Below are 71,530 nucleotides of genomic sequence, written 5' to 3'. Positions count from 1 at the left end.
GCAACAACGTTTCTTAAATGTATCTACAAGCTTCTTGTACGTCCTGGGTGGTGTTTCCTCACAGACTTCCTTTGCAATGTGCTTAAGCTCTTGAACGTTTGGAGGGTTCCTTTCTCCAGTGGCCTATTACAGCCCCTCCCAAAGGTTTTCTATTGGATGCTGATCAGGACTTATTGGCGGTTTTAAATCGGTTCTTGTTTCCCTTTCATCCATTCCTGTGTGCTTTTGGAGGTTCGCTTTTTGTCGTTAGCTTGCTGTAGGACCCAGGATCCTCGCCTCAAACCAAGTTTCCTCATTCTGGGTCTGACGTTTTGCTCTAGAATGTCTGCGGCGGCTGTGGTGTTGAGGTAAAACAGTCGACCTCTGATAGGAAGATCCCAGCTTTGGTTCCCACCCCGCCTGTCCAAGTGTCCTTGGGCAAGACGCCGGACCCCACATTGCTCCTGTTGGTTATAAGTTGGAGCCAGTGTTTGGCAGCAGAGTTCATCAGTGTGTGGATGAGTGAATGAGGCTGACTGTAAAGCGCTTTGAGTCTTCTAAGAAGGTACAGCAGTAAAGCGCTATAAGCATACGCCATTAACCATTTAGAATAACTTGATAATCTTCTGATTTCATGATGCCTGTGATATGGTCAAGGCCTCCATTACCAGATGCAGCAAAGCAGCCCATAGCATTATGGATCCTCCACCATGCTTGAATGGTGGCATGGCGTTCTTTCCTTAAGGAACGTCTGTAAACATACTGTTTGTGTGCCTCACCACCAGGCTTGAGGTTTGGCCAGGTTTCATTTTTGCGGTTGTTCAGCAATGGGGGCTTCCTTGGCCTCCACCTATGTAGCCTCACTTTGGTCTTCAGGTCTTGAGATGTTTGACCGGTCCTAGTGTTTTTTTTTTTTCACTATTCACAATAACCTTTGAAGACATCCATCATTAACCCCCCACACCGCCCCCATCCAGAGAGGTTCTTGACAGTTCCATGCCTGGAAAACGTCTTAATAACATTACACAGTTGAATCAGGGATGCCATGGGGTTTAGAGATGGCCTTGTACCCTTTGATGGCGGTAGTTTCAGATGCACTGCTGACAATAGTTGGATATCATTGACATGAGTGTTTTTCCTATGGTCTGACGGAGCTGCTTGCCCATCAAGCGACGCCGTGTGTTCATGGCTGTTTGAGTCATGAACGTGGACTGACTTGCTGGCTAAATTAGTTTTTATACCCACAGAATGTTGACATTGATGCCACATTGAAAAGGTTTTGGTTTGGCCCAATAAGGCCGACGCACTGACTGAACACAGTGAGACCATCACGTGGAAGACAATACTATTGTCTCAGTATCTCGAAGAGTGAAACATCTACTGAGTTTTTCACGATGGAAGTAGTGTAATAGCATTTCTGGTGCCCTCAGGCACCTAGTTTGTCTTTACCACAGGAAATAACAGGTGACTTTTTTTAAAACACCAAAATGATTATTCATTGGCTAATTTGTGTCACATGGGTGGAGGCAATTCCTCACATGATCCACATTTGTGACTTGCTACAGGTTAGCCAAATTGGGTTTCCATGCCGATTTTTGCAGCGAATGATGCTAAATAACATCGACACAGCGAACATATGTTGTTCTACGTATGTGAATCTTTTTAGCTGTGCTTTATCATTTGCTATCTATAGTAAAATGTTGTTTTACTTGATCAATTCTCTCAGTAGATATTCCACAATAAATACATACAACTTCACGAGTACCAATAATGGGGAGTTCCTGTCTTTGGTTTGCATCCGCTGCAGTTTTAGTGTGAACACGTAAATGCTTACTGACTCATCTGAGTCAATCAGGATTTAGATACATTCTCATATGCAACACTGCAAAAGCCATATGACTCCAAATTGCACAGAACTAGTTGCACTCCAACTGTCTATAATTAAATCAGTTTTCTTTTTCTTTTAAATCAAGTATATATTTAAACCTTTTTATGAACCCACAGGCATTTTTTAGAAATATTTATAATTAAAAATGCATGCCTGTCAATCAGCAGATTGTATTTGTATGACATAAAATGTCAGCTTAAATATGACTTCTATATATCAAAACTTCTAAATGAGCAGAAAAAGTTGAAACAGAACAAAGAACTAAATTAAACCATGAAGCTAATAAAAGCAACATTTTACATAAATGGTGTATACACACTGGCAGTTTTATCAATTTTATAACATTTAATTATGTATGAAATACTGGTAAAGATATAACGTGATATAATGCACTGAAAGCAGGACTGAAAATATCAAATTGTGTGTACCATTGACTCCACTAGAACCTTTTTCTAAATTACCAGTAGGGCTGATGTGACGGTGAGATCCATACAGCCTCGTTTGGACGTTTTGTGGCTTGAAGTGGTTCCGTTCCCGTCAGTGTGTCAGAGTTTTCCTGTTTCGCTGCATAGGAACACAAAAGGGTTTTAGGGAAGTTTCACTAAAAAGCTTCACATTTGATGGTGGAGAGTTTTACAGCTGTTCAGTCAATTGTTGAGCTTGTACAGGTTAGTGTTGTATTTGTGATTTAAAACATGAGGAGCGTTAATTATCCATGTCTCATCCTAATGAATGAACCCAGAAAGCATCCATGAGCCTCTGCTGATGGTTTGTTTTTGTTTGTTTTTGGCAGAAGCGGGACCAGAAGTCTGAGCAGACTAACGGCCTGCCGGAAAAGTCTCTGTCTAAATGCTCTTCGTCTCCCGCTGTGGAGCTGGAGCTCAGTGCTGGCCCACTGCGGCTTGACGGACTTCCCCCAGGAGCTGGTGCTGCGGGCCCCGGGTTGAGGGTGGCCCAGGTCCGCCTTCTGGACCGTAAGACTTGCAGCAGGCCTGGCACTCCTACATCAAACACCTCATCTACCCCGACTCTCTCCGAGGATCAGAATGATGGGGAGGACGAGACGGTCGAGCCTGAGGAGGATTTCCAGGGAGCAGAGTTTGAAGCTGCCCCTGTATTAGCCCCAACGCCGCGCCTCCTCAAGAGGCCCTTCCAGCTCCTAATAGCTGCTGCTATGGAGCGAAATCCCACGCAGTTTCAGTTGCCAAGTGAGCTCACTTGCACCACTGCTCTTCCAGGTGAGTCATAACATCACAGTTAGATCTGACACTTGCTTGTCTGATTGCTGAAAGAACTAATGATTGCATCTGATTGCTTAACCAAAATGTCATTGTTCAGACGTATTACATTTGTCTGAAGCAATCTGTGTTATCCAGGGGTCTCCAGCACTTGTCTGACTAAAGTTTCTTCCATTTATGGCATCTTTTCAACAACAAACAAATATTTTCTGAATTGAATGTCGTGCCTTTTTGAACACAATGGTGACACCAAACTACTTTAAAGTGGTACAGTGTTCCTGGAAGGCCTGTAGTTCTTTAGTGTAGCCAGTAGATGGAGCCATAACAGAATTTATTTGAGATTAAATTAGTGTTCTCTTGACATGTATTTGTTTGGGTTTAAGTGTGTATGTGCGCGTGCGTACGTGCGTGTGCATAAAATACAACAGTTTAGAACGACATGCAGGTCCTAAGCTCCACGTGGGGCCAAAGGCTCCCGATGTTCAGTGGAACAGCAGTTTACAAAGCAGCTATGGTGAAAGCAGCAACGGCTGCAGAATACTTTAAAAACGACGATCACTCATTTTTTACAGAAATTGTAAATCATAATTATTTTTCTTTCTTGTTTGTGTTTCTGATCAAATGAAAATGAACTGTTATTGAAAAAAACCCAATGAGAAGCCAGAAAAGGTGGTTATTATGGGACATGGCTGGCTGGATGATGATGATGATGTCCATTATCACTTCATGTCTAATAACTTTGACTGTTAAATATGGACAAACGTCAGTATCTAACCAGCGATGTCCCATAGTACCTACCTTTTCCAATTTCTCATTCCGTTTCGTTTTTCTCACTTTTTTTTGTTTGTTTTTTGGTTTTCTGGAAATTACTTTAGTTTTCTCCGTTTTTCTATTTTCCGTTTCTGGAATTTTGTTTTGCTTTCTAAAATGTAAAGCTGTTTTCTTTAATATTTGTTTTTTGTGGTTGTGATCTTTCAAATGTTTTTGCATCCAGTGAATTAGTTGAAGTGACTTGCACTTCAGGGCCACCGTACAGATCGACGGCTTCGGTCTTCAGTCAACATCTTCTTACATTACTTTTCACCTTTCAAACTGCTTTCCAGGCAGCAGTAAACGGAGGAGAAAAGAGGAGCTTCTGGGAAAGCCCTTCCGGAGGCCTCAACACGAGCTGGATACTAACGGCCTCGTCCCTCTTCCGGTGAAAGTCTGCTTTTTATGCAACAAGTGAGTTTCCAGTTCATGTGAGGACAAAACTGCTCTGGGTTGTTTGTACTAATAGTGCTGTATTTTCTGCCATAGGAGTTGCAGGTTAGCTCCACTGATCCAGTGTGATTATTGCCCACTTCTCTTTCATATGGACTGCCTTGACCCCCCACTTACAGGCTTACCTGCTGGCAGGTGGATGTGTCCAAATCATGTTGAGAATATAGCGGTAAGATTCCCCGGTCTCTTTCCTTTTGTCTCTAAATAGGATTTGGACAAATTTAATGATCAAATGAGATTGAAGGGGCCTTTATCATGCAAAACCAACTTTTTAAGTGTATTAAAATGTTCACTCCTCACAAAAAACACTTTGATCCAGTCACGCATTCGGGAGTTTTCATCTAAAATCCTGCTCTCTGAGCACCAGCCTCTCCCGGTCCACGGAAACGAGCAGCTTCTCACATTGTGACATCACAACGTGAAGAACCGCCCTTTCCAGGAAGAGTCTGCGCTGCCAGCACCACCCCCAGGCTAACACACACACACACACACACACACACACACTGACCGGCTAAATACTTTCCAGTCATCTGCTTTATATGAACATCCATCTTTGCAAAAGTTCCCGTGTTCTCTTTCGTTCTTTAGTGTGCCAAAGGGAATATATTATTATATAGTTTATTCTGAAAAGCATGATAAAGGCCCTTTAAGCCTATAGTAAACGTATATCAATTTAATATGAAGTCTTCTGTTTACTAAACAGCTCAATCAGAGGAGCCTGAGTCTGTCCAGGCGCTGTCAGCTCTTTGACCAATTCCAGGACAGGATGTCCCAACATGCAGTCAAGTTGGACTTCCTTCGTAGAATCCATCGGCAGAACGCACCAAATCGACGCGCTTTTTCCCAGCTGATCAAGAAAACCATCAAGGTAAGTGAGAGTCGATGGGAACGATTGGAGATTCCCAAACGTGGAGCTTTCTTTTCTTTGGACCGATATTTTCCTACACACAATATCCAACATTTGTTTTTCATTTAAAAAAATTTTTTTAACTCACAGCAGCTCACAAAAACTTGTAAGTCAGGATTTTACTAAAAACGAATTCAGAAAGAGGAAAGCGGTTCAGGCCCAGAGAGAAAAAATACTTACGTTTTTGCTCAACTTAAAGCAATTGTTGGAGGCACGAATAAAGGAATTCATTTTGTACCTCAACTTTTTCTGGTGTTGTAGTCTGGTCAATTAAAAGCATTGGGACTCGTCAACTGTCGTGATTGGCTAGCATACAAAGCCCAAAAGTTTAAAAAATAAACGGAATGGAGGCGGTAACTTTGACGTCGAGTGGTGTTCTTGAACAAAAAGATGACTAGCAAACCTGTGATGCCTCTTTGTTCCTGCTGTTCACCTTTAGTTAACTGGGAGGTCTTTTAAAGTTGTCTGCTAGGAACTGTGAGGAAACATTTATGCTTACATGTCACTTTCCAGTAGTGAGGAGAAAAGAGGAGCATTCATCTTTTTGGTGTAAATGTAAAGGTAAACTGTCAAAACACTGTTGCCTTTACAGTCATAGCAGAACTATAGACTTGTAAACATGTAACGTGATGCTCATGAATGTTTTTTGTCAACAAATTCATACTAAAAATGTGTCAGTGTTGTTATGCTAAACAATGTAAGTGCACGGACCGTACCATCGTCATGGACCAAGCATTGACATCCTATGTTGGCTCTTAATGTGAGCGTTTTTCTTACTCTGTCAAAGCTTAGTAATAAAATGACAAATGATGGGTTTTTTTTGTACCAGGTCCCCGATGCCATTAAGTCGCAGTACCAGAATCCTCCTCCCATGCTGCTCCCTGCAGGGATGCGACAGTTGGAACTGGTTTGCAGCAGCATTTCTGATCACGCATCTTCAGATCAGCTAGCAACAGAAGCTGAGCAGCAAGAGGTACGCCTCACCACTGGGCCTGTCATTGGTCCTGCTTTGTTTCTTTATAAGCATCATAATAGGATGTTTCAAATAATTGTTTTTTGATCTTTATTTCTTGTGAGCAGTGGCTCCAGGATGTCATCGCTCTCCAATGCAGCATCATGCGGCATCTTTCAATAAAACAAACGCCTGGATCCACATCAGCTGCAGAGTTTGATTCTGAGCAGAAGAGCTGCATAAAATCCTGCATCTTATCGGAAGAAAAGAAGACTCCAGCTTCTTTTGGAAGGACTCCTTCACCTTTACCCTGTCCTAAAGCCTCTACAGGTAGTTTATCCAAAAGCTCTCTAGAGGCCTCGTTTTCCAAGGATTGTCCGGCAAAGCTTGCTCTCTGTCAGTGTGACACCACGTCATGCCAGAGCTGCCATAAAGCCAATGGATCTGTGGCAAAGCTTCAGCCTCCCAGCCCTTGCACGGATCTAGACTGTAAGAGCACGTTGGCCTCCTCCAGGCACGCTGAGCTGCAACACAGGTTGAAAGCCGGCTCCGAATCGGAGCCTGTTGCAGGACTAGGGAACCATGTCCAAACGGAAGCTTTCAAAAAGGAGCAGGAGGGCGCCACAGAGACCTGTGCTCTGAAAAACTGCCCCACCGCTCTCACGACTCGGCCCAACAGTGGCGGGCTGAACAACAAGAGCCACGGCAAGCTTCAGGAGGAGGAACCGCGTCACTGTTCCATCACAAGCAGCTCGCTCTCCCATGCATCAAAAGACGAGCAGAAGCAAGGCACGGGAGAACCCAAGCTGTTCCCACCACCAATGGGTAAAAGCAGCACTCATGAACCAGCACAGATAAACACATTCAATACATTTTAATTAGCAGCTTCTATGTACAGCGTTCCAAATTATTCTGCAAATGCTGTTTTTTTGAATGATTTTTCTCAATACTCGATGCAAATGAAAGTCGGCAGGATTTGTCTAGTCACTAACCATTTTGATGTCATTTTATTAAACAAACCTACTAAAGACGCATATTTTATTCATAAATAAAAGCCTTGAAAGTTTACTGTTCCACATTAGTAAACAGAACATTTCATAGATTCTGAAGAACTAAAAATGGTCATTTGTTGACTTTGCTGCATTAATAGATCATATTTACTGAAGTTTCATTCCAAATTCTACAGTTTCTTCGTCAGCCTCGTAGAAGAAGTCCCTCTTTGCTTCCAGCTGTTTTCATATCTGCGTTTGAGATCGATGGGCGGGCTGAGCTTACTCCGATCAGCGGAAGCCCGGTGGATTCTTTATGTTTGTCTGGGCCCACTGCAGCTGTTTCAGCCCACTTTCCTTTCACCAGAAAACAGGACCCTGGACCACTGGCCCACAGTCCAGTTCTTCTTCTCCGTTTCCCCCGTTGGTCCAGGCTCAGACGTGTCTTGACCCGAAGAACCCGACAGTTGTAGCCCGTCTCCAGAATGGGCCTGAATGTGGTGGTTTTGGAAGCTGTTCCTCCACCTCATTCCACTCTTTCTGGAGGTCTGCAGCTTTTTGGATCTTGTCCTTTTGATGATCCGCTGAAGCCCACAGTCGTCTCTTTTGCTGCTGCTTCTTCTCCTGATACATTTTGACCTTCCTATAGACTTTCCATTGATCTGCTTGGACACAGCGCTCTGTGAACAGACAGCCTCCTGAGCTACTTTTGAACTTTGGTGGCTCACCCAGAGGTCAACGATGGTCTTTTGGGAAGTTGGAAAGCCTGAAGTCTTCCTTATATTTAACCAAACTGAACCAACGTCTGGGGAACCTGTGCAGTTACTTTATGCAGTAGATCAGGGGTCGGGAACCTATGGCTCGCGAGCCATATATGGCTCTTTTGATGGTCACTTGTGGCTCACAGACAAATCTTTAATTATACTTTTTTATTTTTTATTAGACCAGTCCTTCTCGGGCGCGATGCGATGCCAGAGGCGTGGTGCTTGGAGAGAAAAATCTGCGCCAGCATTATCAGTTTACTATTATCTACTATTTCACAGAGTTTGTACCAACCGTAAACCTGTGAATTGACGTCCCTAAAACTGCACGCTCCCGTCTCCGAGAAAGAGCGCGCAGTTGCGGGGACGGGATGTGTGAGGAAGAAAGCAGAGGGTGGGGGTGAGGTGTTGTGGGGACAGGCAGCAGGTGAATCGCGCAGGGATTGTAATAACGTAAAACCTGCTGCCCGTCACTCACTGCAGCGTGTGAGTGTGTGTTTGGCTCCCCGTCTGCATGTGATCAGTCTGTCTCACATCTACAGAACATTCAGACCTAAGATCACGTTTAAAGTCTCAACGCCTGAACGAAGCAGAAACTCACCACGTATCAACCAGACTAGACCACCAGCAGAACTACCACGAGAAATACTCATCATTTATTACCAACAGAATAACAATGTTATTAAAAAGAATCCACAGACTTATTGTACTTTAAAAATGTTGAAATTAAATCAAATGCACACATTCATTTATATATTTAGTTTTAAACAAATTGTCGCGGACTGAGTTGGATGGCTGTTGGGCCGCGTTAAAAGTTCTGGAGTTCATTGAACGCGTCAAGCAGAGATCTGATTGGCCCTCAGTTCTGTCGCTCAGCCTGTTGTTAGGTAGTTTGGACCAATGGTGTTCAGCTATGGGCCGAATAAGGGAAATGGGAGGGCTGCAGCGGGAGCAGGGGAATATATAGTTGGGAGAAGCGCTCTCGTGTCGGCGGGAGAGATTCAGGAGTTGCTGAATGAATTGAACGGCGTTTGTTGCGGTCTGCAGTAACCAGAATAAAGAACTTTAAAAGAGGTTAAGTCTCCGTGCCTCAGTGTGGGGAAGGGACACTACATTATTGTATGGCTCTTTCGAAATTACATTTCAAAATATGTGGCATTTATGGCTCTCTTGGCCAAAAAGGTTCCCGACCCCTGCCGTAGATGATTAGTTGGTGACACTCCGTTTCAAACATTCACGGCCTGCAGAATTTGGGCCGATTTCTCCACGGCATTCTAATTTTAGGAAATCTTGTTGTCATAGGCTTCTTGAGCTGGAACGCCAATTTATTTCAAATAAGCAAATACTTGAAATCAATTAAAAAGCGGGCCCTGAATCTGTATTCCATGAAAGTACAATGTTTTGAATGGAATTATGGAAATGGATCCACTTTTCCATGACACTCAAATGGTTGTGGAAAGGGTCCGTATACGTCTTCCACACCCGCCTCTCCTACTTTCACATGGAACAAGGTTTTCTTCCAAGCTGTCTTAAAACTTACCAACACATCTTAAACCCAAGTGACTATTTATTTTTAAAGTATTCTTCTGACTATTACATTAAACAGAGAGGAGCAGGCCTCTAAAGACGGAACAGTTATTTCATCGGTTTCATAAAGTAAATATTTAACAATAGAAGTAGCAGCATGCTTATTTTGACTTGTAAAAACAGCCCAAAACATCGTTATATCATCAAAGTTTACCATTAAAAGTAAAAAAAAAAGACCCACCCCAACGAGGACATTTTTTCTGTTTTTCTCACCATGCATGAAAAAAATTAAGATTAAAACTGCAGTTTTCAGTATTTCTTTGTTCAAACTGTGGTGAGGCAGGAGCAGAGTGAAAAAAATGCTGTTTTGAAAAAGCTTGTGATTAGTCGGCAGGCCACAAGCTCCGCCCCTTTCTGATCATCCACTAACAAACATATCCATGAGCGTCTTTGTTTTCCTCCTCTGAGCTGGAATCTGGATCAGAACTGTACGGATGGACAGCTCTGACACTGCTCCCAGTTTTTGTCGCACTGCGGATGTTCGGTTGGGTTTGTGAGGGGATGGAAGATACGAGGACAGAATGTACCGTAATTTCCGGACTATAGTGCACCTGGTTATAAGCCGCACCCCATTACATTTTTAAAGGATAAACCATATTGTACATGCATAAGCCGCATGTGCCCACATTGAAACATGTGTTGTAGAATGAGGATGTGTATGTGTGTGGGTGTGGGTGTGTGTAAGAAAGAGGAGGGAGCGAGAGCGCGCAGCAGAAGTGTGTTTGGGGTGTGAAACATATGAGAGCTTTCTTCATCTTCCTCCTGTGCACTGAAACATGGAAGTCTTCCTCAGTGTTGGATTGGAATAGCGTCAGATATTCTTCACCACACTCTGTCTCTTCTTCATTGTAGTTGTCAGTGTCACTCTCATCCTGAGGCAAATTCCCTCCTGAGCTTGCGCTGTCCTCTCGCAGCAGACCGGCTTTTCCAAACACACTGCCTTTAACAATGGCTTTTAACTTGAAAGTTGAAAGCTGCATCATATGCATTTCTTCTTTTATTTTATTCTCATATTTTTATTATAATGAGGTTGTGTTCGTGCCATTCATTCACAAAGCGGGAATTTACATTAAACGTGCGTCTTCCTCGACACATACACCGTCTCACTCTAACCCTTTCTGCTGGGTCGCCCCTAGTGGCCGTTATTAGAAATGCATTAAAAAAATTCATAAAATAGCGCAGCATGGAATAAGCAGCAGGATTGAAAACGTGTGACAAAAGTAGCGGCTTATAATCTGGAAATTACGGTAAACAAAGCCGTCACTTTAGAGGCAAATTTCTGATGAACTCTTGTTGCTCTGGAGATACTATGTCCTTGAAAATGACAGCTTTTTCGATTTTGGATAAAAATGGCATAACCATAATTAAAAGTTCACTTCATCCCTTTCTAGATCAAGTTTATATGTGAATTAGTGTTTGCTGAACTTGTTTATGTGCCTCAGTGATCCAGTTTAAAGCCGTTTTGTTTGTCCCACAGATATGAAAGCCCCTCCCGGCCTGATGGACATGCTGCTGCCAGGCACACCTTCGTCTGTCGCCAACCTGTCCTCGTGTACGAAGGATGGAAAGGAGGATGGAGGTAAAGGTGTCCCCGCCTGATGACGAGCGACCCAGCTGAATTGCTGCTGTTTGTGGCTTGAAGGCTGACATGCACGTCTTGTTTTCTGTCTGTGTGCTCATGGGTAACAGACATTCAGCTTGATAAACTGGATGCAGAGATGATCAAGATGCTGGCATATCAGAGGATCCAGCAGCTATTTCCCCCTAAGATACCCAGCACTCCACCCTGCACAGGTTCCTCTAAATCCCCCCAACCCGACAGTAAGTCTTACCCCTGACACTAGCCGTGTTATCATGAATAGGACGTTGCTCAAATTGGATTTGGGATATTACATTTGCCTAATGGAAAAATGTCAACTCCCAAAAATAACTTGCATTTATTGGGGGGAAAAAGATGGTTTTTGAGGCGTATTTCACAAAACTGCAATGGAAAGACTTGTTTTTGAATTAAATGAGTCATGTGACCAACAACACTCCACAGGTAGACAGTTTTAGATGGAGAGAGTGACTCGCTTTTTGGTAGGAACTTGTGCGCTGCACAGCGGGCGCCATATCACGCCACACAGCTCATCAAAAGTTGAGCGTGTCGTGCAGAATTATTGGATTGTTTGCAGCTCCTCTGTAAAATCACCAACAACAGTTTCCCAAAATGGTTGAATCCGTAGCCACTCCCACGTGTCAGGAGCTCGCCGCTCCACAGCCTGAATAAGACGCCGACGTCTCCTTTGAAAGATGACGATGAGCGCTAGTATCTGCTGTAAATCAAAGTTCACGTTTCTGAATGACTTATGATGTGAGTTGGTTTGTGTTCATTCACATAATTAGGATTAAATGGAAACGGTGTAATTGCAAACATTTCTAGAATTTTGACAGTGTTCCGCATCTGGGAGTCATGGAAACGCAGCTACTCTCTCGTCTTGTGTGACTTCTGAATTTCTACTGTCAGAATAGAAAACAAACGTGTATCACACTTTTTTGGTGAGGTTGTTTGTAACTCCACCTTTTCTTCAGGTCAGAAGAAAGTCCAAGCCCGAGCTGTTTTCTATCCTCTGATAGGAAAAGGTCACGCTGTAAGCATGTGCTACAGGACGCTATACATAGGATCCGGTAAGAGACTCTGACATTCACTGCAGGTTTTGTTTGCATTTGAAATCGGCACATCAATTACTAAAGATATTAAAGAACATCAAAAATACAGTGCTCCCGCCGTCCTGCATGCTTAGTTTTTTTTTATCTACAGCACACTACGTTCTGTGTCCTGATTGGCTGTAGACCTTGTCAATCAATCTTCCATGCTGTGCCTTCAGTACAGATTGTGTACAGTTTGCCAGAGTTGTATATATCACAGATCTTTGTTTTCATTCTGTAATAGTGGACTTTTTTAAAAAGAAAGGTGTGAAAATGTTCATGTGAGTCTGAGAAAAGTGTAGGAAGTGTGTAGTGAGGAGTTTTACAGCCCTAAAGCATCTATATTGTATCCAAGAAAAAACTTACGATATTTGTTTAAAAACCAGTCGTTATAATATTTTGTTGCTCTATTATATGAATATTATTTTAAAAAAGCAAAGATCTTTTTGGGAGAAACTGTGTTTTATTGATGGATAAAAGATTCAGAAAATGTGTGGAGCACATGAAGCCCACATAAAAGCTACATCATGAGGATATTGATATGCCACAGTCTGAAAAGGGGTTTCTAACCTGCAACCTTTTTCTGTGAAGGAGCCGACATGGACGTTTGCCTTTCAAATTACGGTCACTGCAACTTTGTTTCCGGGAAACACGCGTGCATTTTCTATGACGAGGTATGGCTTTGTGGACACGCTTTGCCCTGAAGCGTGGCTCCGTCATGGAAGGACTTTGTCCAACTCTTTCCCCAGAACACCAAGCATTACGAGCTCCTAAACTACAGCGAGCACGGCACCACGGTGGACAACGTCCTCTACTCCTGTGACTTCTCCGAAAAGGCCTCGCCATCCCCACCCTGCGGCCTGGTGTCCAGAGTGCAAAGCATTATCCGTGGGTATCTGCTCAAAAGAAAGACGTCTTCACTGGTTTCTACTCATATTCTGCCTTATAAAAGTTAATTCAAAGAAATGTTCTGATTTTTCTTACTTTCTGCACAAAGACTAGCCGTCCTCAGCGTATACAAATCTAAAATATGATTGGCACACATGTCTGGTTATGAGACAATGGCTGTCTCAGTGTGAGTTTGATACAATTCCATTTTATGTGTGTAGCCCGATATTACAACAAGAGCCGTCTCAGTGGGCTTCATACCAGTGATTCTGTAGAAGACATGAAGTCGGTAGGTCATTTTTCCATCTCGCCTCACTTGTGATTGTGTTACAGTTTGTTTTCCACTCCGTCGTCTGTGCAGGACACAACAGGAAGCAGGAGAGCGAGGGTTCGGGCCCCGGGGCGTCCGTGCTGCCGGCGGGCGGGGTGATGAGCAGCCAGCCCCAGTGTGGCGCGGGGCCGCCATGCGGCTGCAAGTCCAGCAGCTCCAGCCTGATCGGAGGCAGCGGTGCGGGCTGGGAGGGCACGGCTCTCCTTCACCACGGCAGCTACATCAAACTGGGCTGCCTCCAGTTCGTGTTCAGCATTGCCGAGTTTGCCAGTAAACTGCCAAAAGAAGAGCCTGCCGCCAGTTCCACGAGCAGCTCCCCCAGCACCGGCGTGTCCGGCTCCGCACAGTTACCCGCCTCCACACCGCCCAGCACCGCCACGTTGAGCAGCCCGTCCAGCCAGGACGAGGCGGACCCTGACGTGGTCTGCGCCCACCAAGTGCCCGTTCTGCGCTCCAACTTTGTCTCTTAAACCGCACAAGACGCCCACCCTCTACTTTAGTTTGCACCTTCCAAGTCACAATGAAGGGAAAGCTGCACAGCTGCTTGGTCAGCAGGGAAACATTGGTTTGTTTTAAATGCTTTTTTTTTTTTTGGTTTTTTTTTTTTTTTTTTTTGCATGAACTTGAAGTAATGTTGACAATCTTTTATTTTTATTTTTTTTTTGAAAATGACTGACGGTAAACCTGAGTTCACTTCAGACCATCAGGACTTGAGCGAACCTTATTTACCTGCGCTCAGTATTTCTATTGCCTGTGTATTAGTTCTATATATATATATATATATATATATATATATATATGATGTAACCTTATTATGTCAGTCAACCCATTTAGCACAACTCTTATTTTGTTGTATTACATAGTCTGATTTATTTTTTAAAATTTTTTCCCTCTGCTCCTTTTGCACCACAGGTAGCTATAAATGTATGAGTACATACATGCCTACACACTATATGTGTACATAACTATTGTAAATATTTATAATTCAGTCTTTCTCTTTTTGAGAAACATTGGATTTCATGTAGATTTACCTTTTGGGGTTTTTAATTGTACAGTCCATGGAAATTGTGATACAGTGTAGAGTACCAAATGTTTTGTGATAAAACTTGTTCTTAGTCTGTATTTTCCATTGTAGTCCATCTGTTAATACTGTAGTGTTTTAGCACTCATTTTGACATCATGCAGCTTTGTATATAAGCAGTACCAGCTTGTCTGTTAAACATGTAAATACAGAAAGATTTTTTAATAACAAACTCTGTGCATCTTTGTCCCGGCATCAGCCCTCACTGTCAGGAAGGAGAGCGTTAGATTTGTGGTAAATGGCATTCTGTATCCATTTGTCTTGAAAGCTTTTTACAATGAATTCTACATTTCTTTAGTCTTGCCTCTATAGACTCCAGAAAGTCATTGTTCCTGAGTGGGGCAAAAAAGTATTGTCAGCTGCCAATTCTGCAAGATCTCCCACTTCAAAAGATGAGAGGCCTGTAATTGTTTTCATGGGAATACCTCAACTATGAGAGACAAAATGAGAAAAAAGAAAATCCTAGTAACATTGCCCCTAGGCATGAATGCAAGTGTGCATGGGTGACCTGCTGAGGGTAAACCCCGCCTTCGCCCACGAGCGGCCAGGATAGGCTCCAGGGACAAAAAAGGGTTTAGAAAAAGAATGAGTGAGTTTTTTAGGAAACATGTTATCAGAAGTATGTCATTTTAGGTTAAATAAGTTCAGTTTTTAAAGAACACCAGTTATAACCAGAGTTGTCTCAAAGCAAAAGCAAATCACATCCTTATCAAAACCTTGTCCCTTATAAAATTCCACCTTAACGTTCACAGGGAAAAAAAGCCAAAGTCTAAAGTCGTTGGTGTTTCAGGAGGTACAGTTTTTCCGCTTTTTTGAAGAAGTTACTATTACTATTGGTAATGTGCCGTCTCAAAACAAGTCAATCCTTAACCCTTGTGCTATCCAAGCACTTTAACATTGGGAGTTGGGTCATCTAGACCCACTAGACAGTGCTCTGAACCTTTTTTCTTCAATGATTTGTGATCTTCACTGGTGTCCATTGATTACATGAAATCTGTCCACCTTTATCCACCTTTGTCATGGTAGGGAGAACACGTCAATGTAAAGGTGGGGTCATCATCATGCTGGAAGATCCAGCCAATTTTCATCCTCAATACTGTCACTGATGGAAGGAGATTTTTGCCCAAAGACTCATCACACATGGCCCAATTAACCCTTGTGCTATCTTAGATGACCCCACCCTTGCATTGACGTGTTCTCCCTATTGCCCAACATTGGGAGTTGGGTCATCTAGACCCACTAGGCAGTGCACTGAACCTTTTTTCCTTTAGTGATTTGTGATCTTCACTGGTGTCCATGGATTACATGAAATCCTCTCCACCTTTTTCATGGTAGGGATACCACGTCAATGTAAGGGTGGGGTCATAGGATAGCACGTGTCAGTCACCTGTGGGTTTGAACCATACAGGTGCTGTAGTATTTGGGATGTCTGAGTCCATGGGGGGTTGTAGAGAGAAGCAAATGCATCTTAATTGGCGCACAGGTAAGTCTTATGGTTCCCTTGAGACTCGTGGCCACCCCAGCGGACGTCGTGATAGTAGAATAAGTGATTGTAATGCCTCAGTGTATTTTTAAAGTATATGTACTGTAAGTTGCACACGACATGCAGGTGTTGCTGTTGTACAATAAAACTGTAGTCGCTAGTAAGGTGCAAGTATTGGCCTAACTGAGCCCTCGCGAATGCCGCACGCACAGTTTGTGTGGTTGATCCGTAAGTCACCGTAGGAGGCCTGTGGGGTGTTTACTCAATTTACACTGATTGTCTGATTTCCTCATTCTAACAAGAGCCGACAAGGAGCCTGCATTTATCTTATGAACACCACTCATGAGCCCCCGTTCACATGATGCCAGTAGAAAAATGCATTCCACAACCTTGCTATTTCCTGCTCACCCTGTATGGGTTTGCTCATTTTCAGCCCACATACATTCTTTATCTATCTGCCTGTAAGCCCAGTTGTGACTAAGGTTTTAATTCTGATAAGTTGTCCTGTTCCATTTGCAGAAAAGCAGCCCTGAAGCATGATGTTTCCACCTCCATGCTTCACAGAGGGTATTGTGTTCTTGAAATGTGACTCAGCACTCTTCCCATACTAGATTGAAGGTTATGCCGGAGTTCCATTTTAATGTCATCAGACCACACAGGATTCATCCAAACGTCAGGGTCATCCAGATGCAGTCTTTTTTACTGTAACCCTTGTGCTATCTTAGATGACCCCACCCTTAAGGCCCATACACACCGGGACGAATATTCGCCAGGCGTTATTCGCCAGCGTTTTTCAACACGTTTTTTGTGTTCACACCCAGGCGATTTTCGCTGACGATGAGCCGAGCGAACATGCAATTTCATTCCCTGACATTAGATGGCGCTTAATGTAAAACAGAAATACCCCCTGTACACAAGGTGGCGCTGCACAACTTTACGCTTCTCAAAGTCACTTTTCACTCAGAAGAAGAGAGCAAGTATTTACGCGCTTGTCAGAATCATACAAAGAAAACATGAATATTTCTAGCACCAGTAGCTCCAGTTCCAGCGATGAAGAAATTATTGTTCTGTTGAATGATGAAAGACGCCGGAAAAGACGTCGATTTTGGGTACATCCCATAGTTACGAGAAGAAAAGAACATGGGGAGTTTTATCGACTGGTACAAGAGCTGAAAATGTATCATGTGCGTTTTCGGGGATATTTTAGAATGTCCGTCAGTGAGTGCATCTTCTTCGTCTTATTTCTTCGCGGCAGTGTAGACGTACTTGGCGTATATCTTCTTCGCCGTAACGTATGTTTGCTCAGCAAGACAGTTTTGTGTTTGAGCGCCCTCAAGTTGTGTTTTACTGTAACTTCAGAAGCTCCAGACACGTGTGCAAAAGCGCCATTCTCATTGGTCGTATAGTTTTTATAGTTTATAGTTTTTCCCGTCGGTGTGCACACTCACGTTGGTGCCCTTTGTTTAGTCACGAGGCATTAAACGTCGGCGAATATGGCACGCGAAATTCGTCCCAGTGTGTACGGACCTTTACATTGAGTGTTCTCCCTACCATGACAAAGGTGGATAAAGGTGGAAAGATTTCATGTAATCCATGGACACCAGTGAAGATCACAAATCTTTGAAGAAAAAAGGTTCAGCGCACTGTCTAGTGGGTCTAGATGACCCAACTCCCAATGTTAAAGTGCCTAGGATAGCACAAGGGTCAAATGGGCCCTGACATGTGCTGGCAGAACCAGAGGGACCTTTAGAGCACTCCAGGATTTGAACTCAAGACAGCACGATGTGTTACTAAAGCACACCTTACTATGGTCTAACCTCTCGCCAGGCCTTTGATCAGTTCTCCCATATGAGGCAGTTTCACCTGTCTGAAACTCCACACAGGAACTCAAACACACACATCATATGCTCAGGGACCAAGCTAATTGGGTGGGGTGGGTGCACACACACAACTATTAAAAAATCAGAGCGAGTTCCCTGCTGAGAATGATGACGGACACTGACATATACTCTGTCAACTCCTTCATTGTGTTGGGTGGTTTGTTTGGGTGTATTGTGTTTATGTATTACGTTAGAATGTTTTGCTGACTTTTCTGCTTACCTTTTCAGTTTCACTTCATGGGTCAAAGGACCCGCTCTCTGGGTAGGCTTTGTAGTGCCTGACCAAATTTAAGTGATTAGGCTAAAGTGGAACAACATGGCCCAGGGGAGGGAACATGTCTGATAAAAGATCATGTGTATTGTGTTTTAGGATGTTCAGAGGGTCTGTGTTTTAGAGCTTGTTTGGAAGTCAATGCTGGTCACCTGCTGTAAAAATTAAAATCACAAGCATTTTCCTTCCACACAAACCTCTGGAGAGGTTTTTGTTGTTTTTGCCTTGGACCTGGCGGTCACACTCCGGACCGGAGCGTGACACCCATTTAGTTTTGGAGTGTTTCCTCACTGTCCTCAAGATACTTTGTAACTCATGCGGTGAGGTCTTGCACGGAACCCCAGACCATTTTCTAACAATTGCCCTGGTAGTTGATCTCTTTCACCAAGCTGCTGCTTGTTGCTGATTGGTTCATCCCAGTCTTGTTCAGGTGTACTTGTTGTCTCTGGTGTCCTTTGACAGCTCTTTGGCCTTGAACATAGTGGAGAGGTTGTAGTCTGACTTTAGAAGGGTGTGGACAGGTGACTTTATACAGGAAATTTGATCAACAGTTGGCATTAAAACAGAGATGGAGGATAGAAGGGCTTCTTAAAGTCCCACTCCAATCAGCCTTTGATCTGTTTTCAAAGCGTTCCCAGTTGATTTTAATGATGAAGGTGCCGTTTTTAGGCTAAATTTAAAAAACCTGTGTCGTTTTTCTAGGACATCGTTTCTGCAGAGCGGCAGGAGTTCATCAGAAACTCAACTCTGAGTTGTGGACGGGGACTGGTGGCATGGAAGTGAGCCGCCACTGATATCCCATCATTGGTTTGTTTAGACTGTCTGCCACTAGCTTACAGCCCCTCAGGACCCCAAGTTAACATTAGCAGAGCAACAAAAATGGCAAGACATATCTTAGTTATCCAGCCGTACCGTTTAGATTCAGTTTCCAGCTCAGATGAGGAAAACAAAGACGTTTGTGGATTTATTTGTCCGCAAGTGGATGATCAGAATGGAGCGGAGCAGGGAGACTGTAGCCAGCTGATTGTTGTTCATACATAACTACAAGCTTTTTCCAATAGTAATTTTTCGTCTGCTTCGGATTCACCACAATTTGAATAAAGAAAATACTCAGAAATGCAGTTTAATCCTCAAATTATTTTATAAATGTCCTCCACCATGAGAAAAATGCTCCAAGAACTTGTTAAAAAACACCAGACAATTTTCATTGGAGTGGGTCTTTGCAGAAGTAACAGGGTTGTGACGGACACAATTCTTGCATGTTTGTACTTTTACATTTTGTACGAAAATACAAAGAAAAAGTTTAAACTCGTTCACATGCTTTCAGCGGTCACTGAATTCACCGACAGGTGCTTTTAATTGACGGTATAATCTGGAGGTTGCAACAAACTTTTGCCTTATTTTCTCAGTCACACCCTTTTTTTTACTGACATGGGTTACACCCTGACCAATCTGGTTTTGAACAATACAAATTCCCAAAAGTTTTCCAGTTCCCATTGCCTTTAGACAGATATACCATTTTCTAGGACTTACTGCTCAGAATCTCTTTTGTCCTCATTTTCTTTAGGAGTTTAAATGTTCCCTATCTGTACACCTAAAGGAGAAACTTCAGCAGATGGTGATGTTACCATGGTATAACTTTATCAAAATCAGTCTAAAGTATCAGTACACACTCATTAAATCACAATTTAAATGAGATTTTTAGCTGTCAACTGTATGGTGTAAAATACCTTCTTTGTCCATAACTTCTGACTTTAGTTTAGTTTAATGAAATGTTGACCACAGTTTATGCACTAAATTCTTTTCTATTCCACTTCCCTTTAAAATATAGGGCAAAGTTGAACAGCTCCTTCCTAGTTGTGTAATAACCGGAGCTGCAGCCTGAGTCTCTGGCGAACCTTAAAGCCTTTAGAAAATTCCAGTTTTTCTGCCTGATTAAAAAAGGGAGTGTAGTCCCTCCCATTCAGGAAGGAGGCAAGTCAATGGGTTTAAATCGAGCCACAACTGAGTTGGCGAGCCACTAGCTAATAGGTAGGAATCATGTGTGGCTTCATACTGATCGTTTTTGCTCTCGCAGCAGTAGCTTACATGTTTCATGACATTGTAGTTAAGGGAAAGAGATGCAAAAGCAATGCAAACCTGAATGGGAAAACTGCCATTGTGACTGGTGAGTGAAGATTTCTGATTCTAGCTTTTCCTGTTGTGGTGTAGATTTACATCTGAAGGCTTTTCAGAGTAAAAGGTTTTCTTTCACAGGAAGCAACACAGGGATTGGGAAAGCCACAGCTATAGAGCTGGCTAAAAGAGGAGCCAGAGTGATTCTGGCCTGCCGCTCTAAGCAACGAGGAGAAGCAGCTCTTGAGGACGTTAGGAGGGTGAGAAACAGCACACATTTGGTTTCTTAAGCAGAGAACAGAGCCTGGATCAGCTGGAGTCTCAAGGATCAAAGACGTCTTTTAGTGAGTTTCATCTCCAGTTTTATCCTTCATTTCGCAGGTGACAGGCAGCACTCAGGTTCTGTTTATGCAGCTGGATCTTGGCTCCCTCAAGTCTGTTCGCAACTTTGCTGAGACCTTTCTAAAGACTGAATCAAGACTGGACATCCTCATCAACAACGCAGGTTTTGCAACTTTATTCTAAATTTTGAAGTGGGGTTCTAGAGAGCCCAGAGCAAATGACTAGGCCAAAGCATTGTATTTGGCAAATGAAATTAAAATGTTGGATAATTGAGTGTCATGGTTTGGGTGTCTTTGCCTTAGTTTTTGCTTGCTTTTGTTTTTGTCATGTTTGAGTTCTGTTTCCTGTTTTATTTTGGAAGGTTTCCTGTTTTGTCATGCTTTTGAGTTTTACTTCCTTGGTCCCAATCTCTCCTGATCATGTTCACCTGTGTCTTGTCAGTCCTGTCTGTATATAAGTCTTGTCTCTGCCTTCCTCTTGTGCTGGTCCATACCGTCTCTTCCCTGTCTGTCTTCTTCCATGTTTTCATGTTAACCCGCAGTAAGTTTAGTTTTGTTTCCCTGCTCTGCAGCGCTTTTGTTTAAGGATAAACCCCTTGCCCTGGAACCGTGTGCCTCCCATCTCTGCATTTTGGGTCCTTCATGGTCACCAGCCCTCCCTACCTGACATTGAGTTCCATATACATGTCTGTTAAAACTTAACCATTGGTAATTACATACTTCTGTGCTCTGCAAACATGCAGCACAGCAGCAACTTGCTAAACACGTCTGAGGAAACAGCAGAAGGTTAAAAGTGTTTAGTGATTATAAAGGATTCTGTAGTGTTAGTATCACGTAATAGCATGACAGTTAAAAACTGCTCATTTGTGTCAAAGTTAGTCATGTGACTTAATAGTTTTGACTGTCTCGTCTAGAGGCTATTTTCTTATTAGAACACAACAGTGTTAAGTAGTTGCAAAATGGAAAACATTTTTTTGTTTTTCTGACAGTTTTAGGATTTTTTTCCCGTAAAAATTGAAAGGCAACACACAGTTGCTTTATCAGGAAAATCAACTAAGTATGTGAACAGAAAATATATATTGTAATTTTGTGCTAGGATGAACGTGTGCAAAAAGGAACAGATTTAATGCGAGGGGGGGTTATTATTAAATAAGATGTGCGCGCTGTGGCGGTTCCACGTTTGTCTGTCAGATGCCTTTTGGTATCAACAGACCAAGAAAACAGAATTTTAATTTAATGTTTAGGTTTCGTTATGTTGCTGTTCAATGAACCCTAAGAAATGACCTTAAATTGATTATTTATAAAAAACACATTTGAAATCGGCACACTCAGCACACTCAATACATTCATGTTTATCTCTTTTGAAGTCACAAATTAAAAGGATACAGATTTTTACTGTTAATTAGAAACATTTTAAAACTGTGGAACGGAATTTTCTATTTTATCATTTAATTTAGTAATTGTAAAATTATCTGAATAGTATGCTGAGATTTAGGCCAACCCCGCCATCTGTGGTTGTGGGGTAAATGCCACTTTCAGTTGTTGGTTAGTGCAGAGACGGGATCACACTGACGACCCAGTGATTAAGCAATTCATATTGAATCAGGCAGGGGGGGGGGTAAAGAATAGGTTCAAGGATGAGAGAATCTGCGTATATTTTGAAATGGAAATGCCACGTGCCGCTCCAGAACTTGTAATCCTACTATTGATGCTTGGAGGTCACGGTCCGGTTACGTTCAGACTTGCCCATGAAGTAGAGGGCCGTGTGTCTAGTGGAACCTTACGAGATGTGAGAAAGTGAAAACGATGCCTCTGTGTTTGAGGTTGAAGCTCTACTGTTTGTTGTCGACTTTTCACTGGGAGACAATTAAGCTTTTCAACGTTTGCTTCCAGGACTTTACATGCAGGGTCGCACAGAGGATGGATTCGGGATGATGTTTGGTGTCAACCACCTTGGGCATTTTCTGCTGACAAACCTGTTGTTGGACCGACTCAAAGAGTGTGGACCCAGCAGGATAGTGAACGTGTCATCCTCCGCTCACAATGTTGGAAACGTCAACTTTGACTGTCTGAACACCCACAAGGATTTGGGAGTGGCGACATCAACTCGGGATGCCCTCCAGATGTACTGTGACAGCAAACTGTGCAACGTTCTCTTTACGCATGAACTGGCCAAAAGACTAGAGGGAACTAAGGTCACCTGTTACTCCCTTCACCCAGGTCAGTGGTCACCGCTCAGCCCATGACCAGAAACAAGGGCAGCACATTTTGTCTTCCAGTCTGTTTGATCAATTTTGGATGACAATAACGGTTCTTTGTTTTTACTGTGTTATCTAAAAAAATCTGCTTTGTCTTTTTTGTAGGAGCCATCAGCACGGAGCTCAAAAGAAATGCAGGCTCCATCCTGCAGTTCAGCCTGACGTTCGCAAGTGTTTTTTTCTTCAAGGATGCTGAGCAGGGAAGCCAGACCACTCTGCACTGTGCTCTCCAGGAAGGCATTGAGCATCTCTCTGGGCGTTACTTCTCTAACTGCACCGTGAGGGATGTCTTCGCCAGAGCCAAGGATGATGCCACAGCCAAGAAACTGTGGGAGCTCAGTGAGAGAATGAGTGGGCTCGCCTAAAAATAGCTAATAATTGAATCCATAGCATTGACTTCTGGTCTATGTTGCGAGGTTTTCTGGTCTATGTTGCGAGGTTTTGACCACAGAAAAAAAATCTATTCTATAAGACTTTTTTACAGAGTACAAGTGAAAAATGAAACATAAAACATTCATCACCCGCTGATCAAACCTACGCAACATTAGAAACAAAATTGTGTGGACATAGTCTCTAAAACAAAATTCCATCGTAATAATCAAGTCTGTTTTCTTTCTTCTTCTTATACCCATAGTTGAATTCATACCTTTTTTTAAAAGTGTTCTCAGTTTAATCTCCTGCTTTTTAACACCCAAAACCTCAATTTTTAAACCTCAATTAAATTCTCAAATAGAGAATTTCCCCATTTTGGGATGAATTAAGTTTACCTGATCTCATAAAGTTTATCTAACCGTTGGTTTGGTTTAGAGACTTTTGTGTTGTGTTTGGTTGTTTTTTTATTTTCCGTTCTGCCTTGTAAGTTCTGCATTTTAGGTAGTATAGCACTGCCAAGAGAACCACGGCACAGAAAGTAATGTCGGCTTTGATGAATAAAACAATCTGTCGGAGAAAAGGTCTTATCGTGCTTCTTATCTAATATGTGGACTATATATATCACCCGGCCAATGGCTGCCAGAGGCTGATGTCTGCAATAGTCAGAGCAACAAAACCAGAATTATATGTTACGATTATTGAAAAATGGTTATAAAAAAGTAAATGAGTTAAACATGTGGCTTTGTGTAATGTATTTTTATTGTAAATTGAGGTAAAATAAAATAATACAAACCAAACTTAAAGTGTCGTTGTGTAAATCCAGAGTGTGTGAAATACATTGAAGGGAAGACACAAACTGTTCTCTTTGGGTTTCCGACAAGATGGCGGACGTGATGCCTGTGTAATTTGCTGCTCCCAACAAAATAGCAAATGGAATCCTCAAAATTCATTATTAGCAAACGGAGCGAAACAATGAAAGGTGTCGAAACCAGAGGAAAAATTAAAAAACAAGATCAGATGAAAGGACGAGATGTGGATAAAACCAAAGAAGACGGAGACGAACTCTCTGGAGTTAACCAGCTAGCTGAATCCATGCGCTGTGGACTCGACTCCGTTAGCAAGGAAATCCGTGACCCAAGAGCTGACGTGAAAAAGGACATGAACTCCTTGAAGGAGCAAATTACAGAAGATGTCAAGATGGAAATCAAGGAATTAAACAAGAAATATACCAACAACTAGTGACAAACAATAAGACTCTTCAAACACACGGAGCCCAGATTGCTAATTGACCTGCAGAACTGCATGTAGCACTTATGGGAGAGTGGAACGCCACAGAACAGCAGGGTGAGGAGCGTGAGACGTCTCCGTCCAGCTGTCACTGCAGAAATACCTGCTATTGTTGTGTGGGGCTTTCTTTACTGTTGGCTTAGTTTTTGGGGTCATGAATATCAAACTAATGAAAATAATGTTTCTTCTCATTCATCAAGAGTAATATCAAAGGGAACCTTTTGAGCCAAGGTCCACATTTTCCAAAAATGTAAAAAATACCACTTTGGGGTTGTTTTTCACTTAAAAGGTCAAAAAGTTAATTTAGTATAATATAAGTCATGTTAACCCTTGTGCTATCTTAGATGACCCCACCCTTACATTGACGTGTTCTCCCTACCATGACAAAGGTGGATAAAGGTGGAAAGATTTCATGTAATCCATGGACACCAGTGAAGATCCCAAATCATTGAAGAAAAAAGGTTCAGAGCACTGTCTAGTGGGTCTAAATGACCCAACTCCCAATGTTAAAGTGCTTGGATAGCACAAGGGTTAAGGATTGACTTGTTTTGAGACGGCACATTACCAATAGTAGTGGGAACTTCTTCAAAAAAGCGGAAAAATTGTACCTCCTGAAACAGCAACGACTTTAGACTTTGGCTTTTTTCCCTGTGAACGTTAAGGCGGAATTTTATAAAGGACAAGGTTTTGATGAAGATGTGATTTGCTTTTGCTTTGAGACAACTCTGGTTATAACTGGTGTTCTTTAAAAACTGAACTTATTTAACCCAAAATGACATACTTGACATGCAAGTTCTGGAGCGGCACGTGGCATTTCCATTTCACAATATACGCAGATTCTCTCATCCTTGAACCTATTCTTTACCCCCCCCCTGCCTGATTCAATATGAATTGCTTAATCAATGGGTCGTCAGTGTGATCCCGTCTCTGCACTAACCAACAACTGAAAGTGGCATTCAGAGCACTGTCTAGTGGGTCTAGATGACCCAACTCCCAATGGTAAAGTGCCTAGGGTAGCACAAGGGTGTTAAATAATCTAATACGTTTTTTAGGATTGAAGTAGACTGTAGAATTTCAACAAATAAAGAATCCTGGCAGCTGTAGAATATGGAACAGTAGGATTGCAATATACTTTCAAGTCCCTGCAACATTTTATCAAAAACAAATGAATCTCTAACAGTCAGAGATTCCAGCGTTTGGTCCAAGTCCTCTTTCTAAAAGAAACAGTTGCTTTCTAATAATTAAACGTTGACTTTAAATAAAACCAATAACAACATAAAGAAACCGAAGGTGAAGTGACCAACAGACTAATTCAAACTAAAATAAATTTATTCACCCAAAAATGATTAATTTTTTTTTGTTAAAGTTACATTTTTGATTTAGACAAAAGAAAAACAAATAAACCTTCAGCATAAACATGAATATAATGTTGATCTTTTTTGTGTAAAATGTGTCACTCGTGTTGTGATCATTATATTTGTTCAAAAACTACAGTTGCACTCATGACAACAAAGACATTTTTTTAAATCACTGTTCTAAAAGATTATACTTTTGTTTTTTATTTTTGGGTTACATATAATTTAAACTGGAGGGAAAAACAAATACCTGGGCAAAGTTTTAACTAGTTACGTTGAAAATTATTTAAAACTTTTGCAACTTTTAGGAAAAACAGTTGCAAATCAAAGATCGAGTTGTTTATTTCTGGGTAGGAAAATGCTCTGTGAAAATAACTGTTTTCATAAAGTAAATCGTTCTTTAGTGTACCAATGTTAATATATTATCATTAATATTACTCTGAAAGGCTTAAGAAAAGCATAATATAGCCCCTTTAAGCTTATCTAACACAGTTTTTAGGTTTGACATTTGGGTTTTTCTTGTTAAGACAAGTTTAGATGGTCAACAAAATTGTTAAATTAGTTCAGTTTGTGTATTTCAGAGCAGATTTCCAAGGCAATCTAAAATCCATTTGGCATTTTCACATTTCCTCTCGCCACACCTTATTTTACTTGTTGAACTCCTCAGCAAGCAAGAAATGCAGGCAGCAGAACCTGATTGAGTTGTGATGACTAAACGTCTTTCACCATTCAGGTTACACAACATGAGGCCATTATATCTGATCTGTTTGCACTACCAGATGACTGAGAGTTGATAACAAAGCAATATCCTGTGTGTGTGTGTGTGTGTGTTTGTGCATGCAGGTGTGTGTTGTGTATGGCCGTGCATTGGAACTGTCAAGGGTGTACTTCGCCTTAACCCTGAAGCAGCTGGGATAAGCTCCAACAACGCCCATGATCCTTCACAGGACAAAGCAGTAATGGAGATGGATGTTGATAGATTCAGCGGAATTTGTGGAATGCTATGTGTATCATAGTTCATAACGGCCATAACACAGATATACTACTACAAGTCATTGTGCTAGCAGTGGTAACAATTATATTATTATTCATAAACTAGACTGTGGGGACACTTTTTACATGGAAAAGGGAAATAATGTTTTAAATGATCAGGAATGACAGTTTTATTTTAGGTTAGAGGTTGGCCTTTGGGTGCCAAAGCTTTTCTGCCTCAAGTGTTTAGATAGTTCCAACTTATAAGATATAGCTTTCAGCATTGACTTAGAAGGATGTCTTCCTATCAAGGCCACAAATGGAGCAGGTTTTACAGTCGAAAAGTTGATGTGTTTCCTACTACCATGACAAAGGTGGAAAGATTTCATGTAATCCATGGACACCAGTGAAGATCACAAATCATTGAAGAAAAAAGGTTCAGTGCACTGTCTAGTGGGTCTAGATGACCCAACTCCCAATGTTAAAGTGCCTAGGATAGCAGGAGGGTTAAACTGAAAAAGAGGGAACAGGAAAGTACAAGACACAAGACGGAACTTGGCCTTGAAGTCTAAACATGAATAGTGAGATGCAAAAGGACTAATCTGCTCGAACCACGAGCAGCAGGTTCTGTTAGTGTCTATAGTACATCAAAAACACAGACTTCTTATGTGTTTGGAAATGCATTTGGGAAATCTGTGAACACCTCACTCGTTCCTCTGTGTTGTGTTCAGTTATGGAGGGATGAGATGCATTCTATTTATTCAGACATGATTGGAAAAGAACTAGTTCGTGATTACAGGTCTTCAGAACATTAATACCTTTTTCAACAGAAGAAGGCGTGAACTGAGGGTGCGGAGAACCCCATACAAACCAAAACAACAGGGTGGTAAACCTCTTTATAACCTGGAAGTCAGGATTTTGGTAGATTTTTATTACAAACAAAAACTAATTTTTTCTGGGTGACATACACCTCGCCTGCAGTTGACCAACATCCTGAGAAGAAAATACACAAAGAAATGACACATATGAAGCCTTGGACACCACAAAAAATAGTAAGGAAAAGAAGGAAGAAGAAAATAAATATGGAAAAGAGATCAGAACAGATTAGACATGATGCCACACAACACATTTATTTTCGCCTTCCCAGTATTCAACCCCCAAAATAATGACAAGTAGAAAAATCCAAAATGCCCTTCAGCAGTTTGATGCGTTCTCTGGATCACAGATTGAATCAGTCTGTTCACCAACCTAACCAATCTCCCAGCACGTGGCCACCTGACATGGCCTTCAAATCTGGAGTTGGCCGGCAAACCTCTGTACAAGTATTACTCTGAGAATACTCTCAGAGTAATACCCTAGATAGATCTAGAGAAAGCTTAGAGCAGTACAGGTCATGCATGAGGGCTGTAAGACAGTGGTGTGGTGTGCTATAGGGAGGACAGAGGATTTTAAGGTGGAGGCAGGATTACATCAGGGATCAGCTCTCAGCCCATTCCAGTTTGCAATGGTGATGGACAGGCTGACAGATGAGGTTAGACAGGAATCACCATGGACTATGATGTTTGCAGATGATACAGAGATTTGTAGTGAGAGCAGGGAACAGTTGGAGGAGAAGCTACAGAGACAGAGGGAGTCCAGTCCAAGTCCTTGAAAGCAAGTGTCTGTTTTTTAGTATATTCTCCTACATACTACTAATTGCTTGGATCAGGCTTTCTACCAATGAGAAGCAACCAGTGTAGGAGTAAATAGAAAAGAAGCACGACATTGGCCTTTGACGGGTTGCACCGCTGTCATATAGAGACTCAACAGCATTCATCTGCGGTTACCTTTGTAAGCAGAAGGGAAACTTATAGCACAACAACTGAAAGCTTTTATCATGTATAGGTCCAAGTTCACACATCTCTAATAACTCAAAGTTCTAACAATAATTAACAAGGACATTTCTCAAGTTTTCATTCTTCTGACTTCTGCCCTGCTCATTGCCATCAGCCTTTTCATTGTGCTAAGTAATCACTTTAAAAAAATCTCTACATAGTATATATAGACTGATTATTTCTATGCCCTTTTTATTTCTTTGTCCATGAGTCTAATCCTCTTCCGTAGGGTGTCATAGGTAACTTACATTACAAGCATTAATGCTCATACACACACGTATACACATGCAGCATCCACACAACTGTTTAGTCTTAAGCATTTCTATAAATTTACAGTATCTATAGTAGACTTCATGCCACACATCACTCCAACCAGCACTTCCTTCTGCAAACAGACATGAAAATATGGCGTTAGGTGTCCAACAAATAAAACACCCACCATGCCTGTCTTAAACCAGAAGGAATAAGCATGTAAATTGAATAACTGTTTGTTTGCTGATATGCACTTGTTCACATTGAATGCTTCAGTGAGAGCAGTTATCCCACCATACCCCCTAGAGCCAGAGCAGACAGAGCAGCCGTCCGGTCCGGCAGGCACCCAGGTCTCCCTCCCGACAGACAGATGCCCAGGAGCGACCACCCACAAGTGTACTAGACCCCACCACGGGAACGGAGAGGGAGGTCACCCACCCACAGCCCTCGGCGAGCCACCGTTACCCACACTGCACCCTCGATAGCCTGCCCGTCAGCCCCACGAAGACCGACAGGGGGAAGAGGCCGAACAAGAGGACAGGGCTCCTGTTGCTATAAGCAACAATGGAAATATTTGGGGTAGCCTGGTGCCCTGATGTCTGGAACCCCGCCCAAACCCCCAGAATACAGGCCCCCCATCTCAGATGTTTTGGACTCCCCCACCACACAGAAAGTGAGCCGCCAGATTTGGAGCTCAGGAGCCCCCCTGGATACCCCAGCCGGCCCTGCACCAGCCACCGGGTCGGACAGGGCCCGATGTGACCATCCTCCTGGTGTGTACATGTGTGTTAATATGCTAAAGGGGGGGGGGGGGGGGGGGGGGGGGGGGCAATTAAAATTGGTGAAGTGGGGCAAATCCGATGCCTCCGTCCTTCCAACAGCAGCTTCCAATCCCCCATACACTCCCTCCAGAGGGCCCTGCACGTGTGAAATGTGCATCTTGGGGATCAATCTGTAGTATATGTGCTAAAAAGAGGCACATTTAAAACTGGTGGTTACCTTCACCAATGATCCCTATGAGTCTAAAGCAATTAAAATCTGGGGAGAGGGAATGTTCATTTGTCTCAGAAAAAAGCATAAAGTGTGTAGTGAGGACTTTTAAAACCGTAGAGCACAGTTTTTTAAACGACTCATTCCTACTTTCCATCATATGGTATCTTTGAACACATTTCTGTCACTGTCCTTGGTCCCCCTAACCTGCTGCACATTCCTCCAATCTCTAGCTCTCTCCCAGGCCAACCTGTCCAAATCCACCTCCCCCCCTTCTGCATTCCTGTTATGAACACCAGACTTACCCATCACTTACTCATCACCTCTGTTTTACTTATCCACATTTCTGTTCACATGTGCCCCATTTACCGCTCTCTCCTCTAGGAAATCCCATCTCCTTTCAGAATTTCTGCATCCTCTCTCGCTCGGGTCCTACTTATCTAACACCCTTCACCTACAAAAGGTTTTTTATCTAACTTTTCTTTCAGTATCACACCTACTGCATTCCTCCATCCACACCACGATAAAATGGTTTGAACCCTGTTCCTATTCTACAATCCTTGCTCTCTTTCAACCTTGTTTCCTGAACACACTAAATGTTGACCCTATTTTCCCATTGTGTTGGTCAGCTCCCTAGCCTTCCTTTCGTTTTACCTTACCCCTTCCTCTAGGAAACAGTGGGGTATTTTCCACCAGCACACCCCGTAGGTCAACACGCTGGAACCGGTGTGGGTACCGGATGTTCTCGGGTTGCCGGATGTTCTCGGGGTCCTTCGGGGTCCTTCGACCAATGATGACGTCACACTATTTGATTGGATGTAAGTTGCCACGACCAATGAGTTAACGTCGCTACGTTTTTTTTAAAAACTTTATTGACAATTGCGGTATCATACATTAACAATGACATTAACGTTAACAACGAACAATAACGATGTAATCAATATTGCCTCGAAGATCAGTCACCATTGCCAAATATAACATATTGACATAGAAAATAAAGAATAGAGGGGAAAAAAGAAACGATGAACATAACACACAAATAAATAAAAACATAAGTAAAATAAGTAAACATAAGTAAAATAAAATAAAGGAACATAGAAAAAATCTAAGTAGTCTAATACTAGTTAAGTTATGGGTACTCGTGAAGTTTGTATTTCTGAACAAAACTAAGCAATTTCAAGCCATTCTTCTTTTTCATATAATGAAGTGATTGAAAGCAAAAACAGAGCTCTTTATTAAATGTTACAAAAGTGGTTTGGTCTTCAAAACTTGACCTCACCAAGATGGCGGTGCTCTCCTCCCATGAGGAACCACGTGATGTCTCCTCTAGTGATATAACTCATTTGAAGGACCCCGAAGGACCCCGAGAACATCCGGCAACCCGAGAACATCCGGTACCTACACCGGCTTTGGTTTAATGAGGGATGATCTTACTGGCACAACCTGTATTTATCTGGACTTGGGACCAGCAGGGCCGGCCAGGCCCTAACCAATTTGGTGCCCTAGGCAAGATTAAGATTAAGATTAAGTTGGTATTAATTGTGGCGGCCGTGGGGCAGAGTTAGGCTGTCGGAACTTGGATTGGAAGCTCGCTGGCCTGATGCCTGCCTGGCCCACCCATGCGTCCTTGGGCTAGACACTGATTCCCACATTGCTCCTGTGGTTATAGGTTGGTGCCAGTAGCTGCAGTTACATGGACAAAAGTAATTGGAATGAACGCCTGATCAGAATAAAAATGTGTCATGTAAACACCCCATTCGGAATAATCTGATTCATTCCAATCAAAGATATTTTGCACATGTAACCGAAGCTAGTGTTCGGCAGTGTGGGAATGTCTGTGTGAATGGGACTGTGACTGTGAAGCACTTTGGGCCTTGGAGTGCGGTAGAAAAGCGATGTACAAGTACGCCATTTACCATTAATTTTTAAATTAATGTAATTATATTTCAGTATAGCATAGTAACGTGAGAAAACACCTGAAAACCCTGAAGCAGCGGACCTTTTGGAAATGAATGTGTCATTCTCAAAACCTTTGACCATGGTTCATGGTCGCATCAGGTTTCCAAAAGCCAGTCCTATTAGTTTGTCAGAAATTCTGCCTTAATGACTTGTTTGTTCACAGATTCTATCTCAATCCCAGACTCCACCTTAGTTCCGCCAGCCTTCCTTAAGCAACACCCCATTTAGTCAGTATTTTTATAAATCCTGCCTTTTTCACGGCAGCTTTTCACAGGCCCTGCCTCCATTACAACATGTTATCACAGGTGTTGAAGATGTCACAAAAGCTTGTTGTGGGCGCAGCCTTTGATTTTGGCACCTGTGTTTGACCAGTTAGCCAAAGTTTCCTCTTTTGCCAAAAAAGGTTTTTACAGGCCAGACCCTTGTCAAACCAGTTTACCATGACAGCACCACTGTTGAGAGGTTTCTACAAAACAGGTTTATCATAGTCAGCCCCCGCCCCTGTCACATTACAGCTGGTTATCCCAGACCTCAGCACTATTATATCCAAATTTGCCAGACAGTACAGAATAATGCAGTTCCTCATAAGACTACCGATGGCTGTGTCAGAAGGAAGCAAGTTAGATTTACCACTGAAAATAAACTTATGTTTAGACAATCGTGATTTTTTCCAGCATAAAGTAACATTTTATATCAAGGAAAACTCTTCAGAGGGAATTCTTTTTAATTGGTTGATTGATTTTTTTGAAATTAGAGATCACATTTTATCATTATTAATATTGAGGTTCTTACTGACCACAACCACGTCACATCATGTCGTCACAGACTTTCCTCTTTTGCAAAAAATTGTCCCACCCCCTGTCTTTGTCTTTACACACAGACATCTCTGTAAAGGGTCTGCTGGGAACTTCTGGCTGAGCCCTTCATCAGGAAAGTCGGGAGAGTTTCAAACTGGTACCGAGGGGGGCCGGGGACATTGAGTCAGAGTGGAACCATGTTTTCCACATCCATTGTCTCTGCTGTCATTCTGAGCTGTGGTCGCGTGGTCTCTGGTGTCTGTCGGGGTGCAATCAGTAAACCTCGAAGTAAAGGATGCCATCAAGCTGAAGAAGAAGTCTTACCAAGCCTAACTAGCTTGTGGGACTCCAGAAGCAGCTGACAGGATCCGGCAGTCTAAGCAAGCTGCTGTTGTGAAGGCAAAAACTCAGTCCTGGAAGGAGTTCGTTGAGCCCATGGAGGACTATTGGTTGGCCTTGATTCTGGAAAAACATCCTGCACCTAAGGAGAGGAAAGCAGTTTTCTGCAAGCACTGTTTTGGGTGCAGGTGGGGAGCTGTTGACTTTGACTGAGTGATAGGCTGATTGGTGCAGTGCCCACCATTGCGGTTGCTGTGGCGGTCTGTTGTGGTAAAGCTCTCAATTTACCATTCGATCTCAGTTTCAATACTCAACTATGGTCATAAGCTCTTGGACATGACCGCAGGAACGAGGTCCTAAATATGAGCGGCTGAAATGAGCTTCCTCCGTAGGGTGGCTGGACGCTTCCTCAGCGATGGGGTGAGAAGGTCGGTCACCCAGCGAGATCTGAATAGAGCCGCTGCTTCTCCACATCAAAGGAGCCAGTTGAGGTGGCTCGGGCATCTGGTCCAGATGCCTCCTTGACATCTGGACCAGGGAGGACCTTGGGGAGGTGTTCTGGGAATGTCAAACTGAGCGAAGGGCCTGGGGAAGACCCAGGACACTCTGGAGAGACTGTTTCTCTGGGCTGTCCTGGGAATGTCTGGGGGTCCCTGCAGAGGAGCTGGAGGAAGTGGCTGGGGAGAGGGAAGTCTAGACAGTCTGGATGGATTCGAATTTTTTAATGAGCCATTACGTTATCAACATATGCTGAGTAAGCTAATGCATGAGATTGTGCAATCTAATGTGAGGTAGAGCTTGATGCTACCTCAAAGCCTATGCTGTAATTGAACAGGAAACACGCAAAATCATGTTTTAATCAACAAATTAGATTTAAAAAAATGATTAAAACTATTTAATTCACAAATATAAATTAAATTTACTACACATATTAGAAGACACATACTTATTTTATTATATGCATCTTATGATGGTGTCCCCTGATTCCATGTTACTGTTGTATATTTGGTTTGTTTAATTAAGACTACAAAGTTGAACGTAATCTTAATTAAAATGTTTAATTCTGCTAAATACAAAACATTTGGAATTACAAGTTTTTAACTTTTCTAGTTCACTCTTTGTGTTAGGGGACATCATGGACAGACACCACCCTGCCCACGCACTGATGCAGTGTGTGGACTCAGGCCACAACCTCAGACTCCCTTTGGCCTGGAAGAAGCATCCACGCACACAGGGCACGCTTACACAATAACTTCCTCCCAGCTGCAGTCAGAATGCTTGCACATGACATAAGAGAGGGGAGACTGAACCACACAACACGCTAAATAGCCGGAACACTAAGGACAATGAGCAATTAACAATCACAATATGTCACAAATATGACAAAAAGTGCAATATTGAAACGGTTGAGACACTGCAATAATGTGGTTATGACTACATTATGTCTCTCTGCAAGTTGTTCAGATTTTTTTTCTCTCAGATTTCGTTCCTCATCTTTATTTATGAACCTCGTTAGTTTTTGTTGTCCTGTCATTCGCCCTGACTTGAGAGCTGCTAAAGAAAAAATTCCAATGCATTTGTTTTACGTGTATAAATGGCAATAAACAATTAATCTTCAGTCTTCTTCATGTCAGTTAAACACGCTTTATAGTCTTAAACTGTTTAATGTTGTTAAGGGTATTACTTAAAGTGCAGGATTAAAATTTTGCTGTTTGTTGATTCTCTGTGTTTATCAAAGTATATTTCCTTTCTGGCCACATCTGTCCATCTGCTTGTTAACACAAATTTCTAATCAGCCAATCACATGGCAGCAATCTGATGCATTCAGGCATGTAGACATGGTCCAGATGGTCTGCTGCAGTTCAAACCGAGCATCAGAATGGGGAAGAAAGGTGATTGAAGTGACTTTGAACGCAGCATGGATGTTGGTGCCAGACAGTATTTCAGAAACTGCTGATCTACTGGGAAGAAGACCACACCAGGGGCCCTTTCTGTCAACTAAGAACAGGAAACTGAGGCTACAATTCACACAGTATCACCAAACTGGACAAAGGAAGATAAGAAAAATTTCGTCTAGTTTAATGAGTTTCATTTGTGATGCCAAATTTGGACAATAGGGTCAGAATTTCGCATCAACAACATGAAAGTATGACTCCATCCTGTCTTGCAGCAATGATTCAGGCTGGTGGTGGTAGTGTCATGGTGTGGGGAACATTTTCTCAACACATTGAGCACTGAGTATTGTTGCTGACCATGTCCATCCTTGTGATGCTGCTCATTTTACTTTCTCTAGTTTCTGTGCAGGGAGGCTGTGACTCCGCCCATTCTCCTGGTGCTAGTTAGCTTGAAGTGCATTTAAGGAACTCTCTCTGAGCCCTCTGTGTGGTTTACAATCTCCTGAGTCTGTTACCCGTCATTATCCTTGTAAATAAAGCCTTGGGACTTTGCTTAAAATATGCTTGTGGTTCCTCCCTGCATCTAGGTTTCCTCCTGCTTGCCAAAAACTTATAGATGTTTAGCACCTATGACCCACTGTAACAAAGTTTCTGGATGCCACACACCTAAAATTCATTTGCAATCACTCACAGCACACTTTAAGCACAGCATTAGGCCTCACTCAGTGAGAAGTATTCTTTGTGCCAGCCTACCTGCATTACTGACCGTTTTATCTGGACCTGATTTCCTGACCCTGTTTTGTATCTGACTCTGTTTGCCTGCCCTGAATTCCTCCTTGATCCTGACTATTCTCATTGTTTCTCTGATGCTGCTATCCCCTTTATTGATCCCTACCTGCCTGACCCTGATTTAGCTTAATGGTCTTTTAGCTGAGCTAATTAACCTGCTGCAATTGGAATCAGCTGTCTGCTTGTTTTGTGACAACCTGTTTGTACACTTCTCATCAATCTGGCTAATCTCCCCAATTAAAATCACATTTTGAGTTCAATTTAAATCGACAGAGATTGTCAAAAAGCATTTAATAGATTGCTTGAAAGGGAGTGGGAGGAAGCTAATTTCAATAATTGCTTTATTTTTTTTACTTTTATATTTATTATTACTGTTATTTTTTAATTTGATTAAAGTCAGTGCCCTTGTCACAGACATGGATATGACGTGAAATAAAACGGTCCATGTTATGTTAACTGTCCATGGTTAGTCTCTTATCAACGAGATTATATGGGAAAATGTTCCATATAAAGTCTGTAAAGGTCAAATCACCCAAACCTCCATCAGCTAAAGAATTTGGGAAGGGGTTTTTCTGACTGTGAGTTTTACTTTTCCAGAGAACTTAATAAAATCTCGTCCAAGTTGGAACATTGAGTTTGGTGACATCTAGTGACGAAAAAACATAAGAAGCTCCAGACATGCCTGGCTATCCTAAACATCCACACGTGCACACATATTACGTCACTTCCTCCTTGTGGATTAATGAGAAAGGGACAATGTATATTAATGAACATTAATAAATGTAAATAGGACAGATTACACTAAGGCCTTTGAAAACTGAAAATGAAGAGACAAATGCCATTGTATCCATTAAACTATAACATTTTTATTAACAGGATGCTCCTAAACTTAAAATGTATCTCTGGAACATTAACACAAAATTTAAAAAAATCCCTCAAGACTTGCTTTTCTGGAAAGCAGAAAAGAAATAAATATGATTAACATTTTTCAACTCTCATTATAATTCAGATTTTTTTAAATGCCGAGATGCAATTTGATCTTTGGGCCTCTTTTCTCCAGTATTCTTTTACCAGCATTGCCATACACATATTTCTGAAGATACTCAATTTTCAAATTGTTTGTATAAGCTTGAAAAAGAAGAAATAAAAAGAATAAAGAAACGATGCTGCGCTACCTATAATAATTAGGCAAAACCAAAAGTGGGGGATGGGATTATCCCAGACTCCATTTTATCCACAAAACCAGAGTACCTGGAGTGCAAAGGCAGATGTAGGGAAACATCCCGTGTGTTCTCTCGAAAATTCTTGGAAACCCTTCCTGATGAATGAATGTAAGCGTTGGGTGACTGGAGAATCCCAGTGGCGGAATGGTGTCCGGTCCTGAAGCGAACACAACAATCTACCCAAGAGTCACCAGCCGGTTTCCCTCTAAATGCAAAAAACACAGATGTAGAATGTATTTGCATTGCAAGCAATAAAAAAGAATCATAACGTTCTTTTTAATACCATTTGACAGAGACAATGTTTAAAAAAAAAAAAATCTCTGACAAGAGTAGCATTGTAGTGCCCGTTGGCGCTACCCACACTTGCTGCCCGCCTCTAGGCGCCACCGTCGCCCTTGCCGCCTGGATCTAAGCCCCACTGCTACTCTCACCAACCAACTTTGAGCCAACCTCACTTTCTGGGACGCAACTACGCACCTCTAACTCCCCCTTCTCTTTCTGTAAGACTGTCTGACCTGCATGTGGTTAAAAGTGCATTACTATCACTACTGTCTTAGAAAAAAAACATCACAGCGAGAGCGCAATAGCCATGCTGTTCCCCGTCTCCCACCCCCCAGACTGGGTGGGGTGGAATTGTGTCTGCTGCCAAGGCATTGGGGGTGCCCACAGGGGTTCCTGCACCCCTGACCTTGCAGCTCTTTCCCACACGGTGAGGGAATCCATCCAACATCTGAACAGGGGTGGACCGTATCCCCTGAGAAGCAGGTGGGGCCCCTTTGTTTCAGGCACACCAGGGTACCTCAATTTTTCCATCATTGCTCACAGCAACTAGAGCCAGGTCTTCAGGCTCACCGATCCGTCTGCTGGTCGTTTCTGTCCGCTTTCCCAGTTGGTTTCTGCAGATTCCCCTGGTTTGTCCTTGGAAGGGCTGGCGGGCATGTTGTATGAGTGTGCAGTGCGGGCTGACCATGGGTTGTCCTGACCTGCCTTGGGATGGGGTGGCTCCCTGCCCCGGCAGAAGCTCCGGCTTTATGCGTTCCCTGTTCCTCCTGCTCCTCAGCTGGGGGGCCGCCGGGTCTTGGCATCTGACTCTTTGGTGGGGGTCCGGTGCACGTGAGGGTGGTTGCTCCCAGGTCTTTGACGGCGCTCTTGAATGCATTCATTGTAAAGGTACACTCTAAGAAGCTCACATTCATTCAACCCACCTGCTTATTCACTTTTGAACAAATATGGACATGGGTACCGTTTTAATACCCCTCTAATGTGAATCTTGTGTGTACCGGTCTGTGTGCATTGCCTTGTGAGATCAATCTTCCGTCATTAATGTATGAATATACTCAAAGGCTGTAAATACCTTTGCGCAGACTATTTGTTGGTGTCTATTGTATTTTATGTGAGAACTAAGTCATACAATTTACTGATGACACCTTTATGTTATGACTCTGTATTAGCGACTGGCCCCCGCCCCCCATCTCTACCCCTTATCCCAAATCTCTTAAATCCCACTCTCTCTCTCTTCTTTTTTTTCTTTCATCCGGTCCAACAAGGAATGCATATAAATATAATAATTAATGAAGCATAGCCTCAAATACAAAAGGGGTTTATACAAATATACTTAGTCTGAAGGTCCACAAACCTGTAATGCAACAGTAAAATCTGTCCATCACAAAAGGCCTTCAGCTGTCATCTGCTTGCTTAGTTGTTGGACAGGGCAAGTTAAAAATAAATAAATAAAAATCCTCCGTTTTCATGCAGATCTTTTTCCTGGAGACACGACACTTTTCTATATGCTCTATAATCCATGTTAAAAGCAGTTCTTCCAATTCGTTACTCGGTTTCTTTGCAGACTCAGCAGGAAATAGTTTAATTGAAGATCGAGGACTTTAAGGAGACCAGCCACTATTGGAACATATAAGGTATTCATATTATGCTATATCTTTTCATGTTCATGTAGTAAAATTAATGAGGTGGTGCTTTAAAAATACCCAAACCAAATGTTGACAGATGTCCCACCCAGATAAATTTAACGAGTTTGGTATAAATTTAATATGAATTTAATATCAAAAACCAAAAAAAGAAATGGTACGCACAAGTACACGGAGAAAATCACCCTGTGACATCCTCCCACAGTTGAATATTGGCAGTCCCTGCCATACCAAACAAGAAGATGTGAGAAATTTGACGGACGACTGTTGACGTCCCCTTTCAGCCTGTTTACACATTCATAGTTGGTTGCAACTATGGAGTTTCGTCTTGGGGTTTAACCAGTTTAACATCTTAATTTGGAATCTACACTCCAGGCCACAGAGGGAGGAATCAAAAATCCCTTTAACTCTGAGTGGCTGTGAACACTAAAGCCTCTTGCAGCTCAGAAGGGAAACCCAAAACACCCAGCTGCCTGGCAACCATGCATTTATCAGCCACACTCCAGACCCCTGAAGGAGATATCCATAAACTGGCCAACCTGCACAAATATAATCACTCTACGTGGTGCAAAGATTACATTTGACATTTTAATTAAAGTTTTGTAGTTTTCACTGACAATGTATGTGTAACACCGTCACTGGCTTTATCTTTTACTTCAAAGTAGGAAAAAATAGTTTAAAAAAAAGTAAATTGTTGTTTATGATTAAAAAAAACAGAAACAAACAAGTGAAGAGAAGAACAATTTTAAAATTTTTAAGGTACAATTCTGCAACTCATCAGTGGCCACAGCCTAAAATGATCCAGAGTGGGAGTGCAAACACGAATGCCCTTCTTTTTGCTCCCAGCTTAACCCTTTAACTACCCCACCAAGAAAAAAGCTTTCAAAAAATTATTTGTTTGCATTTCTTATTGCTTTAGGTAAGTAATGACCACTATCTGTTTATTTATTTTTTTAACTGACCTTTTAGTTTTATAAATAATGACCTCTACCAAACGGTTGAGATGTCCTTTAATGGTAAAAGTGCAAAATTTCATACAGATACAACAAATATTTGAAAAAATCATGTAAACCAATTTATTTAGACATTAGTAACACTCAATATTAAGGGCATTTGTCTCCATTCTTTTTATCATGCCTCAAACATTGAACTTTTTTAAAACAAAGCAAATTTTGACCTATATTTCCTGGAAGTTGTTTGACACTACACCTCTGACTCACTTTTGATGGTATTTCATAAAGCATTCTTGGTTTGGATTGAAACACAGAAAAACATATTTCTGACATCTTGACCTATTTGGACCGAGGTTTCATCGTCCCAGCTTGTCAGAATGAAGAGGCGCCGTACCATGTTGTCGTAGTGCACACTGTTGTTTTGGTTGTGATGGTCTTGGTGTGTGGCCTTTCCACATCTGTGGTAGAGAGCTCAATGATAGTCAGCCAACTTTGGTTGCTTGCTTGTTGATCTTATTTAAACTGTGTGCAACAGCCAGGCGGAACCTTTTGAGTAACACTGGTTTTTGCTTCAGTAGGTCCCTCTTGTAAACCAGCCAGGAATTAGTGATACACAAGTCAATGATGTATCCAAACAGGGGACTGTACCGTCACCTAAATTTAGCTGTACAGGTCTTGTACAGGTGCACCAGCATATCAAAGAGATCTATTTAGCAGGGATCAGTTATTGGCATGTGATGAACTCTTTTGACTTTTTACTCCACCGCCTGACTGTTGAAAGAGGCATGATCCCAAAAGCATTGCTAAGCATGTTGAATCATTTGCTGTCAAATTTTGTGAAATTGGTCTGTACTATTGTTGATGTGCTACTTATCACAAAAATCTATATATCTGTGCCAGTTGTCCGCCTGCGATAGGAAGGTGAAAACACCCAAATATAGAAGAATTGCTAAGAAATCCTCAATTTCTTCAGAACTTGTCTTTGTAGGATCTCCCAACATCTGAGCAGAATAAAGATTTGTATGATAGGCAATATGCTCAATCATTTCATCACTGAAAAGCATTTTGAAGTATTGGAAGGGTGTGTGTACATCCTCAGGAGGCTCAAATCTTGATTCTGGAACCTTGAATTCTTCAATGTCCTCATGCTTCCATATTCTTCTTGTGGTTTTGCTTGGGTTGGAGGGGTATATTGAGTCAGGAGAATAGCCTGTCTCCTCCAACAAAATTGGAGGAGACAGGCTATTCTTAGTGGGGTAGAATGGCATGTTTTTGCGTTTTCAGTTCTTCTTATGAGGTGGCAGTGTAGATGATCTGCTTGTTGAAAGAGATTCTTCTACATCCAGGGATTCAAAAGAACCGTCACCAATGCCCTTTGCATGTGTGGATTGATAATCAGGATCTGTTAGGTCATCATCACTGTCATACAGATCTGCATCTGAGTCATGTGGACTTTGTCGTGGTCTAGCACTGTAGAATGTTTTAGTATCTATCTACTAGTTGTAAAACAAAAGAAAATGATAGAAAACTTTTGTAAATGTTGGTAATATTATTATTGCAGCTTTTTTTGTTTAGTTTTAAGTGAATTGGGTGTAATAATCTTGATATTTTATTTATTTACACACCAGCTGATATAAACTCAAAAATAGACAAAACTTAACAGTAGTATGCATTTTAAATTATTTATGATAATGAGTATTTCTTTAGTAATGGATGATTTAGAAGGTTGTTTTAACTGATTTTATGACAAACAGTCCCTTTATTTAACATTGGCTTGATTTTGCTACTTATACCATAAAGTGACAAATCAACCATTTGGTAGAGCATGTTTTAAAAAAATTATCACAAACAGAAATTTGTTTATTTTTGTTTATCTAGGAACATATATCAGTTGATTAACACCTTTACTAGTAATACCAAGTAAGAAAAATATTCCTACCTTTCAAATTTTCATAAAAGGTAAGAAAGTGTGTATGATCATTTTCAAGTTGTGACTTGCTTGTCAGTCAAAGAAGTCAGGCAAGCAACTACTGACTGACACAGTGCCATCTGTTGGTTTTCTTTAGCTTTGCATGCTTCTACCAATTGGTTGAGATGGCTAAATCAGTTTGAGTTAAGTTAGAAACTTCTCTAATAAAAATATGGTGAGTCAAAGTTTGCTCAACCGTTTGGTTGAGCAGGCAGTTAAAGAGGTTAAACATCACATTTTCATTTAAGCCATCAATATGCTATTCTTTTTCTATTCTGGGTTCTGCCGGTGTACTTAACCACATTCTGTGTTTTCTGAGCTACTTTTGTCCAAACAATTTCTCACACCAAACCATTGTGGATGTACTAACCCATTTTGTCCACAAGAGTTCAGGAGAGGACAAGAGGTTTCCTTTTTGTGGATGTCACACAAACAATATGGTCATAAGATCAGAGGACATGCAGTCAATTACAAACAAAATCATAATTTAAGGCTTGACACTAGAAAATATTAACTACGTGGATTTTAAAATATGTCTGTCACGGTTGTGGCCGTAATGTTTTTTTTTTTTATACTTTTGAGTGTTTTCTGTTCGTTTTGTTTTCTGCTGCAGCGAGAGGTAATATAAGATAGGAATAAATAACCATAACTAAATAAAATTGCAACAGTAGTTCAAAACCCGGACAGAAACTGTAGCTCCGGTGTGACAGTTTCTATGATTTAGTTCGGTGATCTTGAGTGGTCAGGAGTTCATTAGAGTGACAGCTCGGGGGAAGAAGCTGTCTTTGTGGCCTCTAGTTTGACGGACATTGTCCATAAACGCCGCCCTGACGGGAGGAGGCAGAAAAATCAATGTCCGGGATGAGAGGGGTCTTTTGCGATTCTGCCAGCCTGCTTCCTGACCCTGGATCGGTATAGGTCCTGAATGGACGGAAGGCTGGAACCAATAATCCTCCCAGCAGATCTGATGATTCTTTGTAGTCTGTTCCTGTCGTGTCTGGTTGCTGATCCAAACCAGACCGAGATGGATGTGGTCAGGACAGACTGGATTATTGCAGTATAGAAGATGGTCAGCAGCTCCTGAGGCAGGTTGAACTTCTTGAGTTGTCACACAAGTACAACCTCTGCTGAGCCTTTTTCTGAAGTAAGTCAATCTGAGAGGTCCACTTAGGGCCCCGTGACATGGTGGACCCTAGGAACCTGAAGTCCACTGTCATCTCCACCGTTTTAAGTGGGTTCAACTCCAATTGGTTCTGGCTGCACCAGAGGACTAGCCGCTCCACTTCTCTGTATGCAGTCTCATCACCGGTAGTTGGTGATGGTCTGCAGGTCTTTACAAACTGCAGCAGCTGTTGGCAGATAACTGGTCTGTCAACTTTGCAGTTTAGGTCCTCTTTGAAGCCTTGATCTACACTGTCAGCTTCTTCCTGGCCTGCATGTACCGGTCCCGATCACCACTCCTGTAGGCCTCTTCCTTGTCCTGATGTAGTTGCCTCAGCTTAGCAGTGAACCATGGTTTTTTGTTGAATGCGTAGGCTTTGGTCGCACACACACACGTCCTCACAAAAGCTGATTTAGGATGTCAGTGTCTGTGAGTTCATCCAAATCTGAGGCAGCAGCCTTGAAGACGCTCCAATCAGTGCAGTCAAAGCAGGCCTGCAGTTGCATCTTTGACTTATCCGACCATCTCTTCACAGTCCTCACTATGGACTTCGCTGATTTCAGCTTTTGCCTAGAGGTTGGGATGAGATAGACTAGGCAGTGGTCAGAGTCCCAAACAGTGATATGCGTCCTTTATTGTCGTGTAGCAGTGGTCAAAAAATGTTCGAGCCTCTGGTGGGACAAGTCACAGGCTGTTTGTATTTGGGTATTTCCACCTTAAGGTTAGCTCTGTGTTAAAATCCTTGAGACTGATCAGTAGACAGTTGTTTTTTTTCCCCCAACGTCTGTAATCTGGTCAGCGAGTTGGTGTAACGCCTCCATTACACACGCCTGTAGTGGAATGTAAACACTAAGCCTCCACAATATACCGCAAATTTATCGTTATCGCAACATCAAGCTGTGCAATATGCATACCGCAAAAGATGTCAAAAATCGCAATAAATGGTTACCTTAAATGTGCTAAAACAAACTCATGGCAGCTTGAAATATTGAACAAATTAAATAAATCCCTTTACCCATTTAACCAATCGGAAGGGGACCCGTTTACGTTGTTGATCAATCAGATGAGCCCATTTATGTTTGACGTTTGCCTCCTACGTCGACAAGGGTCATTTGGAGTATAATTTTTAAACTGTTGCAGTGAAATGGAAATGATATTTTTGGTTGTTTTGCTATTTGTTTATATACCGCAAATTATATCGTTATCGCAATATTAATCACCACGATCGCATATCGCGAATTTTCCTCATATCGTGCAGCCCTAGTAAACACCAACCACCGATCAATATATAGCACTTTATTCTTGTTTTTTTTTGTTTGGATCGCTTTTTTTCACAAAAAGCGGACCATTTTTCATGTGGTGAAACGCGTCATGTTATGACAACGCCGCATAGCTGGCGTGGACCTCAACTACAGCAACAAAGGAAAGGTATATTTATATATGCTGATCGTCCCGATGGGTTGAATGAAGCATCAGTTCACCTCTTACTGCTTGTTTTTGTCCAGATGAAACTAAAGTTTGTTTTAAAGCAGCAGCGCTGTGATACAGAACATTTAAGCTATGTGACCGGAACTACTTTAAGGCGTGTTTATCACTGCGGTATAGCACTTTTGAATCCACACCAGCAGCCAATCAGAATCGAGTATTCACCCAGACCATGGTATATTGCAGGGGTCGGGAACCTTTTTGGCCAAGAGAGACATAAACGCCACATATTTTGAAATGTAATTTCGAAAGAGCCATACATTAATGTAGTGTCCCTTTCCCACACTGAGGCACGGAGACTTAACCTCTTTTAAGGTTCTTTATTCTGGTTACTGCAGACCACAACAAACGCCGTATGATTAATTCAGCAACTCATGAATCTCTCCCGCCGAGACGAGAGAGAGCGCTTCTCCCAACTATATATTCCCCCCCTCCCGCTCCAGCCCTCCCATTTCCCTTATTTGGCCCATAGCTGAACCCCATTGGTCCAGATTACCTAACAACAGGCTGAGCGACAGAACTGAGGGCCAATCAGATCTCTGCTTGATGCGTTCAATGAACTCCAGAACTTATAAGTCGTCCCAACAGCCACCCAACTCAGTCCGGGACAATATGTTTAAAACTAAATATACAAGTGAATGTGTGCATTTGTTGTAATTTCAACATTTTTAAAGTACAATAAGTCTGTGGATTCTTTTTAATAACGTTGTTATGCTGTTGCTGATAAATGATGAGTATTTCTCGTAGTAGTTTTGCTGATGGTCTAGTCTGGTTGATCCGTGGTGAGTTTCAGCTTCATGCAGGCGTTGAGACTTTAAACGTCATCGTAGGTCTGAATGTTCTGTAGATGTGAGAAAGACTGCTCACATGCAGACGGGGAGCCAAACACACACTCACACGCTGCAGTGAGTGACGGGCAGCGGGTTTTAGGTTTTTACAATCCCTGCGCGATTCACCTGCTGCCTGTCCCCACAACCCCCTCACCCCCACCCTCTGCTTTCTTCCTCACACATCCCGTGCCTAAAACTGCGCGCTCTTTCTCAGAGACGGGAGCGTGCAGTTTTAGGGACGTCAATTCACAGGTTTACGGTTGGTACAAACTCTGTGAAATAGTAGATAATAGTAAACTGATAATGCTGGCGCAGATTTTTCTCTCCAAGCACCACGCCTCTGGCATCGCATCGCGCCCGAGAAGGACTGGTCTAATAAAAAATAAAAAAGTATAATTAAAGATTTGTCTGCGAGCCACATGTGACCATCAAAAGAGCCATATATGGCTCGCGAGCCATAGGTTCCCGACCCCTGGTATAGTGACTTAATAAGCTTGGATCAATTTTGATTGGTTCATTGATTTTTTGAACCCAGCTCTAGTCCTAAGTCACTATGGCTACCCCTTAAAAAAAAACAAGTTTGGACCCCACTACAGCTCCAAATGCCCCTACAATTGGAGGGGTAGGGAGAAGCCTCAGACTTGCCTTAAAGTCTCTTTTGTCAGTCCCCCCCCCCCGCTCTTAAAAGAAAAAGGGGAAAAGCAGAAACATCTTTTATTTTTTGATCCAAAATGATCCATGTTTCACAACAGACAACCTGCTGGACCCTCAAAAGAACAATTTTTTTCTTAAAACATTTTGAGGAATACTTTCCAAACTCAGAACAAGTTCAGTTTGAAAAAAAACTTTACATATTCATCCAATAAATTTTTTTTTCTTTCAGAAAATAAATGAACCGCTCAAATGAAGAAAAAACAGCTCACAAGAAAAAGAGCTTGTCTGAGAGCTGGATGGCTGGCTCAGAGTGCAGGAACTGACCCGACAGGAATGCCAGTTTGTGTGCATACTTGCATGGTGCTGGAACTCTGATGGTGCCGGGCCAGTTCCAGTACAGGTGGCACATTTTAAAAGTCAATCTGGAAAAAATTCAGAAATGAAAGAAAAAGCAAATGTAAGAAAAAAACAAAAAGGTCAAAGTGAATAGTGGAAGATGCAAAACACATTTACTCTTTTAGGTAAAATCTAAAAGCAGGAAATAATCATTTAAGATTCAAGATAAAATTATGTTTGTTCCCATCACTTGCAGCACAAACCTTGAGTTATGTTTATTATGAAATTGTTTAATGATTTTATGTTAAACACTTTGGTTGCCTCTGCTTTTATAAGTGCTATACAAATAATACATTGATTACGTTTCTTAAAATATGATTAATACAAACAGGTTTCACTAACAAAGATAAAAAATAGATAAGAATCAACTACTCTTTACAGGTGTCAGAATAATGGCAAGACCATACCTTTGCAAGTGGTCTGGAGTGAGGTTGGCTGTGTTGTACAGTGTGACATAATGAGTGGGGAGTCCGACGCCTTGTCTGATGTCGTGTGCCGTCAGATAGAAGTCCACCCTTAATGTCAGAGGGGAAAAAAATGTAAGCAGTGTGCAGTTATTTTGACCTTAAAGTGTGCATATTTACAGCATTTATTTATTTAATGCAGTGGTCCCCAACCTTTTCCAGGACACGGACTACTGTAAAGTCAGTCTGTAATGGGCTGAAGTGGGTGTTTGATCATTTTATGTTTAGCATTCTGTCCCTTTTAACTTTTGAGAGCAAAGTTTACCTCCATCCTGTGTAAAATATCTGCAGCCAGTTTAAATTATTTACCCTACCCATAACAGGCAGAGGGGAAGCAAAAAAAAGAAAATATCTGACTTTTAAGGTGCGACAAAACAAAACAAAAACGCAGGCCACTAAAACTGGTATTTTCTGAATATAATAAATGCAAATCCACCATTTGGTAAGCTTTTTTAGCAGCATCATTGCAAGAATTACACAGCTGGTTGTTGAATATTCTACATTATTATGCTGTGTGGGAACAACTGTAGCAATAAATTCATAGTTGAAATAAAGACTCCTGGTTTTTGTCTGTTAAATGCAACTTTCTTTTTATTTTAAAGTCTTTATTTCCTCACTGGCTCTTTTATGTGAAAAGAAACTTTCCAAATATGTTTGTTTTCTTCGCTAGCTTGAGAGCTACAATTTAGCGGTCAGCACAGGCGCTTTAAGAAAGTAGTGGGTGGATTTTCCACACATGACAAAGCGATTGAAGCGCAATATGGTAGGGAGAATCCAGCAGTTTTTCAAAATAAAACCTCCTTCAGAATCTAATTATATATAAAACAGAAAAAAAACTGTTTTTCCTCTGCTGCTTGGTACAGGTTCACTTGGGGACCACTGATTTAATGCCAACTTTTTTTTATATGAATTTTAATTATATTAATGCAACATGGATTCAAAGTAGTTAAAAGAGGAACTGGCCCCGGAAAATACAAAAAAAGCTACAAGTAAATTTGATCAACTGTGTACTTCCTGTGTTTCCCAACAATAGAGAATAACTAGTCAGACAGACCAGTCTTTGTTGGTGAGGGTGTGATCGAGAACTGTTCCCGCTGGGACAGAGCTGAAGCCATTCGCAGAAGATGAATAAAGGATGGTGTTGATGCGCTTTTGGACCACGATGAAGACCAGCTTGGGCTCATAGTTGGGGAAGGTCTCAAAGCACTTGATCAGCTGTGGTATCTCGTAAAGCTCCACCATCTTCAGCTGACCGTCAGACACGCCATCTCGGTAAACCACAATCTTCTGTGGCAAGTCATGATTTAGCTGCAAAGAAAAAACATACAGGTTAAATCAACATACAGCAGTTAAAATCAATTTGTACATTTGATTTATCATCTAATAGCTATTTCGACTCATACTTGGGGAAAACTCTAATAAGACTTAAGAGGAAAAAGTTGCAACAGGAGCTTCTGAGTCATCCGTCACTGATGATTGGGTTAGATAAGGGTTATGCAGGGTTAAATGGGTTCAATATTCAGAATGCATGCTGGTTTTACCTCATAATACTTCTGCAAAGTGGACAGGAAGCAGGCTCTGAAGCCACTGATCAGTTCCTCAGTGGGCGTCTGGAAAGTCACTCTGGAATACCAGTGGGTCAGTGAACTACACACAAAAGGGATTTGGAAATGTTCACTGATATTTGTCACAAGGTTTCAAATCAAACACATTTACATAAAACGATTTAGTGTTTGAATGATCTTGTTCATTATATAAAGTATATATAAACAAAAAAACACAGGCTGTGTGTCATAAAGTGATTCCCTTTCTTCCCTGTCTCATTGTTGTGGTGTTATTGCATTGTTTTAAGATAATTCTGTTAAGGAAACCACATAGGTAGCTTTTAGGGTGAGGTCACAGCAACGTTTGTTGCGTAACGAAACACTGAAAAGGGAGTAAGAAGCGTTTTCAGCTGTATTAAAATAAACTTTCTAGCCAGTAAGCAGTTGGAGTCTTTTCTCTGATAACACGATAATCGTTACTTTACATTTGTCCACGGCTCATCTGATGCTTCAGGCATGGACAGCATGGACAAGGAGGGGCAATGCCCCCCCCCAACGTGACGCCATGCAAACGGTTCAAATCTCAAAATTGTTTAAAGAAATATAGAGCGCTCACTGCTGTCTCTCTGGCTCTCAGGTGGCTGCAGGTGCTGATTGGTTGATAAAAAGGGAGGGCGTGGCCTCTCGCTTCAACCCACTCCTCTTCTCGCTCGGTCGCTCACAGTCCCAGCAGAGCTCAGTTGCTGTCCTGAGTTTCCGTCTGCTTTTTAATCGCTGAAATTATTTCATCACCTTTTTATTTCTACTCATTCTTGTCCTCTATCGCTTTCTTTGATCTGGTTTGGAGTAAACCGAAAAACAAGTTTACTATGCGCAGGTTTCTGGTTGCTTAAGCTAGCGCTAGCAGTAGCAGGAAGCTACCAGTGCAGGGGCATTAGCAGCGGCAGCAGAGATGACCGGACGACTTACACCCCAACCTGTCAGTCTACCCAAACTAAATAAACAAAAATCCACCGTGTCTGCAACTACATTACCTGCCTGTGTGAAACATTCAAAAGTTGGTCGCGCTTATCCGGCAGAGCGAACAGCTTCTGGTACGTAGAAACAACTGTCTGGTTTTGTCTGTAAATAGCAGTTTTACTTTTCTTGAAGTTGAAGCTTCTTCTCTGGTTTCTTCACAGACTCTCCCCGAGGAAACTTTCCAAATAAGTTTGTCTGGTTTTTATTAGCTTTTAAGCGTTAAGCTGGCAACTTTGCGGTCCGAGCAGCTGCTTAAAGTCATGTGATGCGTCAAGACAGACAGATGCGGTGAACAAGATCCAGCAGTCTTTTAGAAATAAAACTTCCTTTTATATCAGAACATGAACACATTGCTGCAGCCCAGTATCAAGCGGCACATGGACTGGCACAGGTCCACGGCCTGGGTGTTGGGGACCACTGTGCTAAAGCACTTAAATGAATATGTTAAAATCTTTGGTGATTTAAGTTATTCATCTGTGTCAAATGTGTCTTTCAAATGTTCACCTGAACTGCACACCAACTCAGGATTAGAGATGGTAAACTATTCATAAAGCAAACGAACCAAATTAAGAAAGGAAAAAACTTTGTACCTGTTCACACTTGCAACAAATCCCATGACAGACTGATGCTTTTTGCTGGTGTCATGGTGGACATCAACTCCAACCACCATCAAGCTTTTCTATCGAGTTGAAACAAGAAGCAAACTGTTAGCAGATATGCACAGAACGTCTGCACAGTCAAATGACTTGTGCTTATTTGAATACTATAAAACTGTAAAGACTTGGAACACCAAAAAAAAATGTTCAACCCACAAAGTTGCACATGTTTTTTGTAGGCTGTTCAAATCATTAGAGATGCACCAATACTAGTTTTCTTGGTCAATTACTCAACGGATTTGGTGAGATCTGTTGATAATTTTACCAGATCTGGTTTTTGTCTTAAAAGATATACCGTAAATTCCGGACTATAAGCCGCAACTTTATTCCTGCGCTTGCAGCCCTGCGGCTTATTCAGTGACGCGGCTAATTTGTGGATTTATTTGGCGGCCACCATGAACGTACTTTTGATCTCGGAGCTGGGGTTGAATGGGTAATCCAACTCCAAGCATCAAGGCATATAGTTTTCAACACACCTCTAAGCAGCCAAACAGCATGGACCTCACTTCAGGTCTTAGACATTTCAGTCATTGTTCAACAAAAAGAAACACGCATGCCCAGCCGCATCCCAGAATCCTTTGGTGCCATTAGACCCAACGTGCACGTGATCGCCACTAAAATATGATGCAGCTTTCAAGTTAAAAGCAGCGTGAAAAAAATCCACCATCACCAACGGGTTTGGAAAAGCCGGTCAGCTGCGTGACTGAGAGAACAGCGCATGCTCAGGAGTGAATTTACCTCAGAGTCACAGTGACACTAGTCCATCTATTAGCAGCTCCGTAATACACGAGATCATCTTTCAAACGTACGTTTATTATAGTTATGTTATGGTTATTATGAAGCGCCTGTTCGCTCATTTTATTTTTAATCTGTGTGGTCAGTGCTCTTTAGAGGCAGAACGAAGCCAGAAGAATGGTTAGGTGAAGGCTAACATGCACTAACAACATTTAGCCTGGATGAACGTGAATTGATGCGGGAAAAGCTGCAATCTGCAGCTTGGCTGAACGTAAATATGTGGGAATAACATCAGCCTTTATTTTGTCGGGACACGACTGGAAACACAAATCCACGTGATTGTTTGAACAGTTTCTAAGGACTGAGCGGAATTTTACTTTGAAAAGCTCACACCGCCCCACAGCCGCCGTGTGAGCTGGAGAGATGCTTTCCTGCTGCTCGTTCACATAGAGCTGCGGGACCAATGGCAGTCTGAAGGCTCCCACACGTAACAACGGATCCTCTCTCGGCCCTCATCCACAAAACGTATAGTATTAAGTCCGATTGCTCTGCACAGACACGATTCGCTCCGTCCACCAGCAGCCGTGCGTAGCAACCGGGTGCCGCGCAGAGGCGCGCGTATCGCGCTGAGGCGCGCGCTTTTCAGTCGCCGCTGCTTTATTTTACTGGTGTGTTTTTTTTAACCAGCCCTGTTACTACCATAATGCTGCCGCGACACAAGTGGAAGGAGAGATGCTCTCCCGTTCGCCCCTCCCACCACCGCTGCTCCTTGCTCATTCTTTAAACACTGACAACAGTGTGGTGACCCAGGGAATAGCCCCGCCTTAAGCCCCTAAGACTCATGGGAAATGGGGAATCGCGGGTGTAAATTTCCTCATAACTGAAGGATGTAATGTTGATTATATGGTTACTGTTTGTAATTTTTATGTATGATACCTCAATTTTCAATAAGTAAAAAAAAACTAAACACACACACAAAAAAAAAAACATAACTGAGGAACTTGTGAACAGGAGTTACGTACATGCTGTTTGTCAGATGTGGGTATCTTCAAATACATGAGCTGACGCTATGCTGACACCTCACGCAGTGAGGTTAAAAGCGTCATTCAGTCTTGGAGTCAGGACATGCTTTGACAGGCTGGCCGCGTTGCTTATTGCATACGGCTTGTACAATGATGCGGCTTATGTATATATGAAGGAAGCTCGACACGTGAAATTGAGTGGGTGCGGCTTGTAATCGGGTGCGCCCTATAACCCGGAATTTACGGTAAATAGATAAAGTAAATGCACAAAAACCAATAAAATTCCAATAATCCATCCATTTTCCAAACCCACTTAATCTCTTTCTGGAGTCACCTGTTGCTGGAGTCTATCCCAGCCACTGTTGGGGGAAGAAGGTCAATCAAAGTTCAGTGTTCCTTTCTTTCAAAATTAACAGTTTGAAATGCTACACTTCAGATTGCTGCAGGTTGTTTACACTTCCCGTGGACCAAACCAAATCAATATTTGCAGGAGAGTGAGGTTGTTTGATTACTTGTGGATGGACTAGAGCGAAGAACAGAAGTGAGCATCATGAGAGAGAGAAAAAAATAACTCAGTTTGAAAGTGATGAAATGCTGGAAAACACAGAACAGGAACTTTTTCCGCCTAATACAAATTCTACAGAATCCTGGTGTAGGGCCAAATGCTCCAGAGACCATCAAAGTAAGGCTATGGGATTTGTTTTAATGACAGCATTTATATTTCTGTGTTGAACTTTGACTTAACTATTCGACTTACAAAAACGAAACACACTAAAATCTGTCTAAATTTTGACAGGAAAGATTAAAAGAGCAGTGAGCAGCATTGCTGCTAATGTTTGTGAACATAAAGCATAATGGCATAAAGTTATTGGTAGGCAGAAGTCTTTATAACCCCAGAAAGTGAGCAAAAATCTGCATAAGCAGATTTTTATTCTGCACCCACAGGGTTTAGTGTTCTGTGTGCTGGTCTTTTAAATAGCAGACTCCATGGAGTTGGCCAAGTTAATGGCCAGAGATTTAAGGATATTGCATTTTTCGTGCAGTGGGGAAATAACTTAGCTCATTAGCTGCGGAAGGTCTTTTAAAAAGCTGAGCAGACTGTTTCCACAGTGCTGCAGCTGCTCACCTGCCCCTACCCATCAGCCAGCCTCCAGGGTTGGCGTGGCTGATCCTAAGAGCTGACTGAATCACTGAACACGTCACGTGACCAAAGAGGAGTGAGTGATTGGTAGATGTGTTCAGGCAACCCGCCAAAGCCATATATTTGAACTCTGGCTGCAATGCTGAAATTGTGCTGCTGCCGCACTGACATGCCATCTGACGCTCAAAAAATAATAATAATAATTTATATCAATCCAGGAAATCTTTAGTCTGAAACTATGATAGAATTTGCTATATTTGGTGCAGTAAAGATATATCTTTGTGCACTTTGTTACATTTTTCTTTAAATTGCCAACAGACAAAAAAAACATGCAGTCAAAGTTGAAGAAGAAAATTCTCACTAGTGGAATGCCGACAGTCCACAACTCTCCACCCAACTTAGAGTTCAACTGGAGAAGGATCTTCTGGGCAATGCCTCTCAACTTTTGTTGTTGAGATATTGTCCGAACATTGATGACCTGCAGACAAACGCGCAGTTATTTTGGAAAATAAAAAAATACCATCCTTTAATTCTGCAAAACCTCAACATGACAAACCTGGGAAGGGACGGGGCATTTGAGGCAGCACAACTTCTTGATGGCACTGTAGAGATCGTCCCTGTTGCCTTCAATGACGCACACTACAAGCTGAAGGTGAGGCTACACACAACTGGGAAATTAAACTCTTGCACATATGTGGTTTAAGCAACTTTCATGCAGACCAAGTCTCTGTACGTGAAAATACTTTATGAATCATAAACAACTGACAATGCAAGATTTCTAAAGGTTTTATCTGGACATATTTGAAAAATATAGTGTTCTGGTACAGACAAATATCAGCTTAGAATCAAGAAAGCATATTGGTTAAAGGCCCGTTCACACCGGGACGAATTTAACGCCTAGTGACTAAACAAAGGGCACCAATGTGAGTGTGCACACCGACGCGAAAAAACGCCACGCGTCAAAAAAAAACCCGCCTCGGGTTTGTTTATTTTTTTTGACGCCTCGCGTCGAAATCTATTCGACCAATGAGAATGGCGCTTTTGCACACGTGTCTGGAGCTTCTGAAGTTACAGTAAAACACAACTTGGGGGCGCTCAAACACAAAACTGCCTTGCTGAGCACACATACCAGCGAAGAAGATAAGACGCCAAGTAGAGTCTACACTGCCGCGAAGAAATAATGACGGACATTCTAAAATATCCCCGAACCAAGCACCAGTTGGAGCAACTGGTGCTTGAAATATTCATGTATTCTTTGTATAATTCTGACAAGCGTGTAAATACTTGCTCTCTTCTTCTGAGGGAAAAGCGACTTTAAGAAGCGTAAAGTTGCGCAGCGCTACCTTGTGTACAGGAGTATTTCTGTTTACATTAAGCGCCATCTAATGTCAGGGAATGAAATTGCATGTTGCACGCTCGGCTCATCGTCAGCGAAAATCGCCTGGGTGTGAACACAAAAAACGCTGGCGAATAACGGCTGGCGAATATTCGTCCCGGTGTGTACGGGCCTTAACACTGTACCTCACTGGTGAGTTGAGAATGGATGCTCTTGACATAAGTTTCGGTCCGATCGTCTCGCAGCTCCACCGTGATTGGTCGCTGCAGCCGCAGTCCGATAGGACCAGCCACTTTGTGAAAGGTAGAAATGAGCTCGACTGCCTGTTCAGCACTTCGGCGAGGGTAGAAAACTACCCAGATGTTCAAAGGGATCTAAAGGAAAAATATTTACACCAACACAATACTAAAAACGTCAAGGCTGGAAAATCTGGGGCTGCTATGACAATAGTTTCCGACTTTATATACAGTGGTTTTTCACACACTCACAGAGCTGATTGAAGCACCATTTACAACCTCTCTTGACCAGGACACATTGGCACCAGTAGCAAAGGAGGAGGACTTAAGACAGATGGTTTCAAAAGGGAGCATTCTACCTGTGATCTGCAGGAGACACAACAAACGTGAATAAATTTAAACTAAATCGTTAAAAAAAAAGTCCTCACAATCACAGCACCATTTGATGTGTGTAAATATCCTTTTTTTGTGTATAGTCTTCATGTATGCAAGACTTGAAACCAAATGCCATGAACACAATTTTAGATATATTTTTAAATAAGCAAACATGTTTGTTGAATTAAAATTTTAATCATTGCTAATTGTTACCTTAAATGTGCCAAAACAATCTTATGGCAGCTTAAAATATTTCACAAATCAAATAAATTCCTTTATGAAGTTGACCAATTGGATGGACGCCTTCAGATCGTTGACCAATCACATGGACCCTTTTATGTTAGATGTTCGCCTCCTATGTAGATGAGGGTCATTTGGAGTGTAATTTAAGCTATTTTGACCCTTACTTAAATTAAACTGTTGCAATGAAATGGAAATTATGTTTTTTGTTGTTTTGCTATTTGTTCATGTATCGCAAGTTATAACATCATCGCAGTCTGAGACCAACGACTCACTCGCTGTTTGCAAAATGTGTTCGACAGAAGTGTCACAAAGAGGGAAAAAAAAGGTCAAGATTTAACACCACAAATCTCACAAGCTATTTAAAAATTCACCACCGCGATGTGTGGAAAGAATATGAAGCTGCCGTAAAAAAAAAAAAAAAGAACTGTGGGGCTTGCATGGAAATAGCTGTCAGCGTCTTGCACTAGCATTGATAGTTTTTTCTCCTGCTGCAAATATGCTGGATGAAAAATTCAACAGCTAACCTGTCAGAAAGCAGAGATGCTATTTGTTCTGACCATTGAAATGCACTCTATTATCTCATCTGACATCTGAATAAAGAGTTTGTACAATCTGTTCTGTTTATTTGCAGGTAAAACTAGTTCTGCAAATTTGTTGAATACATTAGGGCCATTCGCTCTTACTTTGTACTTACTAACATTTTTTTCTTAAGTATTTAAAAAAAATATTGATTGAGTATTGGTATCGCTACAAGAGGCAGGAAAATATCAGGCATCGGTTGGAAAAAGTCATTATCACGCATCAATAGTTTTAGCCTCAAAACATCTATAGTCCACTCTACGATTTCACCCATTGGGGCCTATTTTTAGAATTTAAACCCTGACAAGTTCCGTTGTCTATCGCAGTGCAGGGATTAGTGCAGCCAGCAAAAAAAATAAAATAAAGGTCTATGAATTCAAACCTGCAAGTTATACTGGAGAAACAGATGCTTACCATCATAACATCTGAGCCGAGCTCCAGTCCCCATCCTTCCAGCGCTTTCGTACAGTCCTCTTTGGATGAAATGTTCTTCAGAAGCTGCTTGATTGCATGGGTGTGCTGATCACTACTCACATTGATGTGAATTTTTAAGTCCTGAAAATAGTAGTGGGTGTGTTGGGACAAAATATCTCAAAGAAGTCTACATTATAGTTTAAAGAAAAAAAACAAAAAAGACAGAAAAAAAAAGGCAAAAACTTGCTTTCTCCAGCATTTACTGCAGAAGTCTGACTGCAAATGAAACACCTGACTCACCAAAGTCCCACTTCTAGTTTCGTTTGATCCATTGTAAAAGCGTTCCAAGTGGTCTTTTAACCATGACTGTGCTGTTTTCAGCCAAAATCCCATCAACCATTACAGAGCTCTCCGTTTATGTGATCTCCTGCCAGCTTACAGCCCCTTAAAACCCCAACCTAACATTAACGGTGCAACAAAAATGGCAAGCAATATTGAAGTTTTTTCCTCATCCCAGCTCGGATGAGGAAAATGAGGACGTACATGGATCTAGTCAGCGATTAGTGAATGCATCAGAATGGAGCGGAGCAGGGAGCTTGTAAGCTGCCCAGCATATTTTGTCACAAATTAGTTTTTTTTCCCTTCAAAACAGCATTTTTTCGTCTGCTCCTAAATTACAGTTTGTATAAAGAAATGCTCAGAAATGCAACTTTAAACTCCATATTCTTAATATATATCCTCCATCAGAAATTGGCCACAAGAAAATGTTAAAAAACACAATTTTACTCTGAGTGAGTAAAGAACATAGAGCTGTGCTATATGTAAAAAAATAAAGGTGATTTTTCATTCCAATTTCAATTGTTGATTTTAATCTGTTTTTCTCTCTCCCCTTTTACTTTCTTTACCAAAAACTACAAATGACATAATATTTAACAAAAACTATTTTACTTTAACATCTTGGAAATATGCTCATCCCTCATCTCTGGCCTGGCGTCTGCATTAGCCACATGTTGACATGCTAACTGTCAGTCACCTAATAGAGTCTCGGAGGAAACTCACGGCTAACATTACTTCTGCCTCGGCGCAAAGTTAATACTGTGGCGACTTGGGGGTTAGCCCCGCCCATAGCCACTAAGAATCATGGGAAGTGTGAAATCTTGTGTGTTGAATCCTTCACCATCACTTAAGAGCTGTGAAGAGAAGTGACGTTCATGTTACGACGTTCACGTGTGTTCATAATTAATGAGTTTTAATATCAGAAAGGAGAATGAGCATCTATTTCTCTCTCTCTCTCAGAGACTGTTTGAGGGCGTGTGAAATATGAGGCAAGGACGTTAAACACAGCTAGTTCATAAGCAGCTCGGCTCTTGTTTCCCCGATGGGACTGACACACCAGCTGGGTCGCTACAATGCATATTCGGGAAAAAAAAAAACAAAACTAACCGAAACGGTAAAGAAGTGAACCGAACCGAAACTGTCGTACTGAAACGATTTGGTTCAACTACGTGTATCGTTACACCCCTAGTGTGAATGGGACTGTGACTGAAGCACTTAGGGCCTTTGAAGAAGGTAGAAAGCACTTTCGAAGTATAGGCCTTTTATCTTTTATATACAAGCAGAGAGGACGTCACAACATAACGAAAACATAGGATAAAAACAACTGCTTTGGAGTGACTTTGATATCTATTCCGTCTTTGCTTTTGGCATTTTTACACGGTCATTGAAGAGTTTTCTTTTTTGTTATCACAAATGAGTTGTTTCTTATTTTTAGTACAGCTAAAAAGCCCCCCTGTACCCCATGGAGGAGAGGGGAGTCAGTAAGGCATCTGTAGTCTGAATTAGCTGGAGAGAAGGAAAAGTAATTTCTTTTTTCGTTTGAAGAAAATTAAATTACATTCAAGTAATAAATAAATGCTGTGAACATATCTTTAATGTAATCTAGCTGTAAACTTGCTAAGAAAAAAAAAGGACAGATTTACTAAAGATGAACAGATTGACAGAAAATTGACTTTTTCCCCCAATTCTGCCTCCAGGTGATTCATTTTTAAATGAAATTACAACAAAAACGGCCTAAAAACCTTATACACCAACTTCTTTGCTAAAGCCTAAAAAAGGAAGACTTTCTCCCTGTTCAGCTGTTTCCAAGTGATCCAGTTTAGAAATACTTGATGTCACCTCATTTAAGGCGAGGTAAAAAAATAATAAAATTTAAAAAAAGAATACAGTTTTTAGATCCAAAACAGACAGATCTTTGTTAAAACAAGAAAGCAGGGGGAAAAAAAACAGTGAGGCCTGTGTTATTCAACATCCAACTTACTTTCATTGCCCTATAGTCGTTTTTCATTTTTTCTGGGATTCCCGTCAGGAAGGACAGCTCCGGCACTAGGAGGATGTGGCCAGAAATGACCTGCGAGAAAACGGGGATTTAAATGACAACAATCATGGGGAAAAAGCGTAAAGCTGCGATGATAAATACTAATGTTCAAACAAATCCAATTATTGAGAAGGCTGGTGATTAAAACTAATTCACTGCAAGGAACCATCCTTATAAACTCAGTTTAATCTTGATGCTTTGAAAAGAATCACTTTAAATAGAAATGATAGAAAATGTAAAAATAAGTTTAGTTAGCCAAATAATCTAATAAATAATCTGATGTCTACAGTTTAAAATATGAAAAAACCCTTAGCATAGACTCCTGTGAATATTAAAAAACAAAACAAAAAAAAGCAATATTTTTGAAACTCTTTATTTCACTGGTTACGAGGTCACTTGTGGAGTTGTCAGTAGCGGTTTTAGGCACAGGCAATACGGGCAATGACCCGGGGCGGAAAATGAAGGGGGCGGCACCGGCGGCTCAGCGCTTGTAAAAAAAAACATATGCACTTCTATTGCTTTACTTATATCACAGAGTTTGCAACAGCCTGAAACCTGGCGTGCCCCCGCCCCGCAGCTCTCTCCTGTCTTTGATAAAAAGATGCAAATGTGTGTGAACGGTGGGGGGGGGGGGGGGGGGGGGGGGGGGGGGGGGGGGGGGGTGAAGGGCGCACGGAGCACCACCGCGATTGCGCATGCGCAAAACCTGGCTGGATCATCTTCAAGGGGGGCGACGTCCGCTGCTTGATGAAAAAATAAAAACTGCGACTGCACCGCCATGTAGCGAATTGGCGCCCCTAGGTGCAGCTGCACGCACTCCTGCTGGAAATGTGTGAGGGGGGGGGGGGCTGCGGGGAATCAGTTCAACTGTGGGTTGGTTCCAAATGAAGTGGCAAGGTGGGGGACAAGGGCAGGGGGTGGAATCTACTTTATAAAACTTTTTTAAAAGTCAGTCATACAGTGACATTCTATAACCTACATTTTAAGGGTATAAAAAAAAAATCATGCTTTTTGGGTTATTTTTGTGTTAAATGCCCAAATAAAAAATGGGAACACAAAACGATGTTGTCACTAAGGTGACAGTTGGTTTAGTCGATAGTTTTCATGCCTTCGTGAGGACATTTATTGCTAAATGGCAAAAACATCTGACATATGGAGAAAAAAAAAAGAAAAGAAGATGAGAAAAGAGATAAAGAAAAGGGTATGTTCTCACAGTTAAATGCACGTTTTCTAATGCTACCTGGCCCTGCAACAACAATGTTGCAGAGGAAAGCTTTTTTTTGGTCGATGACCAAAACGGAAGTAGGCCCAAATGTTGCAAATATCATCATTAAATTTTCAGATTTTCTTCTTAAACGTTTGCTCTGCCTTAACTTGTAACATTATTTATGAATCGTGTGTCAGCTCTGCTGTAACACAAAGGTTTTGTTTTGTTTTATTGTATAATTAGTTCATAAATGTTAAATGAGCTGTGATGGTAGCGTGCTGCTAATGCTATAACATGCTAATGGGGCAAATAGGCCATTACTTTAATAATCATTTGTGGCAGCCTAAACGTTTTCACAATGTTTTTTTTTTAACAGGTAACTCAGGATTTAGGGGTTAATTTTGAGCCTGCATGTATGAAGTTTATTTTTTATTTATTTACAAATGTTGGGTTGTATAAGTCAAAAGAATTTTCATAAATCTGTTGGTAGTTTTAAAGATGAATATTTACCATTTACTACAACTCTATGGTGACAAAACATAATTTAAAAGGTCATAATTAAAAAAAATGTGCCAAAGGATTGAAGACAGCAAACATGAGCTAATTTTGTTTCTCTGAAGTAGAGATTGATATAGAGCATGACAACTTAAATTTCCAATTCATAAATGTTTTTTACAAGGCCAATATTACAGATGAGGAGCTGACGGAGCAATGCGAGACACTAGACGATACTGCATTTTGAAAGGAACAGTGATTTGGACAGTAGAGCGCTTGTTCAGGAATCAAGAACTTGCCTAACTTGCCATCAACGACTCCAAGTCTCCTTGAGCTTTTGACTTTCATGTCTGATATGGATCTATCAGAAATATATCCCAACTTGTGGACTGCTCTCAGGATTGCACTCACCTTGCCAGTCACTGTGGCTCAAGCAGAGAGGAGCTTTTCAAACTCAAGTTGATCAAGTCATACCTAAAGTCAACAATGTCTCAAGAGCGACTCACTAACCTTGCCGTTGTTGGTATCAATCATTCAATAGAGGAGCAGATTTCATTTGATGAAGTTATTGACGAGTTTGCATCAAGGAAGGCTAGAAAGGTTAGTTTTAGTTAGTGTCTTCTGTTCTTAGTGCAATGGTGCTGCAGTTATATTTATTTAAGCATGTTATTTGTGTGATAAAAGATTTGTGCTTTATAATATTTATTTTATATTATTTATTCAATATTGTATTTGATTAGATATTTTCCTACCCAACTGTATTTTTGCCATGCTTATAGTCTTATTTTCATGTTCTGATAACTGTTATAATGCGGTGCAGAATTCTGATAAACGTCTTTTGTATCAATTTCTTAATTTCAATGACAATAAAACATGTCAGTTGACATGGACAAAGTGACTCGGAGGGGGGGGGGGGGGGGGGGTCTCGCCCAGGGAGTAATTAAGGGTAGAACCGCCACTGTGAGTGGTTGCCCAGTGGCTGGGAAATGTGGATTTCAACCCACAGTCAGGTAAAACCTATTTTCCATGCCTGGCTCTCTGCCCGAATGATTGGGGTGGTGCTAAATCCTATTTAAGGAGCACAGCTGTGACTCCACAGTACTTCACACCCTTAGTTGTGCATTTCAGCCTTTACAGTCATGTTGAGGTAACACTGCAAGAAGCTTTTACCTTGCCTCCAGGGTTGGATCTCTCCTTTGGTCGATGCACGAGTAACGGCTGGTTTGTCTCTTGAACTGTGATTCCATAGTTCTTGCTGTTAAAACACGAAAGGCCCAACAATGACGACAAAAGACGAGCACAGTTTGGACTTTCATCACTAATGTGAAAACAATTTCAATTTGGAATCAACTTGCTGGAATTCTTGACCATGTGTAAGTAAACATCACAATTTCACCTGTAGTACTCCAAAAACGTGGTCTCTGTGCCGTCCATTAATGTGAAACTATCCTTGGGTGACTTGTCCCACTCAATGTCATCAATGCGGTACGTGCGATTGTTGTATCGGGTGATGGCGATGCTACCGATGAGCTCTTTAGTGCACGCGTCTTTGAAGTTCTCTTTTGTCTGTTGATACAAGGTGTTCCTAAATAAACAAAACAGAGATCATCAAACTTCATGACCTACCATGACAATGGTGGATAAAGGTGGAGAGGATTTCATGCAATCAGTGAAGATCACAAATCATTGAAGAAAAAAGGTTCAGCGCACCGTCTTGTGGGGTCCAGATGACCCCCACTCCCAACATTAACGTGCCTTGGATAGCACAAGGAATAAAGTGCATATTATAATGTGAGCTCCCCCTAGTTTCCAAAGTGAAACGCTCTCCAGGAGAGGTAGAACATAATGATCTGCACATTTTTTTTCAGAGCCTCGCCTTTTGAGACTCATGTAACTTAGCATGGTGTTAATCTAATTTGTTTATTATTTCATTATTATTTACATTATGTGAACTTCATCAGATTCATATAAATATTTTCAAAACTAAAATGGATTAATAATGTACATCTATTCAAATATGTCTAAATGTGCAAACCGTGCAAATTCAAAATTGAACTGAGTCGAGTGAATCAAAAGAATAATAAAAAAAAAAGAATCCATTCAGGCTCTGGTGAATCGAATCGATTCTGGAAATTAAGAAGAGGATTCCTGTTTCTTCAACACAAGTAAAAAAAATGATCCAGGATAGGTCAGATTATTCTGAGCATTTTAAATTAATTGTTGTAATTGAGAGTCTCGTTTTTGGTGATTTCAAAACTCACATGAGGTCAAGAACCGAGTCATTCCGCAGCACCTTGTGGGACACGTCCACAGCGAGGTACAGACCTCCATCCATACGCTTAATGGCGGTCGAATAGCCAGGCCACACTTGAAGTCTTTAAAAGCAAAAAAGAATCATGTAGAAAGAGCGGGACATAAACGTATAAATCAACTATGGTGTTTAAAAATAAAGGTGCTAACCGTTGTTTTCCAAGAATGACTGCATTCTCTGGATCATAATGATTCCGTCCCACCAGCCTCAGGCCAATGACTTTCATTACCCTTAAAACACAGATGAGGTCTTATTAGTCAAGGAATTTGGACAAGGTGCAGTGGGATTACTTGTGATGTGCAGATAAAATCCCAAATTCCTTTCATGAATATTCAAGACTTAAAAACTAGAACAGGAAAATGCTTTTACCTCCTGAAAACCACATTGTAGAATGGAATGCAAAGATCTGAGTTGGGAGGCAACACCTTCGTCATCTTGATTGTGATTTCTATTTCCTCATCATCAGTCCGTCTCACACTTTTGAGATTGACCACCTGCATGTCATTTCAATATCATCTTTAAAACATGCGGTTGAAAGGGAAATTACAGCAGAATGTATGATGCAAAGTAAAAATGTTACCATCTAGGCTAGAATTTATTCCAACTTTCTTTTTGTCTTGTGAGATATTTTAACAGTCATGCTGACAATCTAATGCAACACAGTTTAATTTCTATTCAAATGTATGTAATAATGTTTTAGTTTACAGAAAAACCAAGTTAGAAAAATAATTTACCGATAGCCATTTAGCAGGTTCTGGAAATACAGAGTTGTTATTACAAATCCTATTATGATAATAAACATTTTCTCAAGAAAACTTAAATCCTGACAGACTAAAAAGCAGACACCAGTCCAACGTGCTAGCGTACAGCCCCCACCCAAAAAATGAGAAAAAGAATCACATTGGAAAAATTACCATTTGAAGAATACTCCTGCATTGAACAAATCAAACACATAAGATGCAGAAAAAGCCCAAATGTAAAACAGTAACTGCCTTTTATATTTTTACTCACGTCGCAGAGTTGAACTGGCAGATACAGAATGGAGCCATCAAAAGCAATCACTTCTCCTGTGGTGGAGCGGTGATCTCTCATCATGCCAAACCTCATGCTCATCGATTCCACATTTGGACTGAAAGTACAGACATAAAAACTTCAATCTCCCCGACATCAAGACAGTGATATTGCTCCCCACATTTGGCCTTTGACAGATGAATTGAGCCCCAGCACTTACTTGAATGTTACATGATACTGATAGACAGCTTGATTCTTGCAGCTGATCGGAATGTGGTTGGAGCCAATAGTTATGGAGGCTCCTTTGACCCCAGCTTTATTAAGGGGCTTACTAAGAAGAAAAGAGAACATCAACGCTGAAAAATGAGAGTTTACTGCAAACAGTGGTATAAGAAAGTTAGGTCAGCCGTGACAATTTTCAAGATTTTTTCTTCATAAATCATTGGTTGTTTGGATCATCAATTTCAGTTAAATGTATCATATAGCAGATGAACAGTGATATTTGAGTAGTGAAATGAAGTTTATTGGATTTAAAGAAACTGTGCAATAATTACTTAAACAAAAATAGGCAGGTGTGTAAATTTGGGCACCCCTGAAGAATGTCAACATGGGAACCTCAAAACAGCTGTCGGATGAGCTGAAAACAAAGATTGTTCAACATCATAGTTTAGGTGAAGGATAAAAAAAGCTTGCCAAGAGATTTCAGCTGTTAGTTTCCACTGTGAGGAATATCGTGAGAAAATGGAAGACCATTTGTTTGAACAAATTCATATTTCGAGGGAACAATTTAATTATTCTGTGGGAATTAAATCCTAATTTATGGGAATGATTTAATTCTTTTTATTTAATTATGTCCGGTCACGGTAAGAGTGTAACTCAATTTGGCAGATTTTATATTTTTTCACGTTTGACATAAAGAGGAAAGACAAGAAAAATGAATTGATAATCTAAAACATTAAGCAGGCAATTATTTAAAATGAGAAGGCATACATAAAAATATAAATCATAAAGAGAATTTAAACGATGACTTTAATTTACTGTTCTTTTTATTTAGTTATCTAAAGATTTCATGTAATTCATGGAGACCAGTGAAGATCACAAATCATTAAAGAAAAAAAGCTTCAGGGCACTGTCTAGTGGGTCTAGATGACCCCACTCCCAATGTTAACGTGCCTAGGATAGCACAAGGGTTAAGAGTATTGCCTGTATAAAATACTGGTGCCGTTTAATTTCTGTCAGAGGGACTTACCTCTCTGTTTCCACTGTCGGCTCAGCTTTCATTGGCTCCTCAGATGAGGTCACAGTGGCCTCTTGACGAGTGGGCACAGACGATGAAGCTCCTTAAGAGCATGTTAGGTTTTATTAGAAGATTCATTTTTTATTTCATTCAAACAGAGTCATGAGACGCACCTTTGCAGGTAGGCAAGTTACTAAATTCTTCAGAACATTTGTGAATTTTTGAGGGACATTAACCCCTTAATAGCCAAACCACACCGATTAACATAAAACAATGAAAAAGATTGTTTTTAAACTGATTATTGTATTGGGAGGGTAACGTTTTTAAAAACGTGCTGCACCATTTGGCTCAGCCGACAGTTAAAGGATTCAAATGTAATGGCGCTCAGATGGTTGAAAACCTTCACGCTTTCATTACCTGTCAGAGGCGGCTGTGACATCACGTCTGTTGGTGTTTCAGATACTGGCGAAACTGGCAAACTGGGAGGGCTAGAATGACTTCTGTCCATCCCAAGCTGCGGCGATGCTGCTCTTCCACGCCCCACAATGGGGGACAAACTTTGAGCAAACAAAGATAAACCAACAAAATTACCATGTCAAATAAAACATATTTTTTTGTGTGTGAAGTAAAAATCTCTGGACAGGCCGATTTCTTACATGCTGCCTCTCTCCATCGAGTCATGGACACCCTGTGGTTTCATGTCCCCCATGCCTCCAGCTGCTTCTGGAATACAAGTAACGCATCACTAAATAATCGTGATGCACAAACTGACTAAACATGCCGCAGAACCCTGCTACAAAAATAAAACAGCCTCTCAGCAGCTTCTAAACTGGGTAAACACTTTTTTAAAAGCACGCACCAACTGCTTGTGATCCTCTTCCACGAGGTGCCAATGGCTCAATTCCCATTCCTCTAAACATGGACACGAGTGTGGACCCTTGAGCAAGACCTGGCATACCAATCTGAAAGATAGAACAAATATGTAATAATAATGACAATAGTTACAGATATTCAGATTTGCTTACCTATTTTTAATGTCTTTGTTAAGCTGCAGCGAGACTGAAGGAGAACAGGAAGTTGTCCTTAACATTCAATTTAGTTTTAATATGCCTCTCCCCCTTAGTATGATCTGTTATAATATCTTTTATATTGATTTTAATGTTTTGTAATGTATGCAGCCTTTTTTTAATCAATTGGTATTTTAAATTATTTTAATTGATCACTTAACTACACAAACCATCAGGACACATGTCCCACAATGCACTGTTTTGTAGTCATCAGGGCAGCTTTCAGTCAGTGCAGTACTAAATTTCCAGCTGCGTTCGCTTAGGTTTGCCCCTTGCTCCGCCCCTTTCCTCATGATATTTTTGTGATGATTGACAGGTGATGTTTTTGCAAAAACAAAAACATACGTCACACACCAGGTGATCTGCGCAGCGTTTCGTCCACCTGGGCGATCTCAAACACGCTTATTGTGCTTCTTGGCTGCACATGTTTGTTGTCACCAACATACATTTCCATCCTTTTTTTGAGCTTTTTTCTGATCTCAGGTATCTATTGATTGTTCTGATCTCCAGTGAAAAACGCCCGTTATTTTATGAATTCAGTATAAAAATATAGGAGTGGCTGACCGGCTGCTCTACAATAACTTGTGACCAGAGTTTAAATGTGCAAAATGTCATAAAGAAAATCCTAAAATGGTTTCTGAATTTTGTTTCTCCTTTACTGATTTGTGGTTTAAAGAGTAAACTTACAAAAAAATTACAACACAGACTCAGAATTGGGAGCACACACTCAACTTCTCCACCTTAAATTTCAATAAGTCCAAGTACAGTCCAGATTTTCTGACAATCATCTTCAATCACACTGAGGGTCTCAGCTGTTTGGGAGGAGGTGCTGCCAAGTGTCCAGCAGTAAGAAGATGATAAGAGAAGCCGTGTTCAGAAGAACCATTGATGGATTTACAAAACTGTAAAATGTAAGTCTTCTTTAGTGTTTAACAGTTATAATTCAACAGTGTTAACTGAACTGTGTTAATAGGGGCATTTAAATTAGAAAATAGCAGATATAGAAGACTAAATAAACAGAAATGTATTACTACTTTATTTACTTATTGATTTTTTTTGTTTACGTTTATTTTATTGAACGAGAATTTTATAAGTAAATGATCTACAGAAAACAGTTACTGATAGAGTATAGTTAATAGTTCAGTATAGTATATGTTCCATACAAATCTACTGGCTCTCAGGAACTCACAAGTTATGTGTGTGCATTGAAGTTACAGCCCTCCCTCAGCTAGACCCCGTCTTCAGTGGCCCCCAGGTAAATTGAGTTTGAGACCCCTGGTCTATATCATCCAAAAATCAACTTTTTGAGCTTTTACTGTATTATAATTTTAATTCTAAATATAAAAAACAACCCCAAAGCAGTAATTTGATCCATTCACGCATTTCTGAGTATTCCTCTATAAAACCTCTGAGGCTAACACACACAAACACACTCTCAACCTCCGGAGCTAGCAGCGATCGGCAAAAACCTACAGCCATCTTTGCAATAGTTATGATGTTTTTTTTGCAGGCGCTGCCCGCCGAAGCTGGCTCTAGGTTGGCGTCATGTAATTGTCAGCACCCACAAGGAGCGAAAGCTGGTGCCTCCGATCAGGTTGTCTTACATCCAGGTAAGAAAATTAGCTGCGAGAAAAACTAACATTTCATTGAAAAATTGCTCTTTTGGGTGCTAAAAGTAATATATTATCATATATATGTATACATCTTACTCTGAACGGCTTAAAAAAAGCAAGATATAGGCCTTTTAAAGAATATAATTGTATTCAGAGTATACACCATTGAAGTTTAAAATTTTATAGCTATGCTTATGACTGTATGTTGCCGTGTCTCCTGCTGACACTTGACCCATGGACAGCCTTTTAAAATTGTATTTTAGATATTAAAATGTGGATGGGAGAGAACTTTTTGCAGCTCAACCAAGACAAAACTGAAGTCTTGGTAATTGGTTCTGAAGCTGAGAGAGATAGGGTCCAATTTTATCTGTCAAGCAAATTTATGACCATATGTGATACAGTACGGAACCTCTGTGTGATTCTAGATGCAGATCTTAGCTTTGACCAACATGTGAATCAAGTACCTAAAACTGCATTTTACCATCTAAGGAATTTCGCCTGAGTGAGACCCTTTCTCTCTAGAGCTAGTGCTGAAATCTCAATTCATGCTTTTATTACCACAAGATTAGATTACTGTAATGCCCTCCTTTCTGGGGTAAAGAAAACCACTCTTAATCGCTAGTCCAGAACTCTGCTGCACGCCTTTTAACGAGAACCAGGAAGAGGGAACACATTACACGGATCTTAAAATCTCTGCACTGGCTCCCTGTCTGCTTCAGGATTAATTTTAAGATTCTTTTACAAGAGTGTTCATGGTATTGGTCCTCCTTTTATATCAGATTTGCTTTTAACTTATGAACCTCGCAGAGCCCTTAGATCCTCAGGCTCGGGCCTGCTAAAGGTCCCCAGGGTCAGGACAAAAAACCCACGACGAGGCCTCGTTTAGATACTACGGGCCTCGTCTGTGGAACAGCCTGCCTGAGGATGTGAGGGCCTCATCCAGTGTGGAGGTATTTAAAAAGAAACTAAAGACCCATCTATTTAATTCAGCTCTTAATTAGATCTCCTATGATATAAAATATTTACCGTTTAATGTGTGTTTTTTATTATTATTTTTTGTCTTAACATCTTAACTTATTCTTATTTATATTTCAGGTGTTTTAGAATTTTTATGCATGAATTTATTTTAATTTTTTTATATTTTAACTTGTCTATTTGTCACTTTTACATTTTAGATGGTTTTTCTCCCCCTTGGCTGGGGTGTTTGTGTCTATGCTGACAACCAGGCCAACAGGACAGAGCAGACGGCGCCTTCTTGGTTCTCTCTTCTTAAGTCATTTCTCATTTACTTGTGCTTATTTATTATGACGCCCTTATTTATGTTTTGCGTTGGTGTTTTTGCATTCTTGTTTGTTTTTACGTGCAGCACATCGAGCTGTTTTTTCACATGAAAGGTGCTATAGAGATAAAATTAATTTGAATTTAAAATTGAAATTAAAATGAAAAGAAAGGGTGAAGGTGCACCAAAATCATGAGCACATGAAAAGGTAAGTTTGATTTTCTTGCACGTTTAGATAAAGTAAATCTGCAGCAGGGTGGCATTTTATTTGACAGTGTATTTTATTATAAAAGAATGTGTATGCTCCCTCAAAAATAAAAAGGATTTATAACTGTTGTATATACAAAAAAATTACAATTTTTTTTATTGAATAATTTTAAAACTACATTTTATAAATGAATAGTTTACAAGCTATAACAATTTAAATAAAGCGTTTTTCTATAAACGGTAAAGTGAGACTTCACTGGGTTTATGTCAGGAAGAATGGCTCTTTTTAAAGGCTGCAGACCCCTGAACTAGACAGTGGTGCTCCTCACATAAGCAGTGTTCAAAAATCCACAGACTTACCACTCCTGTAGTGGAAGCTGAGGTGTCTCCTGATGGAATCAGCAGTGTTTCAGGAGGAGAGGCGCCTTCATCCTGTAGTTGTAGACTTGACAGAACAGATCCTCTGGCCACACCCACTTTTGGCTCAACCTTTTGTAGAAGAACCCCTCTGGCCCGACCCAATACCAAACTCTCGGGCTGTGCCAACACTCCTCTACCTTGCACAGGTACAGTTGTGGGCAGAGACGGAGCTGGTCCTGGAACAGTCTCCCCTGGGGTGAACACTCCCCGGGCTCGTCCTACACTGGGCGTCTCAGCAGCGAGCGGTAATCCTCTACTGCGTCCCAAAACCGTCTCAAGCTGTAGTCCTCTGCCAAACGCAGGAAGACCAGCGACTTTCATCCCACTGATGTCAGGAGGCTTGCTTGGCTCCATGTGATCAACTTCTGATATAATCTGCTGACAACAAAAGAGGTTAACTGAAGCATGGTATTTGTATGTATCAAGAGGCATCCTTAGCATTTACAGCAGAGGCAAGTCAAATAAATGTCAAAGGACTGACTGTAGAAAAACATCAGTTATATAGAGACCCAACTTGAATAGTGTACAGGAACATGTATATGGAAAATGGCCTGAAAACCCCAGGGTCAAAATGGGAAACGCCTTCAAAAGTAGAGAATGAGAGAGCAAAGATCTAGACTGACAGGATGGTAATGGTGAACCAACCAGACATTGTAGTGGTGGATAAAGAACAGAGGAAAGCCGTTGTGGTGAATATGGCAGTCCCAAGCGATGGGAACATCAGGAAGAAGGAATATGAGAAACTGGAGAAATACCAGAGACTAAGAGAAGAACTGGAGAAAGCCTGGAAAGTGAAGGTGACACAGTGGTGCCCCTGGTGAGCAGTCGGGGCAGAAACGCAGTAAATTGAAGGAGTGTCTACAACAGATCTCTGGAAAAACCTCAGACATCTCAGTCCAGAAAGGTTCTAATGTTGGAACAGCAGAAAGACACTGCAAACCACCCTCTGCACACGACCCTAAGCCCCCCGTTCTCTGTCTGAAGACCCAAGCTTGGAGGAGAAAACCCACCCGCGCTGAAGGAACGATGTGACTCCCAGACTTTTCAGCTTCTTAAACGTGGTTACGGTTACCATTATTTTATATACATGAACTTTAAATTAACTTGTTTAAGCCAGTTGTCTTTTTTGAAGAAAAAATAAATTACAGCAGACAGGACACAACCGATAACACACGACACGGCTGTACCTTGATATTCATTAGCAATTGTCACCATTACACACAACATTACACACACAAAAATGTCCAAAAAGGCAACAACATAACAGACTTAGAACAACAAGTTACTCAATGTTGTGTCAGAGTGAAAAAAAAATTACGTTTGGGTTGCTAGCTAAAACACGTGGAGGGAAAATATCAAGACAAACGCGCGGTAAACCAGACTAATACTAAAATACTGACGTAATTCTGGCTGATATGTATATAAATATCTGAACAATTCCGTACATTTGTTTGACAACTTACATGAAATTAAAAGCTTTGTGCAACTCCGTCGTCGAAATAAAACCTCCAACGTTCAAATTCGAACTGAACTCTTTGATCAAAGGTATCCGCCCTCCGGTGTTTTAATTGGATAATCAACTTCCTCGGCGGGAAGCTATTGGTGCATCGATACGTCAATTTTCTTCAAAGCGCAACAACTCATATAAATTCTTGTGCTGCCCTCTTCCGGCCGAACTATGTAATAGACCAGTGTTTTTCAACCTTTTTTGAGCCACGGCACACTTCAACCTTGACAAAAATCCCGCGGCACACCAGTATTCAAAAAAAAAAGAGGAAAAAAAGGATAAAAACAGTCTGTATTGATCCACAGTCCCTCCATGATCTCACATGCATTTTTGTGATAATTGTGGCACTAAAAGCTGTAAGTTTCTAATAAATGTAATAAAAGCTAAGTTAGAAGATTTAAAAACTTTTTGATTTGTGTTCGCTGTTTCAAGACGTTAAGACGCTCACGCTGTCATTTTTAACCCAATGCATCATGGGAGATGTAGTTAATTATCCGCCGAACGCAGAAAGACCAGCGTCTCCGAGCTTCATGGTTTTGTTCACTTGTTCCACGGTCTGACACCGGATTCTGTGGAAAGTTACACCGCTAAATACGAGCTTTAGCTGGTATTTTTGTTAGAACTGAGCGACTTTATCAGCAGAATTCAGAGCAAGGAAG

The 71,530-nt window shown here is 41.2% G+C and overlaps 3 protein-coding genes across 4 annotated transcripts in view; 2 read left to right on the top strand and 1 right to left on the bottom strand.

The window, feature by feature from the left end:
- phf12 (PHD finger protein 12) overlaps window positions 1-14,724 on the top strand; it is an 18,576-nt gene extending 3,852 nt beyond the window's left edge. Inside the window, exons 4-15 of the mRNA XM_023961693.1 lie at window positions 2,661-3,105; window positions 4,209-4,329; window positions 4,405-4,537; window positions 5,072-5,236; window positions 6,105-6,248; window positions 6,356-7,052; window positions 11,042-11,143; window positions 11,254-11,385; window positions 12,136-12,231; window positions 12,844-12,926; window positions 13,002-13,140; window positions 13,502-14,724. Of these exons, the coding sequence (XP_023817461.1) occupies window positions 2,661-3,105; window positions 4,209-4,329; window positions 4,405-4,537; window positions 5,072-5,236; window positions 6,105-6,248; window positions 6,356-7,052; window positions 11,042-11,143; window positions 11,254-11,385; window positions 12,136-12,231; window positions 12,844-12,926; window positions 13,002-13,140; window positions 13,502-13,941 (2,697 nt within the window). The 3' untranslated portion in view covers window positions 13,942-14,724. The remainder of the gene's footprint in view (window positions 1-2,660; window positions 3,106-4,208; window positions 4,330-4,404; window positions 4,538-5,071; window positions 5,237-6,104; window positions 6,249-6,355; window positions 7,053-11,041; window positions 11,144-11,253; window positions 11,386-12,135; window positions 12,232-12,843; window positions 12,927-13,001; window positions 13,141-13,501) is intronic.
- Window positions 14,725-20,046: 5,322 nt separating this feature from the next.
- Window positions 20,047-24,069, top strand: dhrs13 (dehydrogenase/reductase 13). Its single transcript, XM_004075866.3, has 5 exons — window positions 20,047-20,353; window positions 20,443-20,561; window positions 20,683-20,806; window positions 22,536-22,862; window positions 23,006-24,069. The coding sequence occupies exons 1-5, from the start codon at window positions 20,227-20,229 to the stop codon at window positions 23,263-23,265; spliced, it is 957 nt and encodes a 318-aa protein (XP_004075914.1). The 5' UTR covers window positions 20,047-20,226; the 3' UTR covers window positions 23,266-24,069.
- A 21,956-nt stretch (window positions 24,070-46,025) lies between these two features.
- piwil2 (piwi like RNA-mediated gene silencing 2) lies at window positions 46,026-70,934 on the bottom strand. Of its 2 annotated transcripts, none has more exons than XM_023961208.1 (24): window positions 70,828-70,934; window positions 69,305-69,739; window positions 65,638-65,740; window positions 65,435-65,498; window positions 65,196-65,335; window positions 64,791-64,881; window positions 63,762-63,872; window positions 63,542-63,659; window positions 62,900-63,024; window positions 62,680-62,760; window positions 62,481-62,594; window positions 61,616-61,804; window positions 61,390-61,474; window positions 58,461-58,550; window positions 56,144-56,284; window positions 54,785-54,898; window positions 54,482-54,670; window positions 53,517-53,618; window positions 53,322-53,438; window positions 49,997-50,085; window positions 48,384-48,489; window positions 47,897-48,150; window positions 46,786-46,893; window positions 46,026-46,404 (listed from the first exon to the last, which is right to left on the bottom strand). In XM_023961208.1, exons 2-24 carry the CDS (start codon window positions 69,716-69,718, stop codon window positions 46,248-46,250), a joined length of 3,102 nt encoding a protein of 1,033 aa, XP_023816976.1. In that variant the 5' UTR covers window positions 69,719-69,739; window positions 70,828-70,934; the 3' UTR covers window positions 46,026-46,247.
- Window positions 70,935-71,530: the final 596 nt, after the last annotated feature.

This window comes from Oryzias latipes, chromosome 13 (assembly GCF_002234675.1).
Source record: "Oryzias latipes chromosome 13, ASM223467v1".
Classification (NCBI taxonomy): Eukaryota; Metazoa; Chordata; class Actinopteri; order Beloniformes; family Adrianichthyidae; genus Oryzias; species Oryzias latipes.
The sequence above is the reverse complement of the archived record's forward strand: the minus strand, read 5'-3'. Positions and strand labels throughout refer to the sequence as shown.

Excerpts from the sequence above, each read along its gene's own strand:
- piwil2 (XM_023961208.1), bottom strand. The coding sequence starts at position 69,718 with ATGGAGCCAAGCAAGCCTCCTGACATCAGTGGGATGAAAGTCGCTGGT. Across the intron at positions 61,805-62,480 it reads GACTCGGTTCTTGACCTCAT|GAACACCTTGTATCAACAGA; the intron begins GTGAGTTTTGAA and ends TTGTTTATTTAG. Across the intron at positions 46,894-47,896 it reads ACCCTCACCAACAAAGACTG|GGTGGACTTCTATCTGACGG; the intron begins GTCTGTCTGACT and ends TCTGACATTAAG.
- dhrs13 (XM_004075866.3), top strand. The coding sequence starts at position 20,227 with ATGTGTGGCTTCATACTGATCGTTTTTGCTCTCGCAGCAGTAGCTTAC. Across the intron at positions 20,562-20,682 it reads CTCTTGAGGACGTTAGGAGG|GTGACAGGCAGCACTCAGGT; the intron begins GTGAGAAACAGC and ends TTCATTTCGCAG. Across the intron at positions 20,807-22,535 it reads CATCCTCATCAACAACGCAG|GACTTTACATGCAGGGTCGC; the intron begins GTTTTGCAACTT and ends GTTTGCTTCCAG.